The 71631-nt window shown below is 42.3% G+C and overlaps 2 protein-coding genes across 3 annotated transcripts; one reads left to right on the top strand and one right to left on the bottom strand.

Annotated features, from left to right (window-relative positions):
• Positions 1 to 28817: 28817 nt before the first annotated feature.
• Positions 28818 to 39493, bottom strand: LOC308549196 (Fc receptor-like protein 2). 2 transcript variants are annotated; one of them, XM_081121597.1, is made up of 8 exons: positions 39367 to 39489; positions 38349 to 38369; positions 35627 to 35893; positions 35114 to 35395; positions 33969 to 34256; positions 33281 to 33559; positions 29773 to 30093; positions 28818 to 28987 (listed from the first exon to the last, which is right to left on the bottom strand). In XM_081121597.1, exons 1-8 carry the CDS (start codon positions 39395 to 39397, stop codon positions 28974 to 28976), a joined length of 1503 nt encoding a protein of 500 aa, XP_080977723.1. In that variant the 5' UTR covers positions 39398 to 39489; the 3' UTR covers positions 28818 to 28973. The 2 variants fall into 2 exon arrangements, with proteins under 2 accessions (XP_080977723.1, XP_080977724.1); XM_081121598.1 differs by lacking the exon at positions 33969 to 34256 and having other exon boundaries at positions 39367 to 39493.
• An 18097-nt stretch (positions 39494 to 57590) lies between these two features.
• Positions 57591 to 62617, top strand: CD1D (CD1d molecule). The gene is made up of 6 exons (XM_081120468.1): positions 57591 to 57664; positions 57884 to 58201; positions 58472 to 58750; positions 59207 to 59485; positions 60243 to 60345; positions 60455 to 62617. Exons 1-6 carry the CDS (start codon positions 57604 to 57606, stop codon positions 60474 to 60476), a joined length of 1062 nt encoding a protein of 353 aa, XP_080976594.1. The 5' UTR covers positions 57591 to 57603; the 3' UTR covers positions 60477 to 62617.
• The last annotated feature ends 9014 nt before the right edge of the window (positions 62618 to 71631 follow it).

The following is a 71631-nucleotide window of genomic DNA, read 5'->3' as shown; positions in this document are numbered from 1 at the left end:
TTGTAGTTTTTGCCCATTGAGTATGATGTTGGCTGTAGGTTTGTCACATATGGCATTTATTATGTTGAGGTATGATCCCTCCAGTCTCGCTTTGCTGAGAGTTTTTATGATAAATGGGTGCTGGATTTCATCAAATGCTTTTTCTGCATCTGTTGATATGATCATGTGGTTTTTATCCTTCAGTTTGTTTATGTGGTGTATCATGTTTATTGATTTGCAGATATTGTACCAACCTTGCATCCCCAGAATAAATTTCACTAGATCATGGTGTATGATTTTTTTAATGTATTGCTAGATCCGTTCAGTAATACTTTGTTGAAGATTTTAGCATCTATCTTTATCAGGGATATTTGCCTATAACTTTTTTTGTAGTGTCTTTATCTGGTTTTAAAATTAGGATAATGCTGGCCTTGTGAACTGAGCTTGGGAGTCTTCCCTCCTCTTGAATATTTTTGGAATAGTTTGAGAAGGATAGGTGTTAGTTCTCGTTTGAATGTTTGGTAAAATTTTCCCCTGAAGGCATCTGGTCCAGGACTTTTGTTTTTTGGGAGGTTTTTGTTTGTTTGTTTGTTTTTGTTTTTATCACTGCTTTAATTTTGTTAGTTTTAGTCTGTCTGTTCAGGTTTACGATTGTTCCAGATTCAATTTTGGAAGAGTGTATGTTTCCAGAAATTCCTCCATTTTGTTCAGGTTGTCCAATTTGTTGGCATATAGTTGTTTCTAATGTGTTTTTACCACCCTTGGTGTTTTTTGGTGTTAGTTGTTACTTCTCTTTCGCTTCTGATTTTATTTGTATCCTCTCTCTTTTTTCCTTGATGAGTCTTGTTAAATGCTTGTCAATCTTGTTTATCTTTTCAAAGAACTAACTTCTGGTTTCATTGATCTTTTGTATTTTTTTCCCCTCTGTTTTGTTTATTTCTGCTCTGATATTTATTATTTCCTTCCTTCTACTCACTTTGGGCTTTGTTTATTGTTCTGTTTCAAGTTTCTTTAACTATAAAGTTTGATTGTTTATTTGAGATTTTTCTTGTTTATTGAGTGAGGTAGGCCTGGAAGGCTATTAATTTTCCTCTTAGGAGTGTTTTCACTGTCTCATATATTTGAGTTATGTTCTCATTTTCACTTGTTTCAAGATATCTTTTGATTTTCTCCTTGACCTCAGTGGGTCGTTGTTGACCCATTGATTTTTTAGTAACATGTTATTTAGCCTCCATCTCTTTGCGTGTTTTTCAGTTTTTTCTTGTGATTGATATTTAGTTCCATAACATATGATCAGAGAGATTGCTTGATATGATTTCAATTTTCTAAATTTATTGAGCCTTTTTTTGTTGCCTAACATGTAGTCTATCCTAGGACATATTCCATGTACACTTGTAAAGAATGTATATTCTGCTGCTTTGGGGTGAAATGCTCTGAATATATCAATTAAGTCCATCTGATCTAGTGTGTCATTTAAGGCCGCTGAATTTACTTGGTAGAATATTTTCTTGCTTGTTGCTGGCATTGAAATGCAAGCAAGTTTTGTAAACATTAAGTTATATTTTTATGAAGATAAGAGGTTTGAAAACAGGCTTATATCTCTTTAGTTTGGGAGTTGTGTTTTCATTTGATTGTATTTTATGTCGGCAAGTCATACCATTTCCCAGCATATCATGACACTACCATGCAAAGGAGGCACTAGAAAGTTTCTTCGCTTTCTCAGTGCTCAATTTCTGTCATGCTTTTTAGCTCTATGAATTCTGATATGTTTTCTCTGATAAATGTGGGTTTCCTGGGCCAAGGCATACCAAAGACCATTCCTTGTTCACCTAATTCTTTGCAAAACCATGTTCTCTACCATGGTCTCTATTTTTGCTAGTCTTTCTTTACCCTTATTATACTCATGTCTAAAAATCTTCTCTGGGGTTCTAAACTGGAATTTAGATTCTTTATCATTAAACAGTTCTTCTCTATGTATTTTATTTTTGTTTGAAAAATGAAAGGATTGGATTAGCTAAATGCTGATGTCACCCCGCTCTTTTGTAACTTGCTGCTCCTTCATCTTGGGAATTCCTTCATCTTGGGAATTCCCTGGGGTCACACACTGTATCTTCCCAGGTGACTCACAAACCCTATGTGAGGAAAAGGTTGTTGGGAAAAGAAACTGCGTAGTCAAAGGGGAAGCAAGAAAGGGAAGAACAATTTTGCTCAAAAGTGGAAATGGCTCTTCTTGAGTTAGTTTTGTTTTAAAGGGCTCTTGCAAAGTCTAGCCTCAGTTTTCCTGTTGCAAGTGGATTCACTTGATCTTCTTTTAGATCCAAGGATTCTTTGTAGGCCCCCTTGAAAATTTCCCTGCGTGACGTGTGCATTTCAAACATAAGCATATGCAAAGAAATGTGATAAGCTGCAAAAATATGATTAGGATTGTCATGAGCAAACTTTGGCAAAGGGAAGGGTGTGTGTGTGTGTGTGTGTGTGTGTGTGTGTGTGCAGAAAGATTTGGAAGGTCAGGCTACCATAAATATAGGCCCCTCTCCTTTTTCTTGATCAAAATAATTATTGGGTATTTTAGTCTATTATGAGAGTTCCAAGAGAACAAGGATGAGGGAAGATGAGGGAGAGGTCACAGGACACTTAGGAGGTCCACTTCATCTGTAACTAAGGATCATTTTTGGAATGTGCGAAGTTGCTTCTTAGGCAAGTGGTCATGACTGGTCTCCTTCCCACTTTAAGGACTTTGAAGCAAATTCTCCCTGCTTTAAGTGCTGGAGCAGATTGAAGAACCCTGGTCTGTCAGACTCAAAAATGATCAGTGTTTCCCCTGTGCTGTGTTGGCTAAGGCAGTGTGGTGGTAGTGCTGGTGGAGTAGAGCGCAGGCATTGGCATTTTTGATACATTCTCTGAATTCCTCATTAATAGGGAAGGACTGTTGGGATGTAAGATGTGAAGATGGATATGGGGGAGGCACCTGCTGAGTGAAGACACTTTATGCTATTGTCTCCTGTCCTCCTCTTCTTATTATACTGTGACCCTTGATCATGCAGACACACCCAGTGGTGATATACTCAAACCACAGCATCTATATCACGTAGAGAGACACCAAGTCAAGGGAGCCACCATTGTGGTAGAGTAGGAAACCGGCTTAGTCCCTAGGTGACCTTGCTGCCTTTACTCAAATAGCCCACATTTTTGGGGGGTGGGGGGTCTAGTCTGTGTCAGGAATGAAATGGCTGGTGCCTATAGAGGAAGGGATATGGTGTTCTGTGATCTGTGACTTCATCTGCTACTTGGTGCAGGCAGACCTTCCCAAGAAATCCTCCCCCACCTTCTCTATTTATTGAATCTCTATTTCTATCTTCAAAAATTCTGGACTATCTCTTTCTCTTTCCACTGGAAGGCCTTTGCATACTAATCGCCTAAGATACTTAAAGTGTATCAGCCAACAGCTTGGCTTGTTTCATTTGGTTCTTTAGGTGAGCAAAATCCATAGGAAACCCACTCTTTATTTATATCTTTATTTAGAGAAAACACATTAACATTGTAGAGAGTTCCCTTTCAATAGTTTTATCTACAAATGTAAAAAGCCCACAAAAATACCTATTTTTTAAAATTCTCACCGAAGGATATGTGTGTTTTTTTCCTCTCTATTGATTTTAGAGAGAGGGAAAGAGAGCAAGAGACAGCTATGTGAGAGAGAAACATCCATCGGTTGCCTCCCATATGCGCCCCGACTGGGGACTGAACCAGCGACCTTTTGGTGTACAGGATGAAGTTCTTACCAACTGAGCCACACCAGCCAGGGCTGCGCACGCGCGTGCACACACACACACATATATAAAATATATCTTTATTGATTTCAGAGAGAGGAAAGGAGAGGGAGAGAGAGATAGAAACATCAATGATGAGAAAGTCATTGATCAAGCCCGCAACCTGGGCATGTGCCCTGACCGGGAATCGAACCCCGATTGCCTGGATCCTAGGTCGACGCTCAACCACTGAGCCACGCCCGGCCAGGCTGCACACATATTTTAAATAAAATATTTTTAAATCATGAACTAAAAAGTTTAAAGAAGGCGATGGAGGAAGAACCAAAGTGTTTGTAAAAGTTGGCAAATGATCAAATCTTTTTTAGTGCTTTCCTCTCCTATAGATTCCTAGAGAATGCTAAGTGGAACTGATAAAACAGAATGAGGTTGTCAAAATTGTGAGACTGCAGTGTAGGGAGAGTAGGAGAGTTTGAGTAAGTAGAGTGCAATTGTCTTGAGGCAGCATTGTTGCCCATTGGTAGATTTTCTGTGCCTATTATTCCACAGTTTATGAGAATGTTAACAGTGACTAAAAGTCAGGCACCAGGTAGACAGTTAAGGAAGAAAGCAATACATCGTTGCATCAAGTCTGAGAGTTCAGAGAGATTATACACATTATGATTAATCCCAGATTTGTAAATTAGAATTGGTCTAGAAAAGCATTGTCTATTAAAAGCTTAATGGAAGACACATACATAATTGCAAAATTTCTAATATTTGTGTTAGAAAGGCAAAAAGAACCAGGTACAATGAATTTTAATAATATATTTAACCCAATATATCCAAAATAGAGACATTTCAACACACAATTAATATTTTATAATTATTAATGAGATATTTTACATTATTTTATATGTCTAAGTTTTTAAAATCTTGTATGCCTTTTACACATACAACACATTTCAATTTGACTAGCCATATTTCACAGGCTCAATAGCCACACCTAGACAATGGCTACCATATTGGATAGTGTAGATATAAAGAAAGCTGGCATTTTGCAGTGGGAAAAAGGATGGTGTAAGTCGTTTAGGATTAAAGTTGTAAATAATGTGAAGGCGTTGGTCTGTTATGTGTTGTGAAACTGTGAGGTGTGAGTTGGGCTCATGACTTCAAAAGGGCAATAAGGTAAAGGGATAGAGAATTTGAGACAATATTGAAGATAAACACAAACTGACTAGCTTAAAATGATCAAATATATCAACTAATAATGTTTATCAAACGTCTGAAATAAGTTTCACTGGGATAAAATTAAGGTGTCAGCAAGGCTGTATTCCTTCTGAAGGCTCCAGGAGAGATTGCTTTTTCCAGCATCTAGAGGATGTCTGCATGCCATGGCTAATGACTGCTCTCCCCATCTCTAAAACCAGCAATGTTGAGCTGAATTCTTCTTGTGCTGCCATTTATCTGGTTTTTTTCTGTCTTCCTCTTACTTTTAAGCATCCTTGTGATTACATTGGACCCATTTTGATAATCCAGGATAATCTTATTATTTTAAGGTTAAGTGATTAGAAACCTTAGTTTTATATATAACCTTAATTCCTCTTTGCTATATAACTTAACATAATCACAAATTCTTGGGATTAGGACAGGGATATTTTTGGAGAGCCATTGGTTGCTTCTGGAAACTAAACCTAAGTCTCCCAAATTTCTGTATTCACTTACCTCATGACTATGTGTTTGATGCATACAATAATATAATACAGTGCATGTGTGTGGTTTTTTCTGTCACACCAACCAAATGCATGCTGGCATTTCCGACACCATGTCTCCAGCTCTCCTATACCAATTGTAGGACACGTGTCCTACAATTCAACTCAATGCTGACACTAATTGCCTGGTTACTTCACACTTCTGTCCTACTTGGCAACTAAGACAGGGGTTCCCAGATCCTCTCCTTCTTTTAGGCTTAATAATTTGCTAGAACAATTTATAGAACTTAGGAAAATGCTATACATATGATTAAAATTTGTTATAAAGCATGCAAATGAACATTTAGATGAGAAGGTATGTAGGGCATGGTCTGGAAGGGACATATGGAATAGATGTCTCCATTTTTACAATTTGTATATATAATGCAAATCTGGGTTTTTATATTCATGTGCAGCTTTGTAAAAGTTTTAAAAAACTTAATTTGTATGCATGTTTTACTGATATAGGCATTTTGGTGGGTCTGTGCTTTGGATGGGAGTGTTGACTGCCTTTGTTATGATCATTTTAACTTCTCATAGGTTTAACCTGACATCAGAAAGCTTAAAAAATCAGACAAATTACCAAACAATAATATTAGGTGGTAATTCTCCACTTTACCTGTAGTGGATGAACCACTAGTTTCTTTTATATGAAATTTTAAAAAGAGATATTTTTAAAGATATTTTAAATAGATTTTTAGAGATAGAGGAAAGAAGAGGGAGAGAGAGGAGAAACATTGATTGACTGCTTCCTGTGTACCCTATATATGATTTTTTTTTTCTCTGAAGGTGGGTGTTTGTTACCAGATCATTAGCTGCTTGGTAGAGAAACTATTAGGCAGCATAACCAACAGAGAAAATGAAACTTTGCAACTCAAGGTCAATCTGAAAGGCAAGTCAAAACATCTTGAAATAGTAGTCTGAGTCAATATGAAACTGACATTTGATAGTTATTAAGTCATTTTCACTAAACTTTCTGGAAATATTCTTTTCGGTAAATGAAATATACCTTAAAAAAAGTACCAAGTAGTAATTGCATTCAACTATTATTTCATCAGTGATGCCAGACACTGTTGTCAGTGCTGGGAGATATAGCAGTGAACAAAACTGAACACACACACACACACACAAAACCCCCTCTGCCTTTATAGAGCTCAATTTTTAATGAGATGTGTCCAGTGAAAAAGTTTTGAGTCAAACATAAGCAAGATATGTCTGTGCTGTGATAGAAGAGGACTTTTGTAACTGTAGTTAGGATTCTGTGGTGGAGAGTTTAAAGAAATGGTGAGGGACAGGGAAGGAGTTAAAATGAGAAATCTGTGGGTGATGGAGGGGAGCCAGCCTTTAGGGGTGGGGAGAGGAAGCACTTAACCTAAGAGCCTGTTTAGTGGGAAACAGAACTTAAGGCCTACTCAGTGTTTATTCAGTATGTATCGAAGTGAAAAAAAATTATCTCATTCTCCGTATCCAGAGAACTTATTTTATGCAGATTTTTGTTTTATTAAGGACTTAGAATTGTCTGTCAAAGGCTGCTGAAGGATTGAGTTATAAAAATACTGGAGAGAGGAGAGAAAATGGCTGCAGAGTAACTGGAGCCAGGGACTGGATTTACAGCTAAAATACTTTGCAGTCAACTTGAAAAACCAGGTGAAGTTTAGCTGATTGGACATATTATATCTAAGGAGCACTGAAGAAATGACAGAGACTGGAGTCTCAGAAAGGAAGAACCCCCTGGAGCAGGTGCGGCAGGCCTTAGCCTGAGTGATATTGGCTGCAAAGCTCCCTCCCCTTGAAAGTGTGGGGTCTCAACAGCATGCAGGAAACCCAAACCCAGAACAGCAGAGATGGGAAGAAAGGCCTACATAGCATAGGACAGAGGGAACCAAGGGAATTCTGTCTGCCTGGGAGACTGGGACTGCACCTTCCTAGTGAGGGAGGACGCCTGTTGTTAGCAGCTCCAGCCTAAGAAGTTTGTGTAGACTCTGACTGCTGGAAAGGCTGTGCTGCAGTGTTTGGGTCCAGCATAGAGGACGGTGGGCTGCAACCCAGCAGTGACTTTGAGGTACCCTCTTCTTTCTTGAAAAGCATTGGGCAGAACTTCAGTCAGTGACTAAACTGTTGTGGGGAAAAGGGAAAGGACCCACCTTGAGTGCAGGATTGGAACCCCTTCCCCAACCTGTGGAGCCTCCCAGACTGCTCCCTTCTGCCAGGTTGGCAGCACAGAGTAGCAATGCAGGTCAGGGATTTTTGGCCCATACTGAGGAGAGTACAGAGCACAGGCAGAGCTGTGAATTTTGGCCACCACTTAGCTGAGACCAGCCATGTGGAGAGATCATTGTCCTGTGCTGGGCTAATTTTCTACCCCTCCACTTAGATTGGCAGCGTGAGAGTGCTGGTTCCATGCAGTACTGGGATTATTGGACTGTATCCCCTGGGGAGGCTTCTATCTGGGAGACAACTGGGAGATTGCTGGGTTCTGTGACTGCATCGTGGGGAGGCTGATCCGAGCTCCCTATGAGTTCTCCCAAGCAGCCCAAGGAAGGAGAGGTAGAGCCTGTCTCCTCTCCTCCAGGCTGCAAACACCACCCTGAGGAACAGACTGGTTCAGCTCTGTGAAGTCCTGGATACCCCCACTGTGTGCAGTTCTATGTGGAATGGGAGAGTGACTCAGAGCAGGGTATTCCAGTGTGAGACCCTCAGAGGCTATTGTCTTGGAACAGGAGGAAGTGCTTAGACCCCTCCTAAGGGCAGGACCTGCAACATCCTCAGCTGGAGACTCTTGATCAATCCCACTAAACCCAGGGCAGCTGAAGCTGTTCCTTCAGAGAAGAGTGCATGTTATACCCAACCTGAATCTACAGCAAGCTCCCGTAGGGGGAATTGGAGTCCCTGGTAGAGACTGAGGAGTCTGGCTTTGAAGCAGAGACTAATATCCCCTCATTGAGTGCCTGACTACATAATATCCAAGCTGAGGGCCCTCTAGCATGAGCTGGGCTATTCTGGTTCCACCCTATAGGCTCTCTTTGGAAGGCTCTGGAGGAAAACTAGGCAACCTCAGAGGGGAGGCCGAGTAGCCGACAGGTGGAGGCGCACCTTAGGGAGCTTGGGTCCAACCACAGATCTACCACCAGCTCCTAGCTAAAAGAAGTTAACAGATTGGTCCCTCCCATGAACACACAGGTCTAGCAGACCCACACACAAACAGTGAACAAAGTGGTAACTACACATAGGCAGCCCAAAGACAGTTATGCACAATGTCTGACAGTGACCTGCATCTGAAACACAACCAAAGGGACCCAGAACCAACACAATGAGTGGTGGGCCTCAGACCACACCAGAGCTTGAGCCAACTAGAAACACAAACTTCACACCCAAAGGTAGATCTCAGTAGGCTCCAGTCCCTATTGGGAACAACCCCACCTTAGGGGGCAGCCCCAGCACAGCATCTTATAAAGGTGATAAAGGTTTACCTCTAAAGACACCCAGCCTGAAGGGTTGAGGATTGTGCCACTGAACCCATCAAGACACCTTGAGGCTGCACATGCACAGCAGTTTGCACACCAAGGGTGGTTGAGCCTCATAGCCAGCCTTAAGGTTGGTCTCAACTATGAAAGGGTCATCAGCAATCAAGACCCAATTACTTCAGGAGGGTCCAAACACTCCACATAAGAGACATTCCTCGAGCTCCCATCTCAGGAGATCAAGGAAACTGCACCACTGGGAGGCACAGGACACCTACTACCAAGACTGGGACTCATAGGAGTGCTATTTAAAACATAGAAACAAACACAAAGATACAGTCAAAATGGGGAGACAAAGAAATAAGCCCCAAGTGAGAGAAAAGGAGGAAACTGCAGGAAAAGAGCTAATGAAATGGAGGCAAGCAATTTATCAGATAAAAAAGTTTAAAGTAATGGTTATAAGGATGGTCAAGGAACTTAGAAACAACATCAGCATTAAAAGGATATAGAAGTCATGAAAAAGGCAGGCATAAATGAAGAATGCCATATCTCAAATACGGAATTCACTGGAGGGGCAGTCAGTGGACTGGATGAAGCAGAGGACTGAATTAGCAAATTGGAAGACAAAAATAGAAAAAATCAGAATGAAAAAAGACAAGTAAAAGACAAGTAAAAAGCAGGAGGAGCATGGAACAGACTGATAGATCTCAGAGGGAAGGGGAAAGAGGGGTTGGAAGAAATTAACCAAAGAACTCATGAAATATGCATAGTCCATGGACATAGACAATAGTGTGGTGAAGGACTGGGGTGGGGCAGGAACAGGTTTGAGGGGGGAAAAAGGGGAGAAATGGGAGACTTCTGTAATACTCTTACCAATAAAAAATAAATTTTTTAAAAAGCAAAAAAGAAAAGAAAAGCAGGAGGGTAGTTTAAGGACAACATAAAATAAAAACATCCACATCATAGGGATACAAGAAGAAGAAGAAAGTGAGCAAGGGATAGAGAACCCGTTTGAAGAAATTATGACAGAAATATTCCCTAGCCTGGTGAAGGAAAAGGTCACACAAGATCAGGAAGCACAAAGAGATCCACACCAAGACACATCATAATTAAAATGGCTAAGATTAAACACAGAGAGAATCTTAATGGCAGCAAGAAACAGTCAGTTACTTACAAGGGAGCTCCCATAAGGTTGTCAGCTGACTTCTCAACAGAAACACTTCAGACCAGAAGGAGTTGGCATGAAGCACTCAAAGTAATGAAAAGCAAGAACCACAACCAAGACTGCTCTATCCAGCAAGGTTACCACTTAAAGTAGAAGGAGAAGTAAAGAACTTCCCATACAAAAGAAGACTAAAGGAGTTTATTACCATGAAACAAGCATTGCAAGAAATGCTAAAGCGACTGCATTAAGAAGAAAAAGAAATATATAGAGAGGAACATAAGAATAGAAAAAAAGTGGGAATAAATAAGTACCTATCAATAATAACCTTACATATAAATGTATTAAATGCTCCAATAAAAAGACACAAGGTAGCTGAATGGGTAAGAAAACGTGACCCAGATATATGCTGTCTACAAAAGACCCACCTCAGAACAAAAGATACAAACAGGCTGAAAGTGAAGGGATGGAAAAAATATTCTATGCAAATGGAAATGAAAAAAAAGCTGGGATAGCAATACTTATATCTGACAAAATAGACTTCAAGACAAAGCATAAAATGAGACAAAGAAGGACACTGCATAATAATAAAGGGATCAGTCCAACAACAGTTTATAACCCTTATAAGTGTATATGCACCCAATATAAGAATATATAAATATATAAAATATATTTTATATATATAAACTTTTGGTGGACTTGAAGGGAGAGATTGACAGCAATACAGTCATAGGTGGGGACTTTCATATCCAGTTGTCATCAATGAATAGATTTTCCAGACAAATCAAGGGAACAGCAACCTTAAATGACACACTAGATCAGATACAATTAATTGATATTTACAGAACATTTCATCCCAAAGCAGTAGAATACACATTCTTCTCAAGTGCACATGGAGTATTCTTTTTTTTTTTTTAATATATCTTTATTGATTCCAGGGAGAGGAAGGGAGAGAGATAGAAACATCAATGATGAGAGAGTCATCGATTGGCTGCCTCCAGAACGTGCCCCCTGCTGGGGATTGAGCCTGCAACCCGGGCATGTGCCTCGACCGGGAATCGAGCCCCCATTGCCTGGATCCTAGATCGACGCTCAACTGCTGAGCCACGCCCGGCCAGGCCACATGGAACATTCTTAAAGATAGATCACATGCTAGGACACAAAAGGAGTCTCAATAAGTTTAAGGAGATTGAAGTCATATCGAGCATCTTCTCTGACTACAATGGCATGAAACTAGAAATCAGCCACTATAAAAAAGCTCAAAAATTCTCAAACATATAGAGGTAAAATAGCATGTTACTAAACAATGAATGAATTTTCAGTGAGATTCAGGACAAAATAAAAAACTTCCTGGAATCAAATGAAAATGAACACACAACCACCCAAAATCTATGGGACTCAGCAAAAGCAGCCCTGAGAGGGAAGTTCATAGCACTACAGGCCTACCTGAAGAAGGAATTAAAATCTCTAGTAAACAATCTAAACTTACACCTAAAAGAATTGGAGAGAACATCAGGAATAGCCCAGACATGTAGAAGGAAGAAAATAATAAAGATTAAAGCGGAAATAAATGACAGAGAAACTAAAAACAAAAACAAAACACAAAACAACAAGAGACCAATGAAACCAAAAGCTGGTTCTTTGAAAGGATAAACAAGATTGATGAACCTTTAACCAGACTCATCAAGAAATCGAGAACAGACCCAAATAAATATAATCAGAAATGAAAGAGGAGAGGTAACAACTGACATTACAGAAATACAAAGGATTTTAAGAAAATATTACAAACAACTATATGCCAACAAATAGACAACCTGGGTGAAATGGACAAATTCCTAGAAATATACAGTCTCCCAAAACAATCTTAAGAAGAAGCAGAACATCTGAATAGACCAATAACAACTAATGAAATTGAAGCAGTAATAAAACAATCTTCCAGTAAAGAAAAGTCCTGGACTGGATGGATTCACAGGTGAATTTTACCAAACATTCAAAGAACTAACACTTACCCTCTTCAACCTATTCCAAAAAATTCAAGAGAATGGGAGACTCCTAAGCTCTTTTTATGAGTCCAACATTATTCTAATAAAACCACATAAAGACACAACAAAGAAAGACAATTATAGGCCAAGATCCCAAATGAACATGGATGCTAAAATCTTCAACAAAATATTAGCAAATTGGATCCAGGAATACATTATAAAAATCATATGCCATGACCAAGTGGGATTTATTCCAGGGATGCAAGTTTGGTACAATATCTGCAAATCAAGAAATGTGATACATCACATAAACAAAATGAAAGATAAAAGTCACATGATCACCCTGGCCTTGAGTATCCTTTTTGAAGTTTTCCACACTCCACAGCTTGTGGTTTCCTCTGCTGGGGCTGGGTGTGTTTGGAAAGGACCAAGATGTGCACCAAGGTCTGCTTTTCCAAGTGATGGGTCCAGAAGCAAATCAGGCAGACTCAAAGCACCCAAAGGCTGTTATTCAGTCTGTTAAGGAGCCTCAGGCTGTAGAAACTCCATGGGGTGGGAGTGAAAGGTTTTCCAGCAGGGTGGGGCAGTTGCTTCCCCACACAGGCTGGAAGGTAAATGTCTGCCTGGGAAAGATGTCCTCTGCCACATGTGGGGGAAGGACTCAGCATTGGGGTTCAGATATGTGCCCTCTGAGATCTATTCCCTAGCCAGCCCCCCTGGATTCTTCTCACATTGCTCTAGTCCACTCTGCCTCCACTGGAGCCCAGGGTGAGTGGCTGCACACGAAACTTTGTGCGTTGGCCCTTTAAGCGGGTGCCTGCATTTCCAGTTGCTTCTCTCTGGCAGACAGAAACCCTGCAGCTTTTCACAGCCAGATATTATGTGGGCACCTTCTCAGTTCTGGTGCTCTGGGCTGGGGAGCCCAGCTTGGGATTTAGACCCCAGAGTTCTCAGAGGGGAACCCCCCATCTCAGATCTCCCTCTGGACCTTCAGCTGCTGCCTGTGGGAGCCCAGCCAGCCCTCTTGCACCTGCACACTTCCTACCAGTCTCTATGTGGTCTCCACTTTTCATCCTTGGTTATGAGGATGCTCTCCAGTTAGTCTTCAGCTGCAGTTGATTATTCAGGGTGTTTTTTCTATATTTTAGTTGTAATACTTTTAAAAGTAAAGATAAATTAAAAATGTAAAAATGCCACTGATTTTTTGGATATTAAGTTTGTACCTGTTACCTTATCAATTCATTTAAATCTAGTAGTTTCTTTTGTGGAGTCTTTAGGGTTTTCTATGTACAATTACATGTCATCTGTGAATAATGACTGTTTTATGTACTCTCTTCCAATTTGCATGCCTTTTATTTCTTCTTATTGTCTGATTGCTGTGACTAAGACTTCCAGTACAATGTTAAATAATAGTGATGAAAGCAAACATCCCTGTCTTGTTCTAGATCTAAAGGCAAATGATTTTAGTTTTTGCCCAGTGAGTGTGCTGTGGGTTTTTTATACACTGCCTAAGGTATAATCTCTATTCCCAATTTGCTGAGTTTTTTTGTTTTTTTTTAATCATAAATAGGTGCTGGGTTTTATGGAAAGCTTTTTTTTCATCTATTGATATGATCATGTGATTTTTATCCTTCAGTTTATTTATGTGATATATCACATTTTTGACTTGCATATATTGTACCAGTCATGCATCCTCCAAATACATCCCACTTGATCATGCTGTATGATCTTTATAATATATTGCTGGATCTGGTTTGCTAATATTTTGTTGAGGATTTTAGCATCTATGATCATCAGGGACATTGGACTATAATATTCTTTCTTTGTAGTGTGTTTATCTGTTTTAGTATTAAGATAATTCTGGCCTCATAAAAAGAGGTTGGAAGTGCTCCCCCTCTTGAATGTTTTTAATGGTTTGAGGAGAGTAGGTGTTAGTTCTTCTTTGAATATTTGGTAAAATTTGCCTGCAAAACTATCTGGTCTCGGACTTTGTATTGCTGAAAGTTTTTTGATTACTGCTTCAGTGTCATTAGTTATTATCAGTCTATTCAGGTTTTCTGAATTTTCCTGATTGAGTTTTAGAAGATTGCATGTTTCTAGGAATTTTTCTATTTCACCCAGGTTGTCCAATTTTTGGCATATTTTTGTTCATAGTATTTTCTTACAATCCTTTGTATATCTGTGATGTCAGTTGTTACTTCATCTTTTTTATATCTGATTTTATTTATTTGAGTCCTCTCCCTTGTTTCTTGATGAGTGTGGCTCAAGGTTCATCAAGCTTGCATATCTTTTCAGAGGATCCTCTCTTGGTTTCATTGATCTTTTATATAGATATAATTTATTTCTGCTCTGATCTTTAAGAATTCTTTCCCTGTACTGACTTTGTTGTTCTTTTTCTAGTTCTTTTAGGTGTCGGATTAGTTTGCTTACTAGAGATTTTTCTTGCTTCTTGAGGTAGGACTGTAATGCTATGAATTTCTCTCTCAGGACTGCTTTCCCTGTGCCACATAGATTTTGGGTGATTGTATGTTCATTTTCATTTTTTTCAGGTAATTTTTATTTTTTTCTTGTCCTCATTGGTAACCCATTCATTGTTTAATAACATGCTATTAGCCTCCATGTGTCTGAATATATTTGAGGTATCTTTTTTTATTGTAGTTGATTTCTAGTTTCATGCAGTTGTGATCTGAGGAGATGCTGAATATGATTTAAATTTTCTTTTTTTTTTTAATGGTTCAAAACTTTTTTTAAAATAATTTTTATTTTTGTTTAAAGTATTACAGATGTCCCTTTTTCTCCCCAATGACCCTTTCCCCCCCATTCATTCCCCCTCCCCAGTCACTCTCCCCACCATTGTCCGTGTCCTTGGGTTGTGCATATATGCATATAAATTCTTTGGTTACTCTCTTCCCCTCCACCCCCTCTTCTTCCCTCTGACGTTTTGTCAGTCTCAAATATGCTTCCATGTCATTGAATCTATTCTGCTCATCAGTTTATTAAGTTCTTTAGATTCCACGTATAAGCGAGATCATGTGATATTTTTCTTTCGCTGCCTGGCTTATTTCACTTAGCATAATATTCTCCAGGACCATCCATACTGTCCCAAAGGGTATGAGATTCTTCTTCTTTACAGCTACGTAGTATTCCACGGTGTAAATGTCCCACAGCTTTTTAATCCACTCACCTACTGATGGGCACTTGGGCTGTTTCCAGATTTAAATTTTCTTGAATTTATTAAGACTTATTTTGTGCTGAGGAAAAAGATGGCTGCACTCTAAGGAAGCACCGTCCACTTGCTCCCAACACCAGACCACACTTGTGGCTATTCAGCAGAACATTGAAAAACCAGCTGAAAAAAGCTGATCAGAAATAGTGCAAGTGGGGAGCCTGAACAGAGGACAGAAGATGCAGACGGGTTGAGCCAAATCAAGCAGCTGCAGAGCAGCTCCTGCCCCTTGGGAGCTGGGATCTCAGCCTCAAAGAGATTCCCAAACCAGAACAGAGAAGGGAAGGGGAGCCCAGATATCATCAGACAGTGGGAATCAGTGGTAATTCAGTCCACCTGGGGACTCAGACCCAGGCAAAAAACGAGTGCTTGGTTACAATGCCAACCTTGAAAACTTGCCTGGATTGGTGTCTGTGGGAAAGACCACTCAGCAGAAATATGGACCAGCAGAGGGGTCTGATCGGACCACCCAGATGTGAATCTAGGGGATGATTATTCTCTGAAAAATCTTTTTGGTGGAGAGCAGGACCAGGACCAGTTGGAGTTTCCTGAGAAAAAGGCATGATCTTCCCCACCTCAGTCGGAAAGGAGGCGCCCCTTCCCCCAACTGTGGAACAGCTCTGGGCTGGAAATTAGCACCCAAGCAGCTGGGCCTGGCAGCATGGGGGACTGGGGTATCTGGCCCATGGGAGCCTGGTTGAAAGCCCCACCCAGTGAGAACCCACCATGATGAAAGATTAGAGAGTGAAATTCCTCCCTCCCTCCCTCCCTCCCTCCCTCCCTCCCTCCCTCCCTCCCTCCCTCCCTCCCTCCCTCCCTCCCTTCCTTCCTTCCTTCCTTCCTTCCTTCCTTCCTTCCTTCCTTCCTTCCTTCCGTAATCCCCCACTGCTAGAGGAGGCAACAAGGGGATGCCAGGAACCCAGGCAGAGCTGAGGCTTTGGAAGGACAGGAGGTACCCATCTTCCCCTCCTATAAGCTACAACCTCCCCCCCCCCATGCAAATCTGTTGAAACCACCTCATCCAGGACCAGATACCTTGAAGATTCCAGTTCCATGAGGGAAAGGAAAGCAGCCCAGACAAGTACATTAAAGGGGTGAGCCCAGAAGCAGACAGCCTCTGGGCTAGGGAGGCCCCACCCACCAGACTACTTAGGGATCTGCCCTGCAAGGCTTCTGTAAGGTTGCCTAGGGCCAGGCAGAGACAGTGACTCACATTGACCTGCACCAGTGAATTGCTGGGCAGACCTGGAACCCACATGCGAAGGGGCCAGATACCACAGCATTGAAGCAAAATCCAGCCAGCTCCACAAATAGCAGACAAAAAGGTTTTTTGATTTTGAATTTTTTTTTTTTGCTTTTGGTTTTTTGTTTGTTTTCTTTTCTCTTGTTTTGTTTGCTTTGTTTTTTGTCTCTCCCTTCTCTCTTTACCCCCATATTCTTTCATTATTATCTTTTATTTTAGTCTGTTTTTTTTCTTTCTCATTTTCTTTATTAATTCTTATTTTTAATTCAATGTTTTTCTTCTTTTCTTTTTCTTTTCCCATTTTCTTTTCCTGTTCTGTACTTTATTTAGTATAATTATTTTACAAATTATTATTTCATTATTTATTTTCTTTTATTTTTTATACTTAGCCTCTTTCTGCTCTTTTCCTCCTTTGCTTTCATTTTCTCTTTTATTTATTTTGTTTTTTCTTTCCTCTCCTAATTTTTCTGGTCTCTTGTCTTCTAGTACTCTTCCTTTTTTTAATCCTCACCTGAGGATATTTTTTCCATTGCTTTTCAGAGAGAGTGGAAGGGAGAGAGAGGGAGTGAGTGAGAGAGAGAAAGAGAAACATTGATGTGAGAGAGACACATCAATTGGTGGCCTCCCACATGAACCCCAACCAGGCTAGGGATCGGCTTCCAACCCAGGTACGTGCCCTTGATTGGGAATTGAACTCGCATCCCTTCAGTGTGTGAGCTGACGCTCTAGCCACTGAACCAAACTGGCCAGGGCTATTATTATTATTGTTATTATTTTTTTGTTATGTCTGTTTTTTGTTTGTTTCTTTGTTTTTGTCTTTTTGTTGAGGCTGTTATTATATATATATATATTTTTAAATTTATCTTTATTGTTTAAAGTATTACAGGTGTCCCTTTTTTTCCCCCCAATTGACCCCTTCCATCTCGCTCTCACTCCCTCCCCAGCCCTTCACCCCGCCATTGTCTGTGTCCATGGGTTATGCATATATGCATATAACTTCTTTGATTAATCTCTTCCCACCCTCCACCCCCTTCCCTCTTCCCTCTGAAATATGATCGCCTGTTACATGCGTCAGTGTCTCTGGATCTATTTAATTCATCAGATTATTTTGTCCATTAGCTTTTTGTTAAAGAAGACCCTTCAACATTTCCTGTAGTGCTGGTTTGGTGGTGATGAGCTCCTTTAGCTTTTCCTTGTCTGAGAAGCTCTTTATCTGACCTTCAGTTCTAAATGATAGCTTTGCTGGGTAGAGCAATCTTGGTTGTAGTTCCATGTTTTTCATCACTTTGAATATTTCTTGCCACTTCCTCCTGGCCTGCAAAGTTTCTGTTGAGAAATCAGCTGACAGTTGTATGGGTGCTCCCTTGTAGGTAACTAATTGCTGTTCTCTTGCTGCTTTTAAGATTCTCTCTTTGTCTTTAACCTTTGGCATTTTAAGGATGATGTGTCTTGCTGTGGGCCTCTTTGGGTTCCTCTTGTTTGGGACACTCTGTGCTTTCTGGACTTGTAAGTCTATTTCTTTTCCCAGGTAGGGGAAGTTTTCTGTCATTATTTTTTCAAATAGGTTTTCAATTTCTTGCTCTCTTTCCTCTCCTTCTGGCACCCCAATAATACGGCTGCTGGGCCTCTTGAAGTTGTCCCAGAGGCTCCTTATGCTATCTTCATATTTCTGGATTCTTTTTTCTTTTTTGCTCTTCTGGTTGGGTGTTTTTTGTTTCCTCATGTTCCAAATTGCTGATTTGATTCTCAGCGTCCTCTACTCTACTGTTGATTCCCTGTAAATTATTCTTCATTTCAGTTTGTGTAGCCTTTATTTCAAATTGGTCCTTTATTGTGTCATCGATTTTCTCAATTATTTTTGTCATACTCTTACTAATATCTTTGAGCATCCTTATAACCATTATTCTGAACTCTGTATCTGTTAGCTTGCTTGGATCTATTTCATTTAGTTCCTTTCCTAGAGATTTCTTCTGTTCTTTCCTTTGTGACATGTTTTTATGCCTCTGCATTTTGGCTGCTTCCTGGTGTTTGTCTCTATGTATTAGGTAGAGCTGCTATGTCTCTTGGAATTTGTAGAGTGGCTTTGTGTAGTAGGTATCCTGTAGGACCCAGTGGCTCAGCCTCCCCAGTCCCCTGAGCCGGGCCTTCTAGGTGCTCCCCTGTGTGGGCTGTGTGCACTGTCCTGTTGTAGTTGAGCCTTGGTTGCTCTTGGCGTCACTGGGAGGAATTGACCCCCAGACCAATAAGCTGTGAGGACCAGCTGCAAGTACGGCCAGAGAGCTGCTGTGCTGGAGACATTCCTATGGATCAGGATTTACTTCAGTGGGGCTTTGGTGTTCACCAAGTGCTCCCCTTGAGTGTGTCACTTGTGGATGTGGTAGGGTTGTAATCCAGCATGGTCGAGTATGACCACCAGGTACACTGTCTCTGGGGCCTCTTGGGAGGTGCAAAATCAGCCTGTGCCAGTGCCTTGCCCAGGACCACCCAGCATGAGCTACACAGCAAACCATAGATGGCTGCTACTTGTGCTGGGCTTGGAAGCATCCAGGAGAGGCCAGGCTATGAACCAGTGCAGACTGCCACTAGTGCCAGGCCTGGGGGCACTTATCAAGCTCTATGGGGCACACTGCTGTTTGTTTGAGGGATTTTAGAAAATTCCTAAGCATAAGGCTCGAGAGGCCACTTGCAGAGAAAAGCCCCTGAAAATAGCCTGGATGAGCTTGCCATAGGGAGGGGCGGGGCCTCTGGAAATCACGGGGGCGGGGCCAAAGGTGAGTCAGGTGCTGGAGATTCAACTATGGTGCTTGCCTGCCAGCTGTGTGTGGGGAGGACTTGCCAAAGGAGAAATGGCTTCTTCCAGCCCTTCTGTCTGGGAGAAAGCTGCCCCTCCACCTCTCGCCCTGATTTCAGGGGGCCTGTTATGGGGCTGGGACTCCTCTCTCCTCTGGGAAACCCCCACTGCCAAGATACCATCCTGGGTTTCAACTGCGGCACTGGGTGTGGGCCCTTGGCTGCATCTCTGTGATTCAGCCCCGATCTGCCCAAATCTGTGCTCCTCCTACTGGTCTCAGTGCTTCTTCAGTTCCCTGGTTGTAGGGCTTCTATTCAGCCAGATTTCAGAAGGCTCTGAGTGATGGTTGTTCCGTATTTTAGTTGTAATTTTGATGTGGTTGCAGGATGCAGCAAGTGCAGCTGTTACCTATGCCTCCATCTTGTTTTGTATCTCCAGGCTGTTATTACATTGTTGGTGGTTTCTTTGTTTTTGTGGATTTTTTTGTTTGCTTGCTTGTTTGTTGTTTTTTCTTCATGTTCTTTTTGGTTTGGTCTGGTTATGTCCTGTTTTGTTCTGTCAGCACCTGTATAACAGTTGGCATGACATGGCCAGGGTCAAGACTCACGGTCAACAAGCCTGAGGCATGAGTCCCACCACAAATGGAAAAACAGCATTCAAAGCCAAAATCCAACAGGAGGACCCACATAACCCACACAAGGGTCATTACTAGAGCACCCAGCTCAGAAAATCAAGGGGTCTACACTACTGGGTCCCATGAGAAGGCCACCCTACCTAGACTTGGAGGCATAGCAATCTCCTCTGACACACAAAAACAAACTCAAAGAAACAGAAAAAATGGAGAAACAGAAACAGGCCCTAAATGAAAGAACAAGAAGAATCCCCAGAAAAAGAGCTAAATGAAATGGAGGCAAACAATTTATCAGATATAGGGTTCAAAGTAATGATTATAAGGATGCTCAAACAACTTAGTGAGAACTATAAGCAACTTACTGAGAACTATAAAAAACAGTGGAAACTATACTGACATGAAAACTGAATCAGGAAGACTAAAAGAATCTGAATAGACAGATTACAACTAGTGATGTTGAAGCAGTAATAAAAAAAAAAAAAAACTCCCAAGAAATAAAACTCCTTGACCAGATGGCTTCACAGGTGAATTTTACCAAACATTCAAAAAAGAACTAACACCTATCCTTCTCAAAATATTCTAAAATTTTCAAGAAGAGGGAAAACTTCCAAACTTATTTTATGACGCCAGCATTGTCCTAATTTCAAAACCAGATAAAGACACTGCAAATAAAGAAAATTATAGTCCAATATCTCTGATGAACATAGGTGCTAAAATATTAAAAATATTAGCAAACCAAACCAGCAATACACTAAAAAGATCATACACCATGATTAAGTGGGGTTTATTCTGGGGATGCCATGATACATTTGCTAAAGGGTTAATATCTAAAATTTATAAAGAACTTAAAAACTTATAAAATCAATGCACATGATACACCACACAAACAAAATGATCATAAAATCTCATCATATCAATAGATGTTGAAAAAGCATTTGATAAAATCCAGTACCCATTTATAATAAAAGCCCTGAGCAAAGTGGCAATAGAAGGAACATACCTCAAAGTAATAAAAGCCACATGTGACAAACCCACAGCTAACATCATAAGCAATGATCAAAAACTAAAAGCATTTTCCTTAGTATCAGGAATAAAACATAAGTGCCTGCTTTTACCACTCTTCAACATAGTACTGGAAGTTCGAGCTACAGCAGTAAGACAAGAAAAAGAAATAAAAGGCATCAAAATTGAAAAGGAGGAAGTAAAACTGTCATTATTCACAGATGACATGATATTGTACATAGAAAACCCAAAAGACTCCACAAAAAAACTATTAGAACTAATAAATGAGTTAGGCAAAGTAGCAGGATACAATATTCAAATATTTGTGGCATTTCCATACACTACCAATGAACTATTAGAAAGAAAACAATCCTACTTACTATTGCAACCAAAAATAAGGTACCTAGAAATAAATTTAACTAAGGAGGTAAAAGACCTGTACTCAGAAAACTATAGGACATTGAAGAAAGAAAATTACAAATAAGTGGAAGCATATACTCTGTTCTTGGATTGGAAAAATTAACATAATTAAAATGTTCATACTACCCAAAGCAATCTATAGATTCAATGCAAACCCTATTAAAATACCAGAGGAATATTTCACAGATCTAGAACAAATATTCCAAAAATTTATATGAAACCAAAAAGAACCAAAATAACCTCAGCAATCTTGAGAAAGAAGAATAAAACTGGATGTATCACAATACCTAATATAATACTATACTATAAGGTCATTGTAGTCAAAACTGCCTGATACTGGCATGAGAATAGGTATGTAGATCAATGGAACAGAACAGGGAGCCCAGAAATCAACCCATACCTATATGTTCAATTAATATTTAACAAAGGAGGCAAGAACATACAATGGGGTAAAGACAGTTTATTCAATAAATGGTGTTGGGAGAATTGAACAGGTACCTGCAAAAAAATAAAACTAGACCACCAACTTGCACCATACACAAAAATAAACTAAAAATGGATAAAAGAATTAAATGTAAGTCACAAAACCATAAATATCCTATAAGAAAACATAGGCAGTAAAATATCAGACATCTCTTGGGGCAATATTTTTGCTAATATATCTCCTAGGGCAAATGAAATAAAGGAAAAAAATGAAGAAATGGGAGTACATCAAACTAAAATGCTCTGCACAGCAAAAGAAACCATCAACAAAATGAAAAGAGAACCCACTGTATGGGAGATTATATTTGTCAGTGATACATTTTATAAGAGGTTAATATCTAAAATTTATAAAGAACTTATAAAACTCAACACCAGTAAAATAAACAGCCCAATTAAAAAGTGAGAAAATGACCTGAATAGACACTTCTTTAAAGAGGATATATAGATGGCCAACAGACATATGAAAAGACGCTCAATGTCACTAATCATCAGAGAAATGCAAATTAAAACCACAATAAGATATCACCTCACACTAGTCAGAATGGATGCCATTAATAAATGAACAAATAAATATTGGCAAGAATGTGGAAAAGGGAACCTTTATGCACTGTTGGTGGGAATGCAGATTGGTACAGCCACTGTGAAAAGCAGTATGGATTTTCCTCAAAAATTTAAAAATGGATACCAAGATGCTGATGGATTAAGTGGAAGTTACATTGACATTCTCCCAGGACCAAACTGGAATTGCAACTAAAATATAGAAAGACCATGCAGAATAATCAACTTAAGACTAGCTGGAGAGACCCCTTATACCAAGGACCTAAAGTGGAGACCACATGGAGATGGGTAAAAAGTGAAGAGAGCTAGAGGGCTGGCAAGGATCCCACAGGCAGCAGATGAAGCTCTGGAGGGTTATCTCAGTGGGTGGTTCCCACTGAGAACTCTGGGGTCTAAACCCCAAGCTGTGCTTCCCAGCCCAGAGCACCAGAACTGAGAAAGGTGCCCACATAACATCTGGCTGTGAAAGCAGCAGGGTTTCTGTCTGCCAGGGAGAGATGGCTGGTAAAGCAGATATGCTGTGAAAGGGCCAACATACAAAATTTTGTGTGCAGCCACTCATCTTGGGCTCCTGCAGAGGGAGGGCAGAGTGGACTAGAGCTGTGTGAGGAGAATCTAGTGATGCTGGTTCTGGGGATAGAACTCAGGGGGGGACCATCTGGATTCCTGTGCTGAGTCATCCCCCCATACTGCAGAGGACATATTTCTCAGACATACATTTACCATCCAGGCAGCTTTTGCCTGGTGGGGAAGCAATTGTCCCACCCATCGAAACTTCTCCTTCCACTCTGGGGAGTTTATGCCTTTCTGTGGTCTACAGCCTGACACTCAGTAAGAGACTGAGAATAACAGCCTATAGGCAGGAGTGGATCTCCAGGTACTTTGAGTCTTTGCCTGATCTGCTTCTGGACTGGGGACTTGGAAAAGCAGACCTTGGTGCACATCTTGGTCCTGTCCAAACAGCGTCTGACATTGGCCTGTAACAGAGACCCTCCAAAAAGCTTAGTAGTCCTACTGAGCTACCTAATACATAGAAACCAACCCAAACAGGCAGGCAAAATTGTGAGACAAAAAAACAAGCTCCAAAAGAAAGAACAAGAAAATTCTCCAGAAGAAGAGCTAAATGAAATGGAGATAAGCAATCTATCAGATATAGAATTCAGAATAATGATTGTAAGGATGCTCAGCAGCATGATGAAACATATGGAGACTATGAAGGAAATTAAGAATGAAGTAGCAGAAATAAAGAATACATTGGAAGGATATACAGCCGTTTCGAGGATGCTGAGGATCAGAGCAGCAATTTAGAAGACAGAGTAGAAAAAAGCACTCAACCAGACAAAAAAAAAACAACCATTTAAAAAACAGGACAGTTTAAGGGAGCTGTGGGACAACACGAAATGTAACAATATTCACATCATAGGAGTACCAGAAGGTGAGGAAAGTGAGCAAAGGGTAGAAAACTTGTTTGAAGAAATAATGGCAGGAAACTTCCCTAATGTGGTCAAGGAAAAAGTCACGCAAATTCAGGAGGCACAGGGAGTCCCAAGCAAGAAGAACCCAAAGAGGCCCATGCCCAGACACATCATAATTAAAATGCCAAAACTTCAAGACAAAGAGAGAATCATAAAGGCAGCAAGAGAAAAGCAATTGGTTTCCTACAAAGGAGCTCCCACAAGGCTGTTAGCTAATTTCTCATCAGAAACTCTACAGGCCAGAAGGGAATGGCATGAAGTACTCAAAGTAATGCAAAACAAGGATCTGAAACCAAGACTACTCTATCCAGCAAGGCTATCATTCAAAGTAGATGATAAAATAAAGAGCTTCCCAGATTAAAAAAAAAAAAAAAAAAAATGCCTAAAGGAGTTTATCACCACCAAACCAGCATTGCAGGAAATGTTAAAGGGACTGCTGTAATTAGAAGTTGAATGTTTGGCAAAGCTTCCCTGTGAGGCCCTCCAGACCAGGGCTTTTGTTTCCTGGGAGCTTCTTGGTTGCTGCTTCAATTTCATCAGTTGTTGGCCTATTCAGGTTTTCTGATTCTTCTTGATTCAGTTTTACATGATCTCACTCATATGTGGAATCTAATGAACAAAACAGACTGATGAACAAAATAGATCCAGAGACATAGAAGCATGGAGCAGACTGAAGAATCTCAGGGGGAAGGCGGGGTGGGGAGTGGAAGGGAGATTAATGAAAGAACTTATATACATGTGTGCATAACCCCTGGACACAGACAGCAGTGTGGTGAAGGCCTGGTGGTGGTGGTGGTGGTGGTGGTGGATGCAGGATGGAGGGGATCAATGGGGGGGGGGGGAAGGAAGGGGACATCTGTAATACTTTCAACAATAAAACACATATAAAAAAATCAAATAACCACAAAATAACATGCAGGCCTTGCCATTGGTGGAGCTGCTCCAGTCTAGTTTTCTTTCCCTGCCATGAGTTTTAAAGTCTAGACATTGATCAATCAGTGGAGAAGAGGAGGAATATTCTATTTGCACATGCACAGCTTTAAAGTGGAATTTCGTGATGTATGTTGGGTGGATAAAGACTTTTTGGGTCAGCATACGTTAGTTCTGGGCAACGTAGTATAGTGGTTAAAGATGTGTCCTTTGGCATCATCCTGCCTTTAAATCCTCAGACCTGTCCCTTGTCATGGGCAAGTCTCTAGCCCTTGACACTGTGTCTGCAAAATGGGAGTAATAAAAATACCTAATCTTAACAGATTTGGGGGTAGAGATTAAATAACATGATTTACATAAAATGTCAGTAACTTTGTGCTTGGTTCATAGGAAATAAAATATTCTAAAAAAAAAAAAAAGGATCTGCCTTATGACCCAGCCATTCCATTTCTGGGAATATATCCCAAAAAACCTGAAACACTAACTTGAAAGAATACACCCACCTCTGTGTCCAATGCAGCATTATTTATAATAGCCAAGATTTGGAAGCAGCCCAAATGCCTATCAGTAGATGTGTGGTTAAAAAAAGCTGGTACATTTACACAATGGAATACTACTGATTTGTAAAAAAGAAGGAAATCTTACCTTTTGCATCAGTATGGATGAACATGGAGAGTATTACGCTAAGTGAAATAGACCAGTCAGAGAAAGACAAGTACCATGTGATTTCACTTCCAATAAACAAAATATGATATTCTATTTTTAAATTTTTTTAAATTTTAGGGATGGAGCAAAGGGAGAGATGAGAGAGAGAGAGAGAGAGAAAGAGATGTGAGAGAGATACATAGATTAGTTGCCTGCCATACATGCCCAGACAGGCCCACAACGAAGGTATGTGCCCTGACCAGGAATCAAACCTGAGACCTTCCAGTGCATGAGATAATGCTCCAACTCACTGAGCCACACTAGCCAGAGCTTTAATGAACAAAATAAACTAATGAACAAAGTGGAGACAGAGTCATGGACACAGAGAACAGACTGACAGCTGTTAGAGGGGAGGGGTTTGAGGTCTGGGTGAGAAGGGTGAAGTATTTAAGGAAAGAAAAAAAGAGTCATGGACACACACAACAGCATGGTGATTACCAGAGTGAAGGTACCTGTGGAGGGAGAAGAAGGTAAAGGGGGGGGGGAGAAATGGTGAAGCAAGGAGACTTGACTACGAGTGGTAAACACACTATACAATGTACAGATGATGCATTGTAGAGTTGTATACCTGAAACTTCTATAATTTTAAAATTTTTATTTATTTTAATCCTCACAGGAGGATTTTATCCATTGCCTTTCAGAGACAGTGGAACGGAGAGAGAGAGGAGAGGGAGAGAGAGGGACAAACATCAATGTGATAGAGACACATCAATTGGTTGCCTCCTGCATATGACCCAACCCGGGCCAGGGATCGAGCCTGCAACCAAGGTTGGTGCCCTTGGTAGGACTCAAACCTGGGGCTCTTCAGTCCAAGAGCTGACGCTCTAACCACTGAGCAAAAGAGCTAGGGCAGGAAATTTGTATAATTTTACTAACCAATGCCACTCCAATAAACTAACAACAAAAAAAAGAAATCACTTTTTCATGTTTTGAGTTTGGTTTCTGGAGACTTTTTACTTAATTTCTATGCTACCATCTTACCTTGGATATTCGTGGAAGTTGGTAATTTTTTAATTTCTGCCCACCCATTTGAGGTAGTACATTTTTATGACATTGTTTTGCTCCTAGCAATTCAGCAGGCGGGTCAGTAGAGGTTTTTTACTTCTGCGGTAGGTGGTGCTCTAGCACAGATTTTGTGTTCCCTTAGCTGCTCTGGCTGCCCTTCCAAGGTCTGCACCGGGCCCCGTCCCTCCCGTTAGGGAAAATGCCAGGTGGGGACCTGAGTGGGGTGCAGCAGCTTCTGTGTTTGGGTCACCTGGGTGACAGGGCAGCGCGCTGTTGTGGCAGGTTGTGAGGCACTGGGCTTGCAACTGCCAGGCGCGCCTCCTGGTTGCTCCCGTCCGCGGCCCCAGGCGCTGTTTCAGGGCCTCCGCCCGGCGGGTCTGAGGAGAGGGGGTCAGGAGCCTGGGGGCGCCCCCTCAGTCGCGGCCGCCGCGCCGCTGTGCTGCTTACACCCCCAGGCCTGCCGCGGGGGTCGCTGCCGTGGGGGGCAGCGAGCAGCTCCGGGGCAGGGGCGCTTCTGCCCTGCCACCCCGCGGGGCCCAGGGGGAGGGTCCCGCCCCGTCCCTGCCGCGCAGCCGGGGCCACAGTGGTGCCCGCGGCGCAGCGCGTCCCCCATCCTGCTCCCCCGCGGCTTCCACACCCACCTTCAGGCGCGGGGCCCGCAGCTCTGGGCACTGTCGTGTCCCGCGGAGGAGCCTCGATAAGTTACGTTTGTTCAACTTGCACATTTAAGGGGAGATACAAACGGGCATCCTCAGCCTGTCGTGACGCTGACATTTCAAAGGCGCGTTTTGTTTTGTTTAACAGCTGAAATTGACACACATTTATTGTCTCACAGCTTCCTTGGGTCACGGAGTCCAAATGTTTTCTGGGACTGAAACGTTACTAAGTTTTCGGGGCGTGTAGGGCCGGCTTCCTCCCTGCCGCGGGTCTGCGGCCGAACAGAGCCCAGGGACTCGGCTCCCGGGGGCCTTGGAGCCGGGACCCTCCTTCTCAGAGGGCGGTTCCCGCTGAAAGACACGCGCGGCAGGGGGGAGGCTTCCGTGCCTGTGAAAACGCCTGTCGGCGTCGTGTTCTTAAATTCAAAACGCGGTATAAAATGATATGTAGTTTACAGTGCAGTAATCTCAAAAGTGTGCAATCATTCAAAATAGTTATAAATTCATAATTTTTTAAGGTATCAGAATATTAACAGTTATTTGTATTATAATTTTGACTGATTTTTATTTTCTATTTTGTATACCATTTTTTAAATGTTTTAATTTACCTTTATTGTTGAAGGTATTACAAATGTCCCCCTTTTTCCCTCATTGATCCCTCCACCCTGCACCCCTCCTCCCCAGGCCTTCACCGCACTGTCTGTGTCCAGGGGTTATGCATAGATGCATATAAATTCTTAGGTTAATCTCTCCCCACCCACTCCCCCACCCCCACCTTCCCTGTGAGATTCATCAGTCTCTTCCATGCTTCTAAATTTATTTTGTCTCTGGATCTATTCTGTTCATCAGTTTATTTTGTTCATTAGATTCCACATATGAATAAGATCATGTGATACTTTTCTTTCTCTGACTAGCTTGTTTCACTTAGCATAATACTCTCCAGTTCCCACCATGCTGTCTCAAAGGGTAAGGAATCCTTCTTTTTAATAGCTGCCTACTATTTCATGGTGTAAATGTCCGAGAAGATGCTTGATATAGATTTCAGTCTTCTTGAACTTGTAGAGACCTGTTTTGTGTCCTAACATGTGATTTATCTTTGAGAATGTTCCATGTGTAATTGAGGAGAAGGCATATTCTGCAGCTTTGGGGTGAAATGTTCTGTAAATGTCAATTAAATCTATCTGATCTAGTGTGTAATTTAGAGTCACTGTTTCCTTGTTGATGTTTTGTCTGGAAGATCTATCCAGTGAAGTCAGGGGGGTGTTAAAGTTCCCTACTATGTCGATCTCTCCTTTACAGTCCTCCAGAAATTTTTTTTTTTTCCCCCCAGCCTGTGTGAGTCTGTTGTTTTGAGTCTTTTGTTCTGAGGTGGGTGTCTTGTAGACAGCATGTATTTGGGTCATGTTTTCTTATCTATTCAGCTACCCTATGTCTTTTGATTGGAGCACTTAATCCATTTATGTTTAAGGTTATTATTGATAGGTAGTTATCTATTGCCATTTTATTTCTATATGCCTATGTTTCTATTTCTCTCTAATTCTACTTATTACAGCAGTCTTTTTAACATTTCCTGCAATGCTGGTTTGGTGGTGATAAACTCCTTTAGCCTTTTTTAGTCTGGGAAACTCTTTATTTCACCGTCTATTTTGAATGATAGCCTTGCTGGATAGAGTAGTCTTGGTGTGAGATCCTTGCTTTGCATTACTTTGAATACTTCATGCCATTCCCTTCTGGCCTGTAGAGCTTCTGATGAGAAATCAGCTGACAGCCTTATGGGAGCTTCTCTGTAGGTAACCAAGAAAATATGTTAAACAAAAACATTACAAAGAACAATGTCAGAGAGTTTACTGCATATATTTTCCTTGAGGAGTTTTGTGGTTTTGAGTATTACATTTAAATCTTTAATCTATTTAAGTTTATTCTTGTTTATGGTGTAAGAAGGTGGTCTGGTTTTATTTTTTTGCATGTATCTGTCCAGTTTTTCCAAAATTTTTTATTGAAGAGACTCTCTTTACCCAATTGTATATTCTTGCCTCATTTGTTATAGATTAATTGGCCATATAGGCATGAGTTTATTTCTGGGCTTTCAATTTTTTTTATTGATCTGTGTTTCTATTTTTATGCCAGTAGCGTGCTGTTTTGATTCCTATATCCTTGCAGTATTGTTTGATATCAGGTAACATGATGCCTCTAGTTTTGTTTTTTCCCCCCTCAAGGTTGGTGTGTAGTGTGACTTGGATTAAAATCACTAAAATTGTGTAATTCTATAGTTTCTTAACTATTTTCCTGGCGTTATGCCCCAACTCACGGCCATTGAAATATTAATGTTTTGTCTGTGAGATGGCAGGTATGGGCTCCCAACAGAATGTACAGTATGGCTCTTTATGACCACGGACTAACCTAGTATGAACTAGTGGTGTTGTCCTGACACATTCTAATGTCGAATGGCAAGTGTTGCTGACGGAGGAAGGGGCAACGAGGAGGAGTCAGGTGAACTGGAGGTGGCAGCATTGAGGAGGGCCTCGGAGCTGGGGCCCGTTTCCATTCCCCAGGCCCTGCCGTCACCCACCTTCACACACTGCACCTGCATCCTCCTCGTGCCCACAGTCAAAGGCTTCAGTCTGCTCACATTCAGCCAATGCGTCCTCTGTCCCATTGCACAGGGCTACCTGAATAAACACAGGTTGGTGCTCTTCTGCCACTGGTGGATATAACAGGCCTGCAGGGGTATGCTTGGCTTCTCCACAGCCCAGCTCCCGGCACACCACGGCCACCTCCTTCATGCCCCAGCCATCATCGCATACAGTGCCCCAGCGACCATCCTGTTTCACCTCCACTCGCCCTTCACAGCGGTGAGGACCATTCACCAAGCGGGTTTTGAATGGGAATTCTGAAAACAGAAGGGGCCAGAGAGCACTCAGAAATGTACTCTTATGGTAGATCCCAAGGTTAAGAGAGAGTGTTTGATGGTGGTTATGGTGTGTGGTATGGAGTTGAGGGGCTTGCTGAAGTAGGGAATCACAAAGTTTTGGCTCCATCCCACTCCATTATCATCTTAGAATCACCCAATCCCACCAAAGTCCCCCACTCAAAGACACCTGGGGAAGGAGCCTTTGCTTTCTGATAATAAAGGAATGTGGGGACAGACAGATTTATGGTTTGATTCTCATGAGCTCAAAAAGATCTTGGGAAAGCAGAAGTATAGAACTAGTTCTTTCCTAGAGTTGGAGGCTGAGACCCAGAATAGGGAGAGACCTTAGGTCAACTGAGTTCCTCATTTTCCCTTGAAAACTGCACTGACCCTGTGGGTGACTTCACCAGTCACAAGTTCGTTTTCTTTGCAGAGAGAGAGGGTAGAGGTGACTTCACCAGTCACAAGTTCGTTTTCTTTGCAGAGAGAGAGGGTAGAGGGTGAACACATTACACAGGTTTGTTCATCTCTAATCTCTACCTGGTGTGTTTGTTTTAAGATGGAATCATTTTTTTAAAGACTTTTCTCTAGGATTTCTAGCACCAAGGAGAGGTGTAAGCCTAGAGCTGTCTTCAGTGGTCAGCCTGAGAATTAAGCTAATGGAGAAATTCAGAGTGAAAAGGGGAGCAGAGACAGAACCCTTGGACCCAGTTACACACTAAGCCATGTCCATTTCTGACCCTTCTTACCAATTGCACTTATATTTTGACCCAAGCCAGTGTGTATTGAATTTCTGTCATTTGTGACCAAAATGATCTGTCTTACACAGTCAATTACAAAGTTCATGGCAAAACCCCTGCAAAACTGTAAACTTAGAATAATTATAGGTAGTAATACAAATATGATTCTCAAAAAAAATCAATCGAAAAGATCAAACAAATGTAAGGCTTTGTAGAGACATAATAAATCAAACATCTACCTTATTTTAATAGAAAAATAAATACCGAGCTTGGTATATCTTAAGCAGAAAAGTCACATTCTTCTCAAAGTACATGTGTAGCATTTATAAAAATGTTGACTGTGTATTAGGTCATAAATAAATTTTCAGTAAGTTTCCAGTAGTAAAAATTATGCAGGCCATATCCTTTGATAAAGTTTAACCACAAGTAAAATGAAAAATCTATAATAAATTAATAAAATAAAGAATAAAAATAAAATCTGTAAGAAATTGTAAGTCTTAAGTTATAAAAGAAGTTAAAAGGCATTTTACAAACACTTTAGAAATAAAACAAATGAAAATATTATACTGTACATCAAAACTTATAGAATGAATTAAAAGTGGTACTTAGTTTTAAATGCATTTACTAGAAAACAAATAAAAATGAAAATTTTATATGTGCTTAAGAAATTAAAGAAAGAACAACATAAAATAAATTTAAAACAAAAGGAGGAAAGTTTTAGTGAACATAAAAGAAAAATAAATGAATCAGGAAACCAAAAACCAAATAGACTTTAATACTGAAACTAACCCTGGCTGTTTAAAAAAGGCAATGAAATAGACAGACCTCTGGCAAATCTTATTAATAAATTCTAAGAGATCATACAAATTAGAAATGTGAAGAGAGTATAATCACAAATATGAAAGCTATTTAAAATTAGATCATAATACTATGGTCGATATTATATGATAAATTTGAAAATCTAGATAAAATGCCCCAAGTTTTTTGGTTTTTTTTTTTTAAAAGCTTTTATTTATTTATTTTTTAATATATCTTTATTGATTTCAGAGAGAGGAAAGGAGAGGGAGAGAGAGAGAGAGAGAAACATCAATGATGAGAGAGTCATTGATCGAGCCCGCAACCCGGGCTGACCGGGAATCGAACCCCGATCGCCTGGATCCTAGGTCAACGCTCAACCGCTGAGCCACGCCCGGCCGGGCAAAATGCCCTAAGTTTTTAGCAAAAGCATCCAAATTATTTTTTAATAAGGTAGAAAATTTGAAAAGACTAAGAAAAAAAAAATTTGATAATGGAGGCAAAAAATGTATCAGGCTCAGAAAGTTGTTTGGCCTAGTTCCAAATACTGTTAACTAGTAGACAATTCAAATATTTTTCTTTTTCTTTTTTTTCTTTTTCTTTTTTTCTTTATTGTGCTCATGGAAGTTTATTTGATCAGCGATTTTGCCAGTATATATGTAAAACAGTGCAAGAAGTGGTTCTTATTGAAAAATGACATCTCCAGTAAAACTTACATATTCCTTTGAAAAATATTGTTTTAAACTGCTGCAAAGCACAGGAAACATGGAAGCTTCTGAAATCATCCCTATGAGGCTAACCTATCCTTGAAACCAAAACTAGCTGAGTATAGCTCAAGGAGGAAACACATAAATAATGATGCAACATTTTGAAGGAAAATCTTAGCGAGTTGTACGTCCTACTACCTATGATGACATGATGACTGAGAAGAGTTTACAGAAGGAATTCAATTATCATTCCCTGTAACTTCACAGTAATAAATTTAAGGAAAATCTTATAACTACCATGATATATTAAAATAGTAGCAAAGAGCAAAGTTCCTTGACTCCGGCAGCCCTGGCCTAAAGTTCCATTTTTGCGTGTGACCTGCTAGCTGTGCGACCTCAGAAAGTGACTTAGTCTGAATTTTATTTATTAGTAAAATGAGAGCTGTTATGGAGATTAAATGAGACAATCCTAGTAAAGTTTTGATCTCCAGAATTTGGTTTGTTCCTGGTCTTTCTACTTTTTCCTTAAGTATTTACGAAGCCTAGTTGCACTTCCTCTCCCACTGTGAGCTCTGAGTGTGCAAGGACCTTGCCCTGTTTTCCTCAGTGGCATCTCCCTGTCCCTCAGGGACACACCCGTGCCTCCCCTACCTCACTTTCAGTGCTGACTTGCCCCAGGGAAGTGCCCTACAAATAGTATCTATTTCACACATAGCTGATGATGTAGAGTAAGAGGGAAACGGGGAGGGGAGTGATGGGCCAGTGGTGCTGCTGTTGGGACCAACAGCAAAGAAAGCCTAGGAGAGCAGATGGACTCTAGCTGAACACCGGCTCCCCGAGGGTAGGGAAATTCCAGGACACGCAGGCCATGGCTTGACATAATTGCCGCTGGTCCTCTGCAAGAGGACATTGGACATGTCCTACCTGTGACGTTGAGTGCCACCACCTCACTGCGTTGGGGCACCAGACCATTGTTGGCTTCACAGGAGTAGTTCCCAGAATGCTTCGCAGTCAGAGAGAGGTTGAAGGACGCACCTCCTCCATGAGGCACTGAGATGTTTCCCAGGAGCACATTTTCATGATAAAGTGAGTACAGAACAGGGGGAGATGCGCTCTTGTCTTCACAATGAAGCCCCACCATGTCCCCAATAAAGGCCTGGGCGCCGGGAGCACTGATGGTGAGGACCGGGTGTGACACTGCAACTGACAGAAGCAGTGGAGTCCATCAGCGGGCTCCCTCTGCGGGTGCAGACTTGCAGCCCCCGCTGCCCCCAGCCCCGCGCCCCGCGTCCTCTCCAGCCCATGGAGCCTCCCCGCTGTCACCCCCCCCAGTGCAATGCCGCAGAGACGGTTCCAGAAGAGCTTTGACGGCCTCTGGTGAGCAGCCCGGAAAGGCCTCGGCCAGGCCATGAGAGCGGCCTTGCCCCCCGCCCTCCTGCCTTAGCTCCTCCGCTCACGGGGCCGCCCCCGCCCCACCGGCACCGCAGCGACAACCTGCCGCGTTCACAGCCTCTGCGTGGCCCGCTCCTTGCCACTCTTGGGTCATCCTTCCTGCAACACGAGGAGCCTGGCTCCAGCTGGAAATGGCTGGCTAACTAGGGGCGCTACCTACTTTTCACAGTGACGTTCACTGCCTCACTCTGGATGAGGCCATGGTTATTTTCAGCTGTGCAGTAGTATCCCCCAGCGTGGCTCTCCCCGACAACAAGGATCTCCAGCTCTGATCTCTGGGAGCGCTGACTTTTTCTTCCCAGACTGTCCCCCGTGTCCTCTCTGTGCCAGGAGAATGTGATTTCCCCTGTGCCTGCAGCCACAGAGCAGACCAACACCAGCACCTTTCCTTCAAATGCCTGCCCCCCTGGGGGCTGGGTCTCCAGGAGCACTCCAGACGCAGGGATTCCTGTGTGACCACAAGATGACAAGCGAGGGCCTGGTGTGCAGGCCAGCACCACCTGCTGAGCTTTATGGCTGGTGGAATTACTGGAAGCAGTGTTTATGCAGAGGAGTGTTTTTAGTGGGGAAGGAGCATGCTGAGGGCCATTAAGCAAAAGCACCCTGCAACTTAATGTTCTAAAAATTCACCTCTCACTTTCTACACACTTATGAGTCTTCTGTAATGACCACAGCCCCAAGTGATCTTGCTCCCTTCTGATCTCCTGATGCACTTGGGCAAAGCACAGGCTGTGGAGTCCTCACCCAGCTCTGCCCATGATCTTGGTAGGTCAGTTCATCTCTCTGATCCTCAGTTTTCTTAACAATAAAGTATGGATAATCATACCAACTTCACAGAGTTTTCATAAAGATAGAACTATATACATATATAAAGCAGCTCCTGCACTGCAGATATTCAACAATCGGTAGCTTTTATGATACCACTCTCCACGGGCATGGTTGAGATAGGAAGTGTACCAAGGTGGATAAAAGGGTATATCCTGGCACCAGAGTGCCCAGGTTCAAATTCCAACTGTGCTGCGTTCCTGCTGGGTTACCTCGGGCAGGTCACTTAACAGCTCTGTGCTTTCAGTTTCCTCGAGCGTAAAATGGGGATAATAATAGTGCGTACTTTACAGATATTATTCACACTTCAGTACTTCACAGGGTTTCTGGGAGCACTAAATATAAAACTGCTCTGAGCAATGCCTTGCACTTGGTAAATTTCTATTAGTCTTTTCTTCTTCAGGTATTTCTGAGTCTGAGAGGGGTCCTTCTAGAGCTAAGCACAGCAGCTTGTCAAGCAGCCCAGCCACTGGTACTCACCCTGCACCTGTACAAAGGATCGACGACTCCGCTTGGAGACACTGCGACTTGCTGTCATTGCCTCACACCAGTAATATTTCGAGTCTTCTTTCCATAATGCTGAGATGAAAAGCTCTGATGAGTTCCAGTCTGACCTTAGGATTTGACCATCCCTGAAGAAGGAATACCGAAGCTGGGTCTTCGACCTATCTGAAGGGAGTCGGGTATCACAAGACAGGGTCACTGAGTTCCCCTCAGTGGGCAGCGAGGGTGTGACTGTCAGACTAGGTGCTGGAAACAGCTCTGCAGGGAAGAATTAAACAGAGAGCCCCAGTCAGTGAGGTATGGAGTTTCTGTTGAGAAGTGCTTGTCTTCTCAGCCCCAATGAGCAGGACACACAGCCCCAGACTCAAAGACAGACAGCCACCCCAAATTTCTGCCACCCTGGGTGGTCTCCTCTGCCCTTTACCCTGGTCCTCCCACATAGGCCCCACTTTTCCCCAGTCTTTTCCGTTTGAATAGTGAGAGCCTCACCTTGGACAGTGAGCTGTGCAGGACTTGTTTCTTTCAACTCGTCTTTAACTGAAAACAAATTCTTACTTGCCTTACAATAATAGATGCCACTGTCACTGGGTTTTGCATTTGAAATGATATGGCTTGTGCTGTTAGAGTAAGTGGCTATCCGAGATCTATCCTTGTAGTATATCAGGTTAACTATTTTATCATTTTTTTTTCCAGAGCACCTCACAACCACCCGGTCTCCTTCATAGGCATAGCGTGGGATATCGATGGTTAGCCAGTCTGCAAAAGATCCAAAAATACTTGTATCAATGCTGCCCACCCTGTGCCAGCACTCTCACATCTGTTCATAAGGGGAAAGATAGTACATACACAAACAGAAGAAGCTGGTCAGCCACAGATTCCTTGGAAGCTACTGGCCTTCTGGCTTCTCTGCTCAACAAAGGTGAACTCTATTTCACTTAGTGACATCTTTTGTCTTCTACACATTCTATTGGTTTGTCTCTGTTACAAATGTTTTGATTCATTTTTTCAGGTCCCAACAATTTTCTGGACTAAATATAGATTTAAAACAATTCCACTTACATCTCCTTATATCCATTCAAGTTTCCCTCATGCCCCTGTGATGTCCATGATTGACTTTCTCTGCATCTCTCATTCCTTAGAGACTCAGCCCAGCAGTACAATTCAAAGACCTTCCCTTTGTCGTTCTCCCTAGATGAAACAATCTGGGCCACTGAGACATCAGCCCAGGGATCTACAGTTAAATATTTAGAATGTTCTACTAGAAGGCTTTTCTTCAGAGGCTTCTGGGAATCTGCTTGTTTAGGTCATTGCCTCCCCTTGTAAGATAGTGGTCATCAGAAAGCTGATGAGCAGCTTGGTGTGTTGGATCTGGCCCAGCAGGGAAAAAAACACTGGAGGATGGAGAGGAGCTGGTAACCTGTTCTTTAAAAGTTCTGCGGTGGTAAGAAGAGCCAGCCATCGTACTGCTGTGTGACCCGGCCCTGCACCCGGGGTGTTTGAGGGGAAATTTAGATGGTAACTGAGCTAGAGATGCAGGTTCGAGTATCAATTTGGAATTGTAATACACTGGGCTAAATTTCAGGGAAAGTGTTCTAATAAAAAACCTACTCCCAGGCCTGAACCTTAGGTCATACCCCTTTAGTGCAAAGAAAGTCAGTGTCAGACATGGAGGAACCAAATGGAGAAGGAGACAAGGCATGAGAGTGTTTGTTTAGGCTGTCTGCCCAGTTCACTCCTCTAGCCAGGAGTTTACAGTAGAGAGAAGAAGAGCCCACTCAGGGCCTTGTCTCAGAACAGAGACCATTTTCTTGTGACAGTTAGACCCAGTCTCCCAAGTGGAGTCCACAGGAGGTGGAGAGAAAACCTTAGGACTTCTGTAGTATACCAAACATTGCTCATCTTTTCAATGTTTTGCTTTTGTATATATTTAAAAATATTTCAGTATAAGAATCGATATAATATGTTGGAAGTACAGGCTAAAAATTTTGTTCTTGATAGAGCAAAGTGATCAAATAAGTTTTGAGACAGCTGTTCTATACCTTTTAGCCACTTTGAAAGTCGGAGGATTGAGCGAATGGTGGGGGCTGTAAGGATTGTTAAAGAGAGAGGTCTTAAGCCCTCATGAAGGCCCAAATGTTCTCTCTCTGGATTGATACTGAGCAAGGTTTTCAATGAAGAGTGTGGAGATAAAATCAATTTGATTAAATAAATATTTGAGAAGATTCATGTGGCCAATTTGGTAATAATGACAGGGCTAGAGACAGATAAGAAATGATGACTCCTGATTATACTGAGCCTGGAACACAAATTTGATTGTACAACATTTTGGTAAATGGCCTTTAACTTTGACATTTTACCTGTTCCCTAGAGGAAGGCACAAATGTACATATACACACATTTTGCCATAATTCAGGAAGTTTACTGAATTCTATGAGGCTGATCCTGAGACCCTATAATGTATTAATAACATACTTGCTTAAAATTACATCAGATAGAATGCAATTTATATAGTCAGATCTAAGAGTAACGGATATGTAAGTATTACGTCTCCTCCCTGTGATAGGATAAATACTTTCTCAAATAAATGATTAAAGAAGAAAATGTAACTTTCCATTGTAATATAAAACCAAGTTTTCCTCTTTATTTTATTACATTATGACTTTAATAAGAATAATAAGAAGAAAGAAAAATAAGCTATGCAGGGGTATTTGCAATCCCAGTGAAATGTCGCGGGATACTCTTGTTTAATGCAGAGCATCTCTTTGTTCCTCTGCCTACCTCTCTCTTATAGGAAATATGTTTTCCATCACCGCCTCCATTGCTCCTGGTGGGAGCTTTTGACTTTCTTTGGCCAGAACCAGGAGAGTATGTTCCCAAGAGTACACTGCATGGTTTGCTTTCCCTTCACAGTTAACTTATTTCCTGTCCCCGGGCTTAATAGTAAAAAGAAAATGACTTATTGCCTTGAGAGGGTCAGTGTAGGGCCTTCTGTACATCAAGCAGGCAGGGAGCAAAGCAGAGAAGCATGTGACGTTGGAGCATTTATACCATGGCAAGCACGGGGTGAGGCCCTGCCCCTCACTCTTCCACCCCAGTTCTGCACCTGATCCCTGCAGCCCTCAGCTAAGAGGCTGGGCCAGGCAGTAGCTCCCTTGCCTGGGAGAGTATGTTTGGTCCCCGGAGACCTAAAAGAGCAGAGGAAAGAACTCACCTGACCAGATGCCGACAGGGCCTGTGAGGGAGAGAGTCAGAGAGATTAGCACTGGACCAGGATTTCACACTTTGAGAAAAAGTTGTGACTCCGAAGTACTTTCCCAACAATTCTCTTTACCCTTCTTTTCTTCTATATCTTCTCCCCTCTACCCCGACTTTTTATTCCCTCCTATCCTTCCTCCCTCATTCCCTTTATTACTCTTTCCCTTCATTTCCCCCTTCTCCTCCCATCACTCACAACAACACTCCCGTGGAACCCAGTGTTCATTTTGTGAGGCCAGAACAATTTATAAACATAGTTCATCCTCTATATTGGCTATTTTGTAGGCAAGTTCTCAGATTTATTTATTCCTCTCCCACCTTATCTTTTTAAACTTTTAAAGATGGATTATTTTGTTTGAGACATATTGCCTGCCTCAAGGCAACACAGAAGCCAAGAAAGGCCGGGAAGACAGTGGAGCTGTCCTCTCATGCATCATGAACACTGTTTCTCCCTCTTTCCCTATTCTAGGTCTAGTACCATGTTTGCATCCATAGACTAGAGTCATATTTATCAGCAAAAGCCACAATTAGCAGGACTTGAAAGCCTCTCTAAAATTTAAGTCTAGGAAAGTAAGAGTTCAGATAAAAATAAGGTATCTTGGAGTGTAAGTGGAGTTGAAGCAGTGTAACATTTAAATGGGCTGGAAATAGAGTTTACCCTAACAGAAAATTTCTTTGATATCCTTTAAAGAGTTTCCATGATTTTCCCAGAGATCAAAGCATTAATAAATGTTAAACCAAGGAAAGAGGCATCAGTATTTGGAAAAGAGATTCATAGTCTTTTGGTTTTCCTGGGAACCTTGCTCTGCTCAGTAGCCACTTGCATAATACTTGTTGGTCCTGAGTTAGAAGCTGAAGTCCATTCCTACTCATCCCAGCTGAGAGACCTGTGCTCTAAAAGAAGTTCTGAAATGCCCAAGCACAGGAGGTTCTGCTCTGCTTCCACCCAAGTCTTGCTCTAGCATTCTACCTACCGAGGACCAGAAGCAGTAGCCACAGCAGCATGAGGTTGGAGGTGAGAAGTTGTCCCAGTGACAGTCAGGTGCAGCCCAGGTCCTGGAGCAGAGTCTGTCCCCACAGAATGTGAAGCTGGGTTTGGGCACTGTGGTTCATCAGCGATTTTATAGGAATAGAAACCAGGAAGTAGAAAAGCTGTGTTTGCCAATCAGCATTCTCCCCACCCCCAGTCTCACAGATGCTGAGAAAGTAAATGTTTTTCATAGAATTGTTCAGATATGTGCGTATTGGTCAGAAATGCCCCTGAAAATGTAAGGTGTCTTTATCCTATAGGTAAGGTCCTTTCAGAGAAACTTTCTTACTTGTTTTGACTTTGCAGAAAACATTGATTGAGTTCTGGAACTGCTAAAATCACTTGCTGTTCTCTTTCACAGGGAAATCCCCTTTACCACTTGGGATAAATGCTTTGTTCTGCAATTCCTAATATTGTGACACCATGCCAACACTGCATGGATGCTGCTCTGTGGAAATCCACCCAGATCACATGAGGAGACAAACCCAAATTTGTTAGAAATGATGGTGGGAGTAGGATTATATTAGACAGCATTATGTGTGGTCCAGGGGCTCAGGAGGATGCAAATTCTCCTGCACCCAAGTGATTCCTGCCCATAAGATGTTCTAGACAGATACATGCAGAATGGAAGAAGTAATAAAAATAATCTGTGATGTCAGCTTTGAGGCATTAGCTCCAAACCACTTTTCAGTGGTGTGCAGGACCTTAACACACACATGACAGGTAAGACATGTCTTCTAATACTTCAAAGTTTAAGAATAAATTTAGGAAGAGAGCCCTCACATCAGGTGGAAATAGAATTCACCCTAGTGGTTAAAAGAAGTAACAAACTAAAGATAATTAGCCACCCACCAGCCACTGGGAAGCTGTTAGGGACCCCAGTGCTGAGGAAGGAAGGGGAGAAAGGATTAGAAAGCCCAGTGAGGGGGGAATCCAAGGTCAAGGTGGAGTAGGTGGAACTCACACTTACCTCCTCCCAGCCACACTGGAATTACAACTAAATGTAGAACAATCAACCTAAATAATCAACTGAAGACTAGCTGAACAGAAGTCATATAACCAAGGATTTAGAGAATAAGCCACATGGAGACTGATAGGAAGGGCAGAGATGGGAAAAGAGCTGGACCCATCCCACTGGTGGTGGCTGAGATTCTGGAGGGATAGCTCAGCTGCAAAGGTTCCACTTGAGGAGTGTGGGGTCTCAGCCCCACACTGAGCTTCCCAGCCCAAAGTACTAGAGCAGGCAAGAGGTGCCCACATAACATCTGGCTGTGAAAATCAGTGGGGATTCTGTCAGCCAGGGAGAGATGAGACTCTTAGAAACACAGGTGCCCTTAAGGGGCCAACATACAAAATCTCCTGCACAGCCACTCACTGTGGGTACTGGCAAAAGGAACGGAGAGTGAACTAGAGTTGGATGAGGAAACACGGGGGTTTGTGGCTCTGGGGAGAGAGCTGAAGAGCCTGCCACCAAGATCCCTGTACTAATTCCCACACCACCGATGCCATGTTTTTGGGGTGAAGCACTCTCCTCCTTATGGCATCAGCCTGGGAGAATACAATAGCCCCACACTCTGGACTCCCTGTCACCCCACCTTGCAGAGCTAACACCCAGCTGAGGAGTTAGCTACCTGGCTTTGGGTGCAGAGGTTCAGGCAGTCTCAGGGGATGTCAATGACTGAGTTGGGTGGCTTTGGAGTGGGGACCATTCCCTCAACCTTCTTGTGAACCTGACTGGCACCTCCCAATCACAGGAGACTTGCAAGCTGCACCTTCTGGGCTCCTGGAGTCCCCACCTTCTCAACTACTTGTGGTCCTACCCTACCAAGCCCAAGTTCCCCAGGAGGTCTGTGCAGAATCTGGATAAACTGAGTTGAGTGGCTCTGGGGTAGAGGTCATTCCTCCCAACTTCCTCCAAGCCTGACCAATATATTTCCCTCATGGGAGAGCCACTAGCTTCACCCACCCAACTCCTGGCAGCCTTGCCCTGCTGAGCTCTGGCTCCTGGCAGAATCTAGGACAGACTGAATTGTGTGGCTCTAGGATGGGGGCCATTTTTTTCTTGCATGCCTGACTGGTACAAAGTTTCCCCTTCACACTGCCAAATCTTGGTTTGGGCCTGATAAACTCTGCTGGCCACACCCCAATGACTCCCTGAGACCCTGCCTCACCACAAAGGTCTGCAGACACCCATCAAGTGGCAGATAGACTTGGTATACACTGGGACTTTTGCTGAGTGGTCTGAGACCCAGCACTGGCAATGACATTAAACCTGTATCAATCTGGTGAACACCATTCGCTCCTACCTAGTGACTAATGAGAATCTACCTCATGCAACTAGAGTACCATCAGAGGCTGTTTGAGTGACTGAGCCTAGTAGTCAGTTGGCAGGCAGAGGCAAGCAGAGGCCGATCTTGAGGTGACTTGGCCTTTTTCTGACCTGCCCCTGGGCTTGGTGTTGGTGGAAGCTGGCCTTGGTATGAAGCTTGGTCCTTCGCATGCACACCCAGGCTCAGCAAAGGCAGCCACAAATTGTGGATCACTTTGTGGCTCCAGACATATTGCCCAGGGCTAGTCACAGGGAGCATCTGACATTGACCTGCATCAGAGTCTGTTTCAAGAGGCCCCAGAACAAAAGCACCCAGTGGCCAACTTCAGACAACATAAGAGCAGAAACCAATTAGCTTCACAAGCTGCATGTCCAAAGGGAGATCTCAGTAGGCATCAGACCCTACTGAGGAAAATTATGCTTTTTGTGGTCAGCACCTGCACAGCAGCTTGTTCACTGTGGTCTGGGTAGATCATCAGAGTCAGACAGCCTGAGGGCTGAATCCATGTACAAATGGGCCAATAAAAATAAAAACTTGATTACAACAGAAGGACTCAGACAACACACATGAGGGACATTCCTGGAGAACCTAATTCAGGTTATCAAGGAGACTGTACCACAGGGTACTACAGGACACCCAGTACATAAGGCCATCCTACCAAGATTGGGAAATATAGCAGATCTACCTAACACATAGAAACAAAAACACAGAGGAAGCCAAAATGAGGAGACAAACAAACATGCCCCAAATGAAATAACAGGAGAAATCTCCAAAGAGATAAATGAAATAGATGCAAGCACTTTAACAGTTATAAAGTACAAAAAATGATTATAAGGATGCTCAAGGAACTTAGTGAGAACATCAAAGAACTTAGAACTTCACAGCATGAGAAACGACATAGAAACAATTAAAAAAACCCGGTAAGAAATGAAAATGCAATGTCTAAAATGAACAATATACTAGAAGGCATAATCTGTAAGTTGAATGAAGTAGAGGTTTGGATCAATGATTTGGAATAAAAGGTAGCAGAAAACACCAAATAAAGCACAAAAATAAAATAAAAATTAAATGAGGATAGTTTAAGGGACCTTTGGAACAACATGAAGCATAACAATGTCTACATCACAGGGGTACCAGAAGAAATGAGAATGTGAGGGAAGCAAGGGTAAGGGATCATTATTTACAGCTGCACAGTATTCCATAGTGTAAATGTCCGAGAAGATGCTTGATATATTTCAATCTTCTTGAACTTGTAGAGACTTGTTTTGTGTCCTAACGTGTGGTCTGTCTTTGAGAGTGTCCCATGTACACTTGAAGAGATTGTATATTCTGCAGCTTTGGGGTAAAATGTTCTGTAAATGTCAATTAAATCCATCTGATCTAGTGTGTCATTTAGAGTCACTGTTTCCTTGTTGATTTTTTGTCTGGAAGATCTATCCAATGAAGTGAGTGAGGTGTTAAAATCCACGACTGTAACTGCATCATTCTCTCCCTTAAAGTCCTCCAGAAGTTTAAAAAAATATATATTTAGGTGCTCCTATATTGGGTGCATATATGTTTATCAGGGTTATATCCTCTTGTTGGATTGACCCTTTACTATTATGTAGTGATCTTTGTTGTCTCATGTTACCATTTTCATTTTGAAGTCTATTTTTTCAGATATGACTATTACTATCTTAGCTTTTTTTGTTTTTGTTTCCATTTGGATGGAAAAAATTTTTTCATCATTTTACTCTCATCTTGTGTGAGTTGTTCTGAGGTGGGTCTCTTGTAGACAGCATATATATGGGTATTGTTTTCTTATCCATTCAGCTACCCTATGTCTTTAGATTCAGGCATTTAATCCATTTACATTTAAGGTTCTTATTGATAGGTACTTATTTATTGCCATTTTAATTCTTTATGCCTATGCTTCTTTCTCTTTCTCTCTTACTTATTACACTAGTCCCTTTAACATTTCTTGCAATGCAGGTTTGGTGGTGATAAACTCCTTTAGCCTTTTTTTTTTTTTGGTGTAGGAAACTCTTTCATCATCTGTTTTGAATGACAGCCTTGCTGCATAGACTAGTCTTGGTGTCAGATCCTTCCTTTGCATTACTTTGAATACTTCATGCCATTCCCTTCTGGCCTGTAGAGTTTTTGATGAGAAATCAGCTGACAGCCTTATGGGAGCCCCTTTGTAGGCAACAGATTGCTTTTCTCTAGCTGCCTTTAGTACTCTCTCTTTGTCTTGAATTCTTGGCATTTTAATTATGATGTGTCTGGGCGTGGGCCTCTTTGAGTTCTTCTTGCTTGGGACTCTCTGTGCCTCCTGAACTTGTATGACTTTTTCCTTCACCAGATTAGGGGAGTTTTCTGCCATTATTTCTTCAAACAGGTTCTCTACCCCTTCCTCACTTCCTTCACTTTCTGGGGCTTCTATGAATATTGTTACATTTCATGTTATCCCACAGCTCCCTTAAGCTATCCTCCTTTTTAAAAATTGTGTTTTTTCTTTTTGGTTCTCTGATTGAGTGATTTTTTCCCCCCCACCTCTGTCTTCTAATTCACTGATCTAATCCTCAGCTTGCACTAATCTGATGCTTATTCCTTCCAATATATTCTTTATTTCTGCTATGTCATTCCTAGTTTCCATATCTTTTATCATGCTGTTGAGCATCCTTACAACCAGTATTCTGAACTCTATATCTGATAGATTGCTTATCTCCATTTCATTTATCTCTTCTGGAGAATTCTCTTAATCTTTTGTTTGGAGCTTGTTTTTTGTCTACCCATTTTGGCTGCTTGTTTGTGTTTGTTTCTATGTATTAGGTAGATCTGCTAGGACTCCCAGTCTTTTTGGATGGTACCTGGCACAGGTCAATGTCAGACAGTGTTTGTAACTGGCCTTGAGATGTTTGAAGCTTTCTGCACTCCACAGCCAATGGCTCCCTCTCCTGGGCTGGGTGCATTTGGAAAGGACCAAAATACACACCAAGGTCTGCTTTTCTCAGCCTTGGGTCCAGAAGCAGGTCAGGTAAAGACTCATAGTATCCAGAGATCTGCTTGGCCTGCGGGCTGATTATTATACTCAGTCACTTAACAGGCCTTAGGCTGTAGATCACAGCAAGGTGTAAACCCCACAGTGTTGGTGAGAGGTTTTTAATGGGTAGGGCAATTGCTTCCCCCTCAGGCAAAAGCTGCCTGGATGGTAAAGGTCTGCCTGAGAAAGATGCACTCTCCTATATGGGGAATGCCTCAGCACAGGAATCCAGATGGGTGCCCTCCGAGCTCTGTCTCCAGAGCCTGCAACTGTGGATTCTCACACTGCTCTAATCCACTCTGCCCTCCCTCTGCTGGAGCCCAAGGTGAGTGGCTGCACACAAAAATTTGTGTTTTGGCCCTTTAAGAGGGTGCCTGCATTTACAGCCATCTCTCCCTGACAGACAGGAACCCTACTACTTTTCACAGGCAGATGTTATATGGATACCTTTCTCAGTTCTGGTGCTCTGGGCTGAGCAGTCCAGCTTGGGTTTTAGGCCCCGGAGTTTTCAGTGGAAGCCCCACACAGCTGAGATATCCCTCAGAACTTCAGCTGCTGTCTGTGGGAGCCCAGCCAGCCTTCTTGACCCTCCCCACTTCCTACTAGTCTCCTTATGATCTCCACTTTTCCTTCTTGGTTATAAGGGTTCTCTCCACCTAGTCTTCCGTTAATTATTCAGTGTGGTGTTTCTATATTTTAGTTGTAATTCCAATTTTTTCCAGGGTGAATGTCATTGTAACTTCCACTTAATCTGTACCATCTTGGAATCTTCCATTCCTTATTTTTTAATCCTCGGGCAAGGATATGCTTTTATGATTTTAGATTGAGAGAGAGGGAGGAAGAGAAGAAGAGAAACATTAATGTAAGAGAGAAACACCAATCAGCTGCCTCCTGCACATGCCCTGACCAGGTCTTGTACCTGAAACAAAGGTATATGCCTTGACTGGGAATCAAACCCACAATCCTTTGGTGTATGGGACAATGCTCCAACCAACTGAGCCACTCAACCAGGGCTCTAATTCTATTTTGTTTGTCAGTTAATTTTGTTCATTTGATTCCACATATAATGAGGTCGTATGGTATTTGCCATTTTCTGACTGGTTATTTCACTTAGCATAATCTCCAGGTCCATCCATGCTGTCCCAAAAGATAAGTTTTTTTTTGTTTGTTTGTTTTTACCGCTGAGTAGCATTTCATTATGTAAATGTACTACAGCTTTTCTACCCACTCATCTACTAATGAGCACTTAGACGGTTTCCAGAACTTGGCCATTGTAAATAACTCTGCAGTGAACATAGAGGTGCATATATCCTTTCATATTAGTTTTTCCAGTTTCTTAGGATATATTTCTATGTGGGGAGCCGCTGTGGCCCCAGGCACAGAGGAGCTGCCTGGGTGAGCTGCAGATGTGCTCCCCTGCTTCCTGGGAGATGTGGGTGAGCTGCTGTGGCCCCAGGCACAGTGCCTGGGTGAGCTGCTGATGTGCTCTCCTGCTCCCTGACCCAGTCCTTGAGGCACCAAAGCAATGGCTATAAATTCTAGAGAGGCTAATTAGGAAGCTGGCCCCGGCCTGAAGGGTTAAGGGATAGTTAAGCCACATACCAAGCCAAGGACTCAATCCTCCCCAAAAGTTCCCATTAGAAGCTGAGATAAAGATAGTTACCAAGGTCTGAGCTCCTGCAGGAGGCAGGGTGTTTACTCTGAAAGAGCATTCTTAGGGCCTTGGAGGAATTACTTTGTATCGGGCAAGGGGAAGAAATGCAGGGCGGGGTGCTATTCAGCACAATCAACAGTGCCTGTATATATTGAGCTGAGAAAATAAACTCGGGGCTGGGGCTGCGGCAGTTATGAGCTGCAGTCCTCCCGATCCCATCTTTTTTGTGTCTGTCTTTTCTCCATTCTCACCCCTTCCTCAGAACCATTCGACTCTGCCGGCTGGCTCCGGTATTCCTAGTAGTGAGATCACTGGGTCAAAAGGCAGTTCATTTTTAATGTTTTTTGTGGAAACTCAGTGGTGTTTTCAACAGCGGCTGCACCAGTCTGAGTTCCCACCAGCAGTGCATGAAGGTTCCTTTTTTCAGTATCTTCGTCAGCACTTGGGTTTTGATTTACTGATGCAGCAGGTCTGGTAGATGTGATATCTCATTGTGTTTTTAATTTGCATGTTTAATTATGTTGAACTTTTAAAATATGTCTATTAGCTGTCTGTTTGTTCTCTTTGGAGAAGTGTCTATTCAGATTCTTTGCCCATTTTTTAATTTTTAATTTTTAAAAAAATTTTCCTGTTGTTGAGCTGTATAAGTTCTTTATATATTTTGGAGATTAACCCCTTATCAGATATATCATTGGAAATATGTTTTCCCACTCAGCGGATTCCCTTTTAATTTTGTTGATAGTTTCTTTTGTTGTGTAGAAGCTTTTTAATTTTGATGTAGTCTTTTTTTTAAATTTTATTTTTGTTTAGAATATTACAGATGTCCCTTTTCTTCCCAATGACCCGTTCCACCCCATCCCATCTCTCTCCCCAGTCCCTCTCCCCACCATTGTCCATGTCCTTGGGTTGTGCATATATGCATATAAATTCTTTAGTTACTCTCTCCCCCTCCACCCACCCACCCTCCTCCATCCCTCTGACATTCATCAGTCTCATCTATGCTTCCATGTCATTGAATCTATTCTGTTCATCAGGTTATTAAATTCTTTAGATTCCACGTATAAGCGAGATCATGTGATGTTTGTCTTTTGCTGCCTGGCATTTACACCATGGAATACTATGCAGCTGTAAAGAAGAATCTTGTACCCTTTGGGACAGTATAGATGGACCTAGAGAAAATTATGCTAAGAGATGTAGTCTTATTTGTTTACTTTTTCTTTGTTTCCCTTGTCTGAGGAGATATATCAACAAAAATATTGCTCTGAGAGAGATTTGAGATTTTACTGTCTATGTGTTCTAGTATTTTTAAGGTTTCATGACTTGCATTTAAGTATTTTAACTATTTTGAGTTTATTCTTGCGTATAGTGTAAGCTGGTGGTCTAGTTTCATTTGTTTGCCTGGACCTATCCAAATTTTCACAACACCATTTATTGAAGATACTGTTTTTACTCTATCGTATGCTCTTGCTTCTTTTGTCAAATATTTATTAACCATAATGGTGTAGGTTTATTTCTGGGCTCTCTCTTCTGTCCCACTAATCTACATCCCTGTTCTTGTGCCAGTACCAAGCTGTTATAATTACAGAGACCTTGTAGTATAGTTTTATATCAGTTAGTGTGATACCTCCAACTTTGTCCTTTTGTCTCAAGGCTGCTGAAGCTATTCAGGGTCTTGGTTGGTTGCATATAAGTTTTTGGAGTATTTTTTCTAGATTTGTGAAATATGCCATTGATATTTTAAAAGGGATTGCATTGAACCTATACACTTTTTGGGTAGTATGGACATTTTAATGATGTTAAGTCTCCCAGTGCATGAACATGGCATATGCTTCCACTTAATTGTATCTTCCTCAATTTCTTTTTTCAATATCCTACAGTTTTTTGAGTACAGGTTTTTTCCCTCCTTGGTTAAATTTATTCTTAGCAATTTTTGTTGTTGCAATAGTAAATGGGATTGTTTTTTAAAAAATTTTATTTTGTTAATCTTCAAGTGAGGATTTTTAAAATTGATTTTTAGAGAGAGTGGAAGGGAAGGATGGAGGTGAGGAGAGAGAGGGAGGGAGAGAAACAGGGAGAGAGAGAGAGAAAGAAGATCATTGATGTGAGAGAGACACATTGATTGGTTGCCTCTCACATGTGCCCACTGGGCCAGGTATCAAACCTGAAACCCAGGTACATGCCCCTGACTGGGAATTGAGCCTGGAACCTTTCTGTATGTGGGCTGACTCTCTAACCCTGAGAAACACCAGCCAGGAAGGGATTTTCTTATTTTTTTTCTGTTTGTTGTTGGTGTACAGAAATGCTACCAATATTTGAACATTAATTTTCTATACTGCTACTTTGCAAAATTACTTTATTAGATCTAGTAGTTTTTGGTGGAGCCTTTAGAGTTTCCTATATACAATATCATGTCATCTGCAAATAATGATAGTTTTACTTCCTCCTTTTCAACTGGATGGTTTTTTTTCTGATCGCTGTGACTGGGACTTCCAGTACTATGTTGAATTAAGAGTGGTGAAGTGGACAGCCCTGTCTTTTTTTTTTTTTTTTTTTATATATCTTTATTGATTTCAGAGAGAGGAAAGGAGAGGGAGAGAAAGAGAAAGAAACATCAGTGATGAGAGTCATTGATCGAGTTTACAACCCGGGCATGTGCCCCAACCAGGAATCAAACCCCGATCACCTGGATCCTAGGTCGACGCTCAACCCCTGAGCCACTCCTGGCTGGGCTTGTTCTTGATCTTAAGGGAAACACTTTTAGTTTTTGCCCATTGAGTATGATGTTGCTTGTGGGTTTTTCATATATGGTCTTTATTATATAGAGATATGTTCCTTCTATTTCCACTTTGCTGAGATTTTTTTTATCATAAATTGGTGCCGTATTTTATAAAATAATTTTTCTTCATATATTGATATGATCATGAGATTTTTCTCTTTCATTTTGTTTATGTGGTGTATCACATTAATTGATTTGCAAATATTGTACCAACCTTGCATCCCTGGAATAAACCCCACTTGATCATGTTGTATGATCTTCTTAATGTGTTGCTGGAGCTGGTTTGCTAATATTTTGTTGAGGACTTTAGCCTTTATGTTCATCAGGGATATGGGCCTAAAATTTTTCTTTTTTTATAGTGTCTTTATCTGGTTTTGGAATTAGGTTAATGCTGGCCTCATAAAATTAGCTTGGGAGTCATTCCTGCTCTTAAATATTTTGGAATAGTTTGAGGAGGGTCAGTGTTATTTTTTTCTTTGAATGTTTGGTAAAATTTGCCTGTGAGGCCATCCAGTCCAGTATTTTTGTTTGCTGGGAGTTTTTGATTACTGCTTCAATTTCTTTAGCTATAATTGGTCTATTCAGCTTTTCTGATTCTTCCTGTTTAAGTTTTGGAAGATGCATGTTTCTAGGAATTATTCCATTTTGTACAAGTTGTCCAATTTGTTGGCATATAGTTGTTCATAGTGTTTTCTTACAAGCCTTTGTTTTTCTGTGGTGTCAGTTGTTACTTCTCCTCTTTCATTTCTGATTTTATTTATTTGGGTCCTCTCTCTTTTTTTCTTTATGAGTCTCGTTAAAGGTTTGTCAATCTTTTTTATATTTTAAAGAACCAGTTCTTGGTTTCATTGATCTTTTGTATTGTTTTTATAGTCTCTGTCATTTATTTCCACTTTGATTTTGATATTTTTTCCTTCCTTCTACCTACTCTGGACTTTGCTGCTTTTTTTGTTTTTGTTATTTTAGGTGTAGGGTTAGATTGTTTGAGATTTTTCTTTCTTCTTGAGATAAGCTGGTAATGCTATGAACTTCCCTCTTGGGACTGGTTTTGCTGTGTCTTATAGATTTTCCGTGTTGTGTGTTCACTTTCATTTTTTTCCAGGTAACTTTTTTTTTTTTTTTAATATGTCTTTATTGATTTCAGAGAGAGGAAGAGAGATAGAAACATCAGTGATGATAGAGTGATTGATTGGCTGCCTCATGCATGCCCCCCACTGGGGACCGAGCCCTCAACCTGGGCATGTGCCTTGACTGAGAATGGAATCGTGATCTTCTGGATCAACTGCTGAGCCACACTGGCCGGGCTCTGGGTAACATTTGATTTCTTCTTTGATCTCATTGTTAACCTACTCATTATTTAATATCATGCTATTTAACCTCTGTGTGTTTGAATTTTTGTTTTTTTTAAGTTTAGTTGATTTCCGGTTTCATGCTATTATCATCAGAGAAGATGCTTGATATGATTTCAATTTTCTTGAACTTAAGATCTATTTTGTGTCCTAACATGTGACCTATCTTTAAGAATGTTCCATGTGCACTGAGAAGAATGTATATTCTGCTGCTTTGGGATAAACTGTTGTGTAAATATCAATTAAATACATCCAATACAGTGTGTCATTTAAATTTGCTGTTGCCTTGTCAATTTATTGTCTGGAAGATCTATCCATTGACGTGAGTGGGTGTTAAAATCCCTTTACTATGACTGTATTTCTGTCAATCTGTCCCTTATGGCAACCAAGATTTTCTTTGTATATTTAGGTGCTCTTATGCTGGGTGCATAAATGCTTACAAAGGTTATATCCTCTTGTTGGATTGATTCCCTTAGTGTTTGTCTATTCTTATGGCCTTTGTTTTGAAGTCTTTTTGTCTGATATAAGTATTACTACCCCAGCTTTATTTTTTTCCATTTCCATTGATGGAATATTTCCCTCCCCTCCCTTCACTTTCTATCTGTGTGTCTCTTTTTTTCTGAGGTAAGTCTCCTGTAGACAGCATTTTTTAATTAAACTTTAAAAATATTGACATAATTGTAGGTGTCCTCCTTTTTCCCACCCTTAGTTCACCTCTACTCAACCTTGCCTCGCCCTGCCTTGGCTTTCACCAAACTATTGCCGTGTCTATGGGGTATGCATATATGTTCTTTAGCTAGTCCCTTCACCTTTTTTATCCAGCCCCCCCCACCCCTGACCCCTTGTGCACCAGCCAGTATGTCCATGTGTTCATGCTTCTAGTTCCATTTTGTTCATCAGTTTATTTTGTTTATTAGAGTCCACATATTAGTGAGATCATGTAGTATTTACTTTCCCTGACTTGCTTATTTCACTAAGCACAATACTCTTCACATTCATCCACGCTGTTGCAAAGGGTAAAGTTTCTTCTTTTCTACAGCTGTGTAGTATCCCATTGTGTAAATGTACCATGGCTCTTTTTGTTCTAGAAAGAAAACATTATTTATTTATTTTTAAATTTATCTTTTTTGTTGAAAGTATTGCAGGTGTTATGCATATATGCATATAAGTTCTTTGGTTAATTTCTTCCTGCCACCCACCTCCCAACCTTCTCTCTAAATTTGTCAGTCTATTTCATGCTTCTATGTCTCTGGATCTATTTTGTTCATCAGTTTATTTTGTTCATTAGATGCCACATATGAGTGAGATCATGTGATACTTGTCTTTCTCTGCCTGGCTTATTTCACTTAGCATAATACTCTCCAGGTCCCTTCATGTTGTCTCAAAGGGTAAGAGATCCTTTTTTTTACAGTCTACATTCCCACCAGCCATGTACTACGGTTCCCTTTTCTCCACATTCTTGCCTACACCTGTTGTTTGTTGGTTTGCTGATGGAGCCATTCTGGCAGGTGTGAAGTGATACCTCATTGTGATTTTAATTTGCATCTCTCTAATGATTAGTGACTTTGAGCATTTTTTCATATGTCTGTTGGCCATCTGTATGTCCTCTTTGGAGAAGTGTCTATTTAGGTCCTTTGCCCATTTTTAAATTGGTTTGTCTTCCTTTTGTTAAGTTGTATGAGTTCTTTATATATTTCAGAAATTAACCCTTTATTAGATGTATCATTGGTGAATACATTCTCCCTTTCAGTGGGTTCTCTTTTCATTTTGTTGATGGTTTCTTTTGCTATGCAGAAGCTTTTTAGTTCGGGCCCTCTAATGCACACCCAGTAAGTGCAGACACAAACAGTGAATATTATGGTAGCTCCAGACAGGTAGCCCAAGGTTGATTACATACTATGTCTGACATCAACCTGTACCTGAACCCCACCCAACTGGACTCAGAAACAACACAACCAGTGGTAGGCTTCAGACCACACTAGAGCTTGACCCAACTAGCCATACAGGCAGTACACCAAAGGGGGATCATGCCAGGCACCAGACCTTGCTGGGAACAACTCTGTCTTGGGGGAGTGGGTGTAACTCCTGCACAGTGACTCATACATGGTGATCAAATTTATCCTTATAGTCACCCAGCCTGAAAGGTTAACCCCACCCAACAGCATTCAAAACTCATCCACAACAGGAGGGTGCACATAATACATAAGAATTATTCCTGGAGTACGGAGCTCAGGTGATCTGGAACACTGTGCCACTAAGCCCAACAAGACACCTACATCATAAAGCCACCATGACAAGTTTGGGAGTCATAGCAGATGGATATGCCTAATACACAGAGACATAATGGGGAGACAAAGAAATGTGCCCCAAATGAAAGAACAAGAGAAATCACCAGAAAAAGAATGAAATGAAATGGAAGCTACCAAAAACCAGATGCAGAGTTTAAAACAATGATTATAAGATTGCTCAAGGACCTTAGGGGAAGAATGTATGATCTCAGTGAAAACTTAAAGAGATAGTAAGCATTAAAAAGGACAGAGAGCCCGAGCTGGTTTTGCTCAGTGATTAGAGTGTCAGCTTGTGAACTGAAGGATCTCAGGTTCAACTCCTGTTCAAGGGCATGTACCTCAGTTGCAGGCTTGATCCCTGGTCTTAGTTGGGGCTCATGTGGGAGGAGATCAATTAATATGTCTCTTTCACAAACTGATGTTTCTCTTTTCTGTCTTGCCTCCTCCCTTCCACTCTCTAAAAAAATCAATGGAAAAAATATCCTCAAGTGAGGATTAACAAAAAAGCAAAACAAAACAACAAGGACCATAGAAATTATAAAAAAGAGCCAGTCAGAAAAGAAGACTATAATATGTGAAATGAAGAATACACAAGAAGGAATGAGCAGGTTAGATGAAGCAGAGGATTGAACTAGTGATTTAGAGGACAAGATAACAGTAAGCAGAGCATCAAAAAGAAAAGAGAATTTTGAAAAATGAGGAAACTCTAAGGTTCCTCTGGGACAACATCTAGTGTAACAACATCCGCATTGTAGGGGCACCAGAAAGAGAAGATTGTGAGTAAGGGATAGAGAACCTGTTTAAAGAAGTAATGGCTGAACTTCTCTCATCTTGTGAAGAAAATGTCACACAAGTTTAGAAAGTGCTGTGAGCTTGAGGTGGGGAAGGATGGTCCCTTTTCCAAAGCTACACAGTTCAATCACTGTCTAAGTCTCTGACAAGAGCTTCTCCAGTGAAAGAGCACCCCAAAGGTCCCTGCTGGGTGCAGCGAGCAGACCCCTCTGCAGCACCCAAGCATGGCATAGTGGTGTTGCCAGTAGTTGGAAAACCAGGCAGTGCACTCCCTGGGCTGGTGCTGGAACAATAGGAGTGCTCGACTCTGGGAAGGTGGTGTCTGGGTCTCTAGCAGACTCCTTTCTCTATTGGGAAGACTGAATCCCCACTGATTTTCACCACCAGATGCTATGCAGGCTCCTCTTCCCATCTCTGTTGCTCTGGGTTGTGGCTCCCTGCATGGGGTTGAGACCTTCACATTGCTGGGGGATAGGAATTTTGTAGCCAAAATATCCGCCTGGCTTCTCAGTACTGCACATGGGTGCAGGGGCCAGCCCTTTCAGGGTCTCTGCCCTTCTTACCAGTCTCTATGTGGCTGCTTCTATAAATCCTTGGTTATAACCTTTCAGTTCAGCTAGTCTTCAGTTAGTTGTTCAGTTTGATTGCTCTATAATTTAACTGTGAATCTGGTTTGGTTTGGGACTGGGATCAGGTGAGTGTAGCTTCCACCTACTCTGCAGCCACCTTGGAATACCAGCCCTTGAAAATTCTAACATGCAGATAAACTAAACAGAACTATTCAAGTTTTTAAAGGGAGGTTGGAAATTTGAAGAAAGTTAGATTTATCATGATTCACATAACCATTTTTTCTTTTTACTTCCATCCTCACAACTCCTGTCCTATCCAGTCCTTCACCCAAGATTTGGGCAATTTTTGTATTTTCATTTAATCACTTAACCGTTTATTTACAGCAACAGTAATTTTTCCATATTATTTCAAACTATTTTGGGGCAACATTAGTCCCAAATTAGAGGCTAGGTAAGGGTTATCTCCCAGATCCCAGACTAGAGTGAGGGGCAGAAGCTATTTTTTCTAAATCTCTTACTATAGTTGAGTGTGGGAAGATGGAAGCATTTATGTTGGCAGAATTAGAGAAACCAGAGTAAAGAGACATGATCCTGGAATCCTGGCAGCTTTCCAGTAGATTGAGAAGAATAAAGAGACAGACAGACATAAGAACATTTCTGTAATTACAAGCTCTGATCTGTGCTGGGAGAAAAAGTTTATGAGGACAGTGAGTCTACAAAGAGTGGAGGTGGGGGCTGACCTAATACTGCCTTTCCTCACACAGAGTCTGTACAGTCTAGGAAGACTCCCCTGAGAAAGTGATCTTTGAGTTGAGCTATGAGCAGGAGGGGGTGAGGAGTGGAGAGGGCCAAGAGCTCTCCAAACCGAGGGAACTATGCAGAGACCTTGGACAGGAAGACGCTTTGCATATTAGAGGAACTGAAAGCATATCCACTATGCTAATGAGATCTAGTGAGACTAGAATGAGAGATGATATTAGAAGGCAGACCAAAGTCAGACTGCATAATCTTGTAGGCCATGCCAATGATTGTGATCTTTACCCTAAGAAAGCTATTTCAGGAAATTGGGCAAAAGTTTAGGGTGGTGGTGGAGATGGAAATGTAGACAAGGGCACACATTCAAGAGCTATTTCAAAAGAGTAAAATTGTGAAGAGTTGCTGATGGATTGAATAAAAGGAGTGAGGGAGAGGGAGGTGCCAGGGTGCTGCCCAGGTCTGATCACCAAGGCCAGGACCTTTCCTCACCATGATCCGAGGTTCTGATCATTATGTGTCTTTGCTCTTATTTTCAGTGTGAGCAATGGGGAGCTGGCTGTCTAGGTGTGCACTGGAATCTTGTCTCTGTTCTTTAACATAAAGGCTCATATTTGGAGAGTGAATGAGTGGAGTTTCAGAGAAGAAAGTGAGCAGACAGAAAGGCCAACCAGGCAAGAAGAGTGAAAGGTGGGCCTGGAGCATTGGGTAGGTGTGTGTGTGTGGGGGGGGGGGGGAGGCGAGAGCAGGAACTATGACGGAAAGAAGGGCTGGGGAACATTGAGATGAAAGGATCGTGCGATATGAAAGCCCTAAAAAACCTGAGCCACTTAAATGTAAATCATGGAACCATAAAAATCCTAGAAGGAAACATAGGCAGTAAAACCTCATACAGCTCTAGGAGCAATATTTTTGCCCATATGTTTCCCAAGGCAAGGGAAATAAATGAAAAAAATAAAAAAATGGGACTACATCAAACTAAAAAGCTTCTGCACAGCAAAATAAACCATCAACAAAATGAAAAGGGAACCCACTGTATGGGAGAACATATTCATCTGATGAGGGTTAATCTCCAAAATATATAAAGAAGTTATACAACTCAACACCAGGAAGACAAACAATCCAATTAAAAAAATGAGGAGAGTACCTAAGTAAACACCTCTTCAAGGAAGACATACAGATGGCCAATAGACATATGAAAAAATGCTCAACATCACTAATCAGCAGAGAGAGGCAAATTAAAACCATGATAAGATATCACCTCACACCTGCCAGAATGGCTGCCATCAACAAATCAACAAAAAAACAAGTGCTGGCGAGGGTGTGGAGAAAAGGGAGCCCTAGTACACTGTTGGTAGGAATGCAGGCTGGTGTAGCCACTGTGGAAAACAGTATGGGGTTTTCTCCAAACATTAGAAATGGAACTGCCATTTGATCCAGTGATCCCACTTCTGGGACTACATCCTGAGTATTCAAAAATATTAATACAAAAGGATATATGCACCTTGTGTTCACAGCAGCATTATTTACAAGAGCCAAGATCTGGAAACAGCCGAGGAGCCCATCAGATGACAGATAACAAAGCTCTGGGACATTTATACAATGGAATACTATGTGGCCATTAAAAAGAAAGAAATCTTACCTTTTGAGATAGCATGGAGGGACCTGGGGATTATTATGCTAAATCAAATAAGCCAGTCAGAGAAAGACAAATGCCATATGATCTCATCTAATGAAGATAAACTGACGAACAAAATACAAACAGAAGCATGAATACATGACACAGTCTCAGCACTGTCAGAGAGGTGCGGGGAGAAAGGTACCGGACGAAAGAAGGTGAAGGGATTAGCCAAAGACCATCTGTGTATAACCTGTGGACACAGACAACAGTGTGGCGGTGGCCAGAAGGAAGGGGGACAGGGCTGGGTGGTGAAGGGCAAATGGGGGCGAATGGGGACATCTGTAATAGTGTCAACAATAAAAATAAAGAAAAATAAAATAAAAATTGCACACTAAAGAATCTGAGCCAGCCCAGTCCTATACTCTCAATGTACAACTGCGAAAATTAGTTTCACTATTTGCATTTTATTATAAATGTGATACTTGCACTTGCAGAAATTTTGCAAGGCATAAAAAGTGCAGAGCACAAAAAAATCACCCCAAGTCTTTCCTCCTAGAAGCACCCACTGCTAAGTCACAGTCTTTCCTCCTACTTTTTTTTTTCCTTTGCATTTTTAACACGGTTGGAGTTATACCATAGATCCAACTTTATGTCTCGTTTTTAAAACTTTATAGATTTAGACAAGCTGGTTGTGAAAAATACTGGAGTGGTGGTTTCAGGACTCCTTGGGCCCCGACCATGGCCCCTGGCAGCTCAAGCAGCTAATGGTGAGGCAGAGCATCTGGCAGGTGAGAAGGGGATGCCTGGGACGCCCTGGGAGGAAACCTGGGCCGGGGAGGAGTCTGTTCTGCTCGCGCTCGGGACCGCGAGCGGGTCAAAGGTGCCGCATCCAGGGCCCTGCGCGTGGCGGCGGGGGCGGGGCGGGGCGGGGCGGGGCGGGGCGGGGCGGGGCGGGGCGGGGCGGGGCGGGGCTGGGCGGGCAGGGGGGAGGGGGGAGAAGCCCGAGCCAGAGCTGGGAGCCTGCGACATGGAGTGCTGGCCGGTGCTGCTGCTCTGGGGGCTCCCCCAGATTTGGGGACGTTCTGCGGGTGAGTGGAGCGAGGGCGCCTGTGCGTGCGTCTGGGGGACAGCGAGAGGGAGCCCGACTGGGCAGGGGGGCGATGCTCGATGGGGGCGGGTGGACAGGCTCCTGCCTTTCGGAAACGCAGCCTCGGCTCCCGGCTCCGCGGAGTGCGGGGGGGCACCTGGCTGGAGACGTCCCCCTCCGCCCAAGCCCATCGGTTTTGTCTTCTCCCCCTGCCCCGCAGCCCCGGGCCCCCCCGACCCCCCGCCGCGCCCCTCCGGCCTCCCGGCACCCGGCGCGCAGAGCAGCCCCCGCCTCCGCTGCCTCCAGACCTCGGCCTTCGCCAACCGCAGCTGGGCGCGCACGGACGGCTCGGCGTGGCTGGGGGCGCTGCAGACCCACGCGTGGAGCAACGACTCCCGCGCCATCCGCTTCCTGCAGCCCTGGGCCCGGGGCACGTTCAGCGACCAGCGGTGGGAGACGCTGCAGCGCGTGTTCAGGGTGTATCGACGCAGCTTCGCCAAGACCGTCCAGGAATTCCTCCAGATGCTGCACATAGACTGTGAGCCGGGGGCGGGGGCGGGCAGCGACCCAAGGGGAGGCGGCGGAGGCCGAAGCCCAGTTGGGAAACTCTGGCCTCATGTGATGGGATTTTTCTCATTTCCACTTCTGCCAAAAGGGGCCCAGCCTCTGACTCCTCAAAATATCCCCTATTCGTCCTGCTCTGGGTCAGCCACTCTTGTTTCCCTGAACTTTGGGTGGTATGACCCTCACACCAATTTCTTCCAATCTGTTAAACCCTTCTTTGACCTCCATCCATTCCTCTCCTTAGATCCCTTTGAGATCCAGGTGTCTGCGGGATGTGAGGTGCACCCTGGAAGCCCTTCAGAAAGCTTCTTCCACGTAGCATTTCAAGGAAGAGATGCCTTGAGTTTCCAAAGAAATTCTTGGGTGCCAGCCCCAGATGCCCCACATTGGATGGAGACGGTCAGCAAAGTGCTCAACAGGGACCAAGGGACCAGGGAAACAATACAGTGGCTCTTCAATGACACTTGCCCCCAACTTCTCATAGGCCTCCTTGAGGCAGGGCAATCAGAACTGGAGAAGCAAGGTCAGCCTGGGGCTTCATCTGGGTTTTTCCATTCCAGGGCTTACATTCCTTTGAGCCTTGGAAGAGAAAGGCTCAGGAGGGGCTGGATAAGGCATGAGGGTGTTTATTTATTCCACAGGTATTAATTGAGCATCCTTTGGGTTCCACGAATTCAGTTAAATAAACGCTGGGGTCAAACAGGATCTTTGCTTGAGGGGGGAATGAGAAGACATTAACAACGAAAGCAGTGCTTGAACGTGTTACGTGTGTTACAGTTGAACACAGGGCGGTGTAGTATAGACAGGGATGTTGATAGACCAGGGAAGGCTCTCCTGGAGAAGCTAACACAAATGGATTGCAATTCCGAGAGCCGTCATTTCCAGAGGTGCGACTGTGGGAGGCATGAGCCTGCTCTGAGGCCCAGAACCTTTAGTGCAGTCCTCACTTTAAGGTGCCCCATTCCCTTGTTGGATACAGTGAAGCCGGAGGCCTGGCTGTCCAGTGGCCCCCCTCCTGGTCCTGGCCTTCTGTTCCTGATATGCCATGTCTCGGGATTCTACCCAAAGCCTGTGTGGGTGATGTGGATGCGAGGTGAGCAGGAGCAGCCAGGTACTTCGAAAGGTGACGTCCTGCCCAATGCTGATGGGACGTGGTATCTCCAAGTAACCCTGGATGTGGCCGCTGGGGAGGCAGCTGGCCTGACTTGCCGAGTGAGGCACAGCAGTCTAGGAGGCCAGGACATCGTCCTCTACTGGGGTGAGAAAGAACTGGGGCCCAGCTGGGAATGGGAGGAAATGGTTCTGAAGCATGGAGGGAGGGGGACCAGGGAAGGGGTGAGAGTGGACAAGTGCAGGATAGACGAGTTTCTGAGATGAGGCCCTGACCAGGATGGAAAGGAGGGGATTCCGGCTACAGGAAGGAGGGGACTAAAGTTCTCAACTCAAAAAGCATTGAGCCACGGTGTTCCATATGCAAGAAAAATGAGACTAAAATACTCACAGTTTCAGAAGTAGGTGGCAAATGAAGAATCCCAGAAGATTTGTTCCTCAGGAGAGGAGCTGGGAACATTTGAAGGCAGGATAACAGATAGCTATGGTTAACCAACTGCCTCTTGTTTGTGGGCCGAGCACTGCACACAGCATGTCATACAGTCAGCTCTCCTTTGAAGGAAGTATTATTCTCACTTTATAGATAAAAAATTGAGGCTAAGCTCGGTCAAGTTAACTGCCCACAATCTCATTGTTAAACAGAGGATGAGCTGGATTTAGACTCAGGTCTGCCTAGCTGAAGAATCATTCCCTTCCCTGTATGCTGTGCTACCATAAACTGAAGGGAACTGAATTACGTATGTGCAGACCCTGAGAACAGCTGGGCCATCAAAACTTCAGGGGAATACAAGTGGCCACTTTAAATGGAAGAGGAAATAGCACCTGGCATCCTCGCATGTGCTTAGACCAGTGACTTGAATAGGGAGGAATCTTGGGCTGAGACACCTCTCGTGTTCCTGACGCAGGGAGCCACGGGCGTGCGGGCTGGATCATCAGGGTGGTGCTGGTGTCGCTGACGTTCCTCCTTCTGGTAGGCGGAGGCTTAACCTTCTGGTTTAAGAAGTACAGGTAAGTCGTCTTTTTCCACCTCTTCCTTTCCTCAACCTTTCTCCCCATTTACTGTCCCTTCCATTCCCTCTTCCACTTTTCTTAATGGTCTCTGTCTGTTCTCTCACAGCTCTTATCAGAACATCATCTGACTGTCCTCACCAAACCTGTCTGGAACTGAGGCTCTCAAGTCCTTGGGAATTGAGGATGAAAGAGAGGCACCTCGATCAAGCAGGGAGCAATCATAAGACAGCTCTCATCACACCCCTTTAATACGTTAAGAGAATTTAAGTATACTACCTGTTTATAAGCCCACATGGTTCTTAAAAACAGAAGTGCAAATTCAGATACCTACCAGGAACAGGCAGATAAGGGCCGGGTATAAAGGCATCTGTGGTCATTGTTTGAATGCTGGAATCTACAGTGAACTGGAAAATACTTGTTCTGGCCAAAGGAAGCAGGTCCAGCTGCTTGTCAAATATAAAGTAAGACCCTGGGTTGGCTGTAACCTACATTTTTCAAGAAAAGTGGAAGTCTGTCCTAACTGGTTTGGCTCAGTGGTTGGAGTGTTGCCCATGGACTGAAGGGTCTCAGGTTCAATTTTGGTCAAGGGCATGTACCTCAGTTGCAGGCTCGATCCCCAGCCCTGGTTGAGGGTGTATGGGAGGCAACCAGTTGGTGTGTCTGTGTCACATTGATGTTTCCCTCCCTCCCTCCCTCCCTCCCTCCCTCCCTCCCTCCCTCCCTCCCTCCCTCCCTCCCTCCCTCCCTCCCTCCCTCCCTCCCTCCCTCCCTCTCTCTCTCTCTCTTTCTCTCTCCCTTCCATTCTCTCTGAAAAGCAATGGAAAAAAATATCCTCAAGTGAGGATAAAAAAAGAAAAGTAGAAGTGTGGATTTTTATGTGAACATACCTGATGTTAAAATGCTGACTCAAACGTCTACAAAGTTTGGAGTGCGGCACTCCAAATATACCTCTGCTAGTTAACAACAGCCTGGGGCTTTCAGTTTGTGTCTGTTATACAAAGTTTGTCGTGAATGTCATGTTGGCAGTTTTAGGACATAGTTTCTATTGTGAACTTGGATTATAAAGAGGGATATTTTGTCTTTAAAAGAAAGTGAGGTCATAAGAAACAGAGGTGTCTCAGGCTTTTACTTGATATAACTCTGGGTAGGGATATTTCTTTCAAATGGGCAGTCATTTTATTCAGACTGGAAGAAGACAGTCATGGAGATAGATATCCTCCAAACAGGTTCCCTTATAGCTATAAAATAAGATAATACACAGAAAGGGCTGAACGCGCCTGGGCAAGCATGAGGTGTAGTGATGCCTCTCCAGCTGTCTGCTCTATTCTTAGAGGAGGGAGCAGGAATCTTAGAGGAACAACACACCTTTCTGATGCCAAGAAATGAAAAGATCAAGTTAAAATCTATTGGCTATCAGGGAAGGAATCTCTTGGCACTCAAGGGCCTTGAACATCCAGAACAAGAGTGACTAAACTTTTGAAGAGTCTTTGCTAGAGGAAATTGAGATTTGGCATCTTCTATGCTGGACTTGCAGGTCGAACCTAGAATGTGGGTGAAGATCCTGCCAGCTTCTAAATCAATGGTTCCCAAGTTGTTGTTTCCTGACCAGCAGCCTTAGCATCACCTGGAAACTTGCAAATTATTTTGGGCCCCACCCCAGAACTAATAAATGAGAAATCTTGGGAGTGGGGCCCAGTCATCTGTGTTTTAACAATCCCTTAGGTATTCTGATATTCAGCTAAAGTTGGAGAACCACTGTTCTTAGGCATGTGTAATGCTGTGCAACAGATTTCTCAGAATGCTTAGTGAAAATATTGGCTTGGGGTTAGTCAAAGAAGGTCATGGAAGAAGGGGAATTTGAAGCAGAACTTAGAGAACCAGCAAGTGCATTGGATCAGGTGACTGGAGTTCTAGGCTTTAACTCAGTTCCCTCCTGTGCCAAATGAGGATGATAATGTCTGTCCTGCTTACACCACTGATCAAATGTTTATGTACCCCCAAATTCATATGTTAGAAATCCATATAAGCAAGATGATGGTATTAGGAGGTGGGGCCTTTGGGAGGCAATTAAGTTGCGAGGTCTGAGCTCTCAAATGGAATTAGTGCTGTTAGAGAAGAGGCCCCTTAACCCCTTCACCACGTGAAGATGGCAGAAGATGCTGTCTAGGAAGCAAGAAGTGGGCCTTCACCAAACATTGAATCTTCTGGCCCCTTGATACTGGACTTCCCAGCCTCCAATCGGTGGAAAATAAATTTCTATTGCTTATAAGCTACCCAGTCTGTGGTATTTTGTTAAAGCAGCCCAAATAGACAAAGACAGATTTTTCTTCACAGGCTTGTTGTGGGAAACAAATGTGTAAAATGTGTGGCAATCTATAGTGTCTTCAAACATGTGTTACCTGCTACTGTTTTTGGTACCACACTGCCCTTAGGAGATGCTCTTCAGCTTAGCTTTCTCAAGCAGTGTCAAGTTTGTGAACTTATCCCATTGGCCTTTTACATTCTTAGGCCCTTCTGAAATCTTTCTGGAAATGCTTCAGCATGAATTTATGGTAGCTCTGGTTCATTTTTAAGCAATTTTGATTTATTTTGAAAATGAAGTTATATCTCTCCAGGAAATTCTGTCTTCTTTTTTAAAATACTCAGTTCTTATCATCTCAGAAAATCTAGAAAATTCATTTTAAAATGTTAATATTCTGTGTATGAATATTGTGTTCATTATTGAGTGCTGTGCTGATAGTCACTTTATTTCCATTCAGCTCTAAATTTACCTTTCGTTATATACTCAGTGATAATGGATGGAATTCCTTATTATTTCTCCTTTAAAGTGAGCACAATGTAAAGCTTTTACAGTAGGGGGCCTTGGAGAGACACTGCAGGAAGAGGGGCTCTCCTGCATTTACCAGCTACTGCTTGGTAGGTTAGCAGAGTGGGTGTGAAGGCGTACTGCATGTGGAATGCTGTCCCAGCCATGTGCCCAGAGCTCATGGGCACTCGGTGACCTTGCTGCCTCAGCCTGGCAATGACCTTTTCATAGTCCTCTTGTTATGGGAAGTGGCACTCCAAAGGCTTCCTGATCCTCCTGGTGCCCATCTCCTCTATAGACCCTCACCTGGCCTGTGCCTAGTCCACCTGCTGACCCGAGGTTTCCACTGAGCCTCACTCTCTGTGCAGGCCTCTGCCTGAGGCCTAGAGGGTAGCTCCAGCTTGTCCAGTAACTGCAGACCAGCTCTGGCCCAGACAAACCAGAGATTTTCTCTGCTACCCAAGGAGCTAAACTACACCTTCCTCAGTGAGGTCTGCATTCCAGTCAGGGAAGTTTCTTCTTCCTTGGATATTCTCCTTCAGCCCTAGAGTTCCATGTAGGGCTTTCTCGTATCTAATAATAATTTTCCTATTATAGTTTATAATTCAGCTTCTCTGTTTAGCTTACTGTGTGGTTTCTATTTCCTGATTGGACTCAAATGGATACATGTACGTAGGAATTGGAACTTTTCAGAGCTTACTTGAATTTGCTTTTGCTTTTCAGTTTATGGCATGGAGTTGACCCACTCTGCTGTGTAGTGTAGCTCTTCCTCCAAGAGCTTAGATTTGATGATGTTCTTTGCCAAAACCATTCTCACTTTTGATTTTCACTTTCTCCTTTTAGTCACTGCGGTCTCTGTTGTTTAGGATGTAAATGAGAGGAGTGCCAGTGTGAACTGGGACTGGCTCAGACAAGCTTTCTGTTGGTTATTTTCTGTTTGTGCTGTGCAGTGGCTCAGCCCTGGCTCTTCTGGACTTCCTTCTGGGCCAGACCTCTACTCTCAGGCCACACATAATTTCTCATTCTCACATCCCACTCCCAGATTCTCTTGTCCCTTTGAGCTTTCTTTATCGTCTGTGTTCATGATCATCTCTTATTTCCAACTTGGTTCCCGCTCTGAGATCTGGCAATGGGAAAGCTCTACTCTCTTCAACTTATTTTATTTAACTCTGTCTGAGTCTTGGCAAGACTTGTAGCTTTCTTGATCTTACTGAGCCAGCATTTTCTTGAGCTCTTACTGAGCTTCCACATTTTTGTCTCCCTGCATTTCACCCTGCAGATAACATTTTTGCTTTTTTTTTTAGTAAAAATTAGAGTTATCCAGTAGTGAAACTTTCATCTTTCCTCCTTCCCTGACTCAAAGGGTGATTTTCTGCTAATCTCGTCTTCAGAAGAGATGTTCATCTTTGCTAAGCCTCACCTTTCCAGCTGGGCTTTTCTGGCATAGATTTGGGGCTTATGCCCAATGTCTCACCACCCAGAATCTCCTTACCTTTTGCGTTCTAGTACTCCAAGATTGCCCTTGAAGTTAAGAAAAGAAAAGAATAGCCCTAGCCAGTTTAGCTCAGTGGTTAGAGCATCGGCCGTTGGACTGAAGGGTCCGGGGTTTGATTCCGGTCAAGGGCGCTGTGCTTTGGCTGCCGGCTCGATTCCCTGCCCTGGTTGAGGTGCATGCAGGAGGCAACCAATCGGTGTGTCTCTTTCACATCGATGTTTCTCTCTCTCTCTCTCTCTCTCTCTCTCTCTCTCTCTCTCTCCCCCTCTCTCCCCCCCCCCATTCTTCTCTCTCTGAAAAGCAATAGAAAAAATATCTTCAGATGAGGGTTCAAAAAAGGGAAAAAACAAGAGAAAGAAATAAAAAGACAGAGGATAAAACCTAAAACAAACCCAAAAAATTCCAAAAACCTTTGCCAGACCCAGTTTCCCTTTTGAAGCACAATACTGTTTCCCCCCCCTTCATTGAAAACACACATGATGGGGTTGCTGCTTCCTCACCATGCACCCACTCTTGCCATTTGTTTTCTGCACCTATCTGTGTTCAGACTCTCCTTATTTCTCCCTTAGGCTGTGGCAGGGCCTTTTCTTTCTTTAGTCCCTTTACACAACACTGCTGTATTAATCTTCATAAACACACATGTCATTTCTTTTTATGAGTCTTCCTTGGCTCTCTTTTGCCTGACTGATAAAAGCCAGAGTCCTTAGGTGTGCATTTGCAGTTGTTATGCTCCAGTGACAACCTATTTTCCACTTATTATTCCATAAATAATACTATTAATAATAATACTTTTTCCTATTTTTTTGTTTATCTCTTTGTATGATGGCATCCCACCCTTCTTCAAGATTCGGCTTTGAGACTTCTGGTTAAGATGGTGGCCAAGGTAAATGTGGTACTCGAATCATCCCACAACCACATCAAAATTACAACTAAACCACAGAAAACCCATCATTCAGAATCTCCTGAAATCTAGCTGAATGGAAGCCCTACAACTAGGGACTTAAAGAAGAAGACACATTGAGATGGGTAGGAAGGGTAGACAGGCAGAAAAGGCTAGTCCCACACCCACATGTGGTGAATAAAAAGCAGGAGGGAATTATTGGCTGTGGAGGACTTCCCTGAGGAGTAAGGGGTCCCAGACTCACACTAAGCTTCCCAGCCCAGGGTTCTAGAACCAAGAAGAGAAGTCCCCATAGCCTCTGGCTGTAAAAACTAGTGGGGATTGTGGCTGAGTGAGATGGAGGCTGCAGGAGTTCCAGGCAGTTCCTCTTAAAGAGTCCACACATGGACTTCCTCAGAATCACTCCCTCTGAACTCCAGTGCTGGGGCAGCAGCTTGAAATGAAACAGGGACATATGGGGAGGAACTGAATTGTTTGGCATCAGGGCAAGAGCTTATGGGGCAGCTTTCTGTCAGACAAAAGTGCTGGCAGAGACCATTGTTTCTTTTCTGAAACCCCTTCCACAGAATTAGAAGGTGGGTACCATATCTGAGTCTCCATCAACGTGGCTCACACTGTTTGCACAACCCTGGTGATTCCTCAAGACCTTCCCCCACCCAACATGTAGGCCCACTCAAGTGCAGCATCTGGCCCCTGCGTACCCCTTATCCCTTGCTAAGTGGTTCTGCATTAATGGCAGCTGACCTTAGTTCACAGCTTGGCCTCTCTTGAGCACCTTCAAGCCTAGTGCAAGTAGCAGCCATATGCAGATAGCTCTGTATCTCATACCAGGGGGCCCCAGGCAGGGCACAGGTGCTGACTGACCTTGTACACCCAGAGCCAGTGCACCCAGTGGACAGCTTCAGATCATGCCAAATTACAACCCTACCATTTCCACAAGCAACACACTCAAAGGGCAGACTCAGTGAAGCAAATTCTACTCTCTAGGGTTAACTCTTCCATAATAGTACCTCCACTATAGTTGCAGGAAGTCCTCACAGCCAATCAACCTCGGAGTAAATCCCTCCCAGTGATGCCAACAGCAATCAAGGCTCAACTACAACAGGACAGTGCACACAGACCACACAGGTGCACACCTGGAGCACCTAGCTTGGGTGACTGGGGAGGCTGCACCACTGGGTCCTACAGGACACCCAGTACACAAGGCCACTCTACCAAGTCCAGGAGACAGCAGCTCTACCTAACAGAAACAAACATAGGGAAGCAGCCAAAATGCCAAGACAAAGAAACAGGTCCCAAAGGAAAGAACAGGAGAAATATGCAGAAAAATAAATAAAATGGAGGCAAGAAAACTTCTACCAGATACAGAGTTCAAAACAATGATTATAAGGATGTTCAAGGAACTTAGTGAGAACTTAAAGAAAGTTAGTAAGAACCTCAACAGCATGAAAAAGGACATAGAAACCATAAAAAAAGAACCAGTTGGAAATGAAGGGTACATGAGCTGAAATGACAAACAATTTACAAGGAATTACTGTTAAGTAGTGTAGGCGAAACCAACAATCAAATCAGTAATTTGGAATATAAGGAAGCAAAAAACACCCAATCAGAACAGAAAAAAGAAGAAGAAGAAGAAGCCTCTGGGACAACTGGAACATACCAACATTTGCATCACGGGAGTGCAGAGAACAAGGCTGAGAGCAAGAAATTAAAATCCTGTATGAAACGATAATAATGCCAGAAAACTTTCCTAACCTGGGGAAGGAAATACACATATCCAGGAACTCCTGAGAGTCCCAAAAAAGAGGAACCCAAAGAGGCCCGCACCAAGACACAACATAATTACAATGAAAAGGTTGAAGACAGAGAATCTTAAAACCAGCAAGAGAAAGACTAACTACCGACAAGGGAGCTCCCATAAGACTGTCATCTGATCTTTCAACAGAAACATTTCAGGCCAGAAGAGATTGGCATGAAATATTCAAAGTGATGAAAAGAAAGGAACTACAATGAAGACTATTTTATCCAGCAAAGCTATAATTTAAAGTTGAAAGAGAAACTAAAAAAAACTTCTCAAACAAGAAAAAACCAAAGGAGTTTATTACCACCAAACCAGTATTAAAAAAATGTTAACAAGTCTTTTAAAAAAGAATAAGAAAAAAAATAGAGGAACATAGTTAAAAGAAATTCCAAGTTGATCAGCTATAACTCAACAGAGGACTCCCTGCTCAGAAAATAAGCATGCCTGAGAAATCCATGCATTGAAGCATCTAAAGGTGAGCAAGTGGGACCAAACAGGGGAGACAAGAAGGAAGGAGAGCTAAGAGGGCCGTGGATACAGCCCTGTAGCTGGGAGCTCATGGCCATCTCAGTTCAGAGAGGGGAGAAAGCTGGTGGTCACTGGCACTTCTTATGGCTGCAAAGTGCAGTCTCGGCGGGCAGACCTTAAGGAGTGAGTGGTGCAGACTGCAGCTGCTCAGAGGCCTGGGCAAGGACACAGTGCAGAGGTTCTTCCAAGGTTGTCAGCTGTTGGGCAGTTGGTGTTCCAAACTAAGAAATGGAGCCACAGAGCCCTGCGGACCCTTAGACTTCCAAAACTTGCCTCCAGTCACCTATGGTGTTGGGAAAAGGAACACATTATCTGCAAACCTGAGAACAATTACACAGAATTGCTGTATACCTCTGTGACGGATCCCCAGATGGGATGTGTGCAGAGGTGGCCCTGTGGAGGTCTCACGTTGTCAATACTGAGAGGGCAAAACAAACTCCACTCCCCAGCTTTGGGCAATACTGAAGGCAGCCCCAGTGTTCAGCTTGGGGACTTCACAGAGCTAAAAAAAAGTGTGATTCAGTGCCACCTACTGGAAAATAACAAAGACCTCTTCATAGTAATCTGTTAGAGAAATGCCACTCAGACATAGGTGTCTAGACAGAGGAGCCCATCAAATACCACGAATAACCAAGATAGCGAGGCAGTTCAGAAAGAAAATAAAAAAATCTCCAGAAGGCAAACTGGAACACATGGAAATATGTGATATAAATGACAGAGAATTCAAGATTGCAGTTCTGAAGATACTCAACAAGATGAGAGAAAATACAGACAGGCAATTTAATTCAATCAGAAAACAGCCTGGCCGGGCATGGCTCAGTGGCTGAGCGTCGACCTAGGATCCAGGAGATAGGGGTTCGATTCTTGGTCAGGGCACATGCCCAGGTTGCGGGCTCGATCCCCAGTCGGGGGCATGCAAGAGGCAGCCGATCAATGATTCTCTTATCATTGATGTTTCTATCTCTCTTTCCCTCTCTTTTCCTCTCTCTGAAATCAATAAAGATATATTTTTAAAAAAGAAAAATTAATGAAAAGAGTATTTTAACAAAGAGATCGAAACTTTAAAAAAGAACCAAAAGGAAATTCTAGAGATGAAGCATTCGATTAAGGAGATCAGGAATAAGCTACTGAGCACAGAGAATGGAAGTGATTAGATGGAGGAAAGAATTAGTGATATGAACACACAACAACCACAAATCTATGATACACAGATAAGTGGTTTTGAAAAGGAAGTTCACAGCACTGCATGCCTACCTCAAGAAACAAGAAAAAAATCTCAAAAAACCAATCTAACTCTACACCTAAAAGAACTAAAAAAAAAAACACCAAGAAAAGCCCAGAGTAAGTAGAAGGAAGGAAATAATAAAGATCAGAGCAGAAACAAATATGTAGAGACTAAAAAAAAAACAAACAAAAAAATACAAATGTCAATGAAACCAAGAACTGGTTCTTTGAAAAGATAAACAAGATTGATGAACCTTTAGCCAGACCGATGGAGAAACAAATAGAGAGGACCCACATAAATAAAATCAGATACGAAAGAGGTGAAGTAACAACTCATGTCACAGAAATGTAAAGGGTTGTAAGAAAATACTATTAACTACTATATGCCAACAAATTGGACACCACAGGTGAAATGGACAAATTCATAGCAACATACAATCTTTCAAAACTCAATCAGGAAGAATCAGAAACTGAACAGACTGATAACATCGAATGAAATTGAAGCAGTAATCAAACAGCTTCCAGCAAACAAAAGAACTGGACTGGGTGGCTTACAGGTGAATTTTATCAAACATTCAAAACAGAACTAACATGTATTCTCCTCAAACTATTCTAAAAATTCAAAAGAAAAAAATACTTTCAAACTCTTTTTATGAAGCCAGCATCATCCTAATTTCAAAACCAGACAGAGACACTACACAAAAAGAAAATTTTAAACCAATATCTCTGATGAACATAGATTATAAAATCTTCAACAAAATATTAGCAAATCGGATCCAGCAATAAGTTAAAAAGATCATACACCAGGACCTGCCAGAATGGCTACCATCAATAAATCAACAAACAACAAGTGCTGACGAGGGTGCGGAGAAAGGGGAACCCTAGTGCACTGCTGGTGAGAATGGAGACTGGTGCAGCCACTATGGAAAACAGTGTGGAGTTTCCTCAAAAATTAAAAATGGAACTTCCATTTGACCCAGTTATCCCTCTTCTAGGAGTATATCTTAAGAATCCTGAAACACCAACCAGAAAGAATATATGCACCCCTATGTTCATAGCAGTGTTAATTACAATAGCTAAGATCTGGAAACAGCCCAAGTGCCCAACAATAGATGAGTGGGTAAAAAAGCTGTGGGACATTTACACAATGTAGTACTATGCAGCTGTAAAAAAGAAGGATCTCTAACCCTTTGGGACAGCATGGAGGGATCTGGAGAATATTATGCTAAGTGAATTCAGCCAGGCAGAGAAAGACAAATATCACATGATCTCACTTATATGTAGAATCTAATGAACACAATAAACTGATGAATAAAATAGAACCAGAGGCATGGAAACATGGAATATACTGAGGAATCTCAGAGGGAAGGTGGGAGGAAGTGGTGGGAAGAGATTAACCAAAGAATTTATATGCATATATGCATAACCCATGGACACAGACAATAGGTTGGTGAAGCCCTGGGGTGGGACAGGAACCAGGCGGTAGGGGGCAAGGGGAGATTAAAGGAGGGGGACATTTGCAATACTCTCAAAAATAAACTATTCCAAAAAGTTCAAGAGGGGGAAAGACTCCTAAGCTCATTTTACAACACCAGCATTACCCTAATTCCAAAACCAGACAAAGACACTACAAAGAAAGAAAATTATAGGCCAACATCCCTGATGAACATAGGTGCTATAATCCTAAAAAAAAAATATTAGCACCCCAAATCCAGCAATACATTAAAAAGGTCATACACCATGATCCAGTGGGATTTATTCCAGTGATGCAAGGCTGGTACAATATCTGCAAGTCAATACATGTAATGTACATCACATAAACAAAATGAAGGAAAAAATTTACATTATCATTATCACATCAATAGATGCAGAAAAATGATTTGACAAAATCCAGCACCAATTTTGATAAAAACTCTCATCGAAGTGGAAATAAAGGGATCACACCTCAACATAACAAAGGCCATAAAAGAAAACCCACATCCAACATCATACCCAATGAGTAAAACTTCCTTAAGATCAAGAACAAGACAGGGTGTCCACTTTCCCCACTCTTATTCAACATAGCACTGGAAGTCCCAGCCACAGCCATCAGACAGGAACAAGAAACAAAAAACATCCAAATTGGGAAGGAGGAAGTAAAGCTGTCACTATTTGTAGACGACATGATACTGTATATAGAGAACTCTAAATATTCCATCAAAAGGACTCGAACTGATGAATGAATTCAGCAAATTAGCAGGATACACAATAAATATCTTGAATACAGTTTCATTTTTATATACAAAGTAATGAACTATCAAAAAGGGAAACTAAGAAAAAATCCTATTTACAATTTAATAAAAAATACCTAGGAATAAATTTAACCAAGGAGGTAAAAGACCTGTACTCTGAAAATTATAAGACACTGAAGAAACAAACTGAAGAGGAGACAAATAAGTGGAAGCATGTACTGTCTTCAAGGATAGGAAGGATTCACATCTTTAAAATGTCCATATTATACACAGCAATGTATAAATTCAATGCAACTC

The sequence above is a fragment of the Miniopterus schreibersii genome (assembly GCF_964146895.1).
Source record: "Miniopterus schreibersii genome assembly, chromosome: 19".
Lineage (NCBI taxonomy): Eukaryota > Metazoa > Chordata > Mammalia > Chiroptera > Miniopteridae > Miniopterus > Miniopterus schreibersii.
Note: the sequence above shows the minus strand (reverse complement) of the source record. Positions and strands in the feature narration are given on the sequence as shown.

What these genes read in the sequence shown, in the direction of transcription:
- LOC308549196 (XM_081121597.1), bottom strand. Translation starts at nt 39,397, where the DNA reads ATGCTGCTGTGGCTACTGCTTCTGGTCCTCG. An exon ending in AGTGAACGTCACTGTGAAAA is followed by an intron (nt 33,560 to 33,968) that starts GTAGGTAGCGCC and finishes TGCTTCTGTCAG; the next exon opens with TTGCAGTGTCACACCCGGTC. An exon ending in GGTGGCACTCAACGTCACAG is followed by an intron (nt 30,094 to 33,280) that starts GTAGGACATGTC and finishes TTCTGTTTTCAG; the next exon opens with AATTCCCATTCAAAACCCGC.
- CD1D (XM_081120468.1), top strand. Translation starts at nt 57,604, where the DNA reads ATGGAGTGCTGGCCGGTGCTGCTGCTCTGGGGGCTCCCCCAGATTTGG. An exon ending in GATTTGGGGACGTTCTGCGG is followed by an intron (nt 57,665 to 57,883) that starts GTGAGTGGAGCG and finishes CCTGCCCCGCAG; the next exon opens with CCCCGGGCCCCCCCGACCCC. An exon ending in CCAGATGCTGCACATAGACT is followed by an intron (nt 58,202 to 58,471) that starts GTGAGCCGGGGG and finishes TCCTCTCCTTAG; the next exon opens with ATCCCTTTGAGATCCAGGTG.